We start from the raw sequence: 72,089 nt of genomic DNA on the forward strand, positions 1-72,089 counted from the left end.
ATGATAAGTCATACAACCAGACACATGTCCATCAGATATGGGTTATCCTCCATTAAGCACGAAAGTAAGTGCGATGTTGAGAGGATAAGTCTACAATGGTGTAGCATGCAAATTTATGTTGTAGACAACATGTGCTAAAAAGGGAGTGCAAATAACAATGTTGTCTACATGACAACTTAGTGAATGATGCAAACTCCAGTGTTGTAGACACCATATGTTGAATTAGAGTTGCGTACTTTTGTGTTGTCAACATGACAACTTATAAAGATACACAAACTCCTAAGTGTCTCACAAAAATAAATAATAAAATAATGCAATCTAATAAAATAATGCATTAACCTAAGTAAACTTAAGTAAACTGTAAATAGTAAATACTTATTTACACCAACAGTTTCTACTAGACCCTTCCATCATGACAGCAGAATTTACTCTATGAATTGTATATGCATATTTTCATTATCCCTATAGAAACTTAAAGAAACCCTCTACTTTATATAGGGGATATACACCTTAGGGCCTTGATGTCTTGGATGCACAATGAGGCCAACTATGATAGACAACTAAACAATTACAGAGAATAGGAGAGAACAAAACCCCTACCATTAAGAGTAGGAAGCAATACACCAAAAGAAATCATTGGGGATTGGTTTAGGCTGACCTATGGAGACATTCACAAGGAAATAAGAAAACAAGTCTTTGAGGCCAAAACAAAAGTGTATGTAGAGTATGATACATGCCTTACTTTTTCTTTCAAAGAGTCGTGGCTGGTGTCAGAAGTAGATGGAGTAGATTGCCTGATGGATTCAGAAGGTCAGAACCACACAACCCTATTAACCTCGAGGTAACCCTTCATTGTGCACCAAAATAGATGCAGTTGGGAAGGCAAATTAGACAATAACTCTAGTGTCCATTAACAATGCAACCACCCATGCTCCTTTGGCCCTTGTATGACATCAACTCTAAATGACTTGACAGGTTGCAAGTGTAGACACCTAAATTTGATTACACTATTTTAGTAATCCTATTTAGTTATCTAAAAAGGCATTATTAATTAAATTTTTATTTAATTAATCCTTTGTCATCCCCTAGTTGATTAATTAAATTAATCAACTATAGTCCTAATTGATAAATCAAATAATCTATTATTTATCAATTAAATCCTTTTCTCCTATCTAATTCCAAAAATCCCCATTTATTAAATAAATCTATTTGATAAATGAAATCCTCAAATTCAAAAACCCCTAACCTATCTCTAATCCTCCATTTAGCCTAATCCACCCCATCCACCCATACTAACCAAGCTTAGCCACTAACTCACCCACCCTCATTAATGCCATCCACTTGCACATCTCTAACATCCCTAATCTAATCCTAAACCCAAGCCTAATCCACCCCCTAATGTTGTCATATTCCTTAAACAAGTTTAAGACTTTCCTAATCCAAACCAAAGTCTCCCCTCAAAAAACCCAACCACTAAGTCATGAGTGCTCCTAGAAAACATAAAGACTCTTACAAGCCCACTCATGACTCTTACACCCATCTTCCACACTCTTCCCTCTTCCACACTCATTCCTCTTACATCCCTCTTACATACTCAACCCCACTCATCATGATTTTAACCAACCCTTTACCCTACCCTCTCACACTCATCCTCCTTGTGACAAGTGTCACCTTCCCATTGGTGCTAAACAAGCACAATCCATGTGCTCCCCTTTGAGTGCATCTTAGCCCTCCTTAAGCCTTCATCCATCCTTGCATCTAAGTCCTCCATCTCTCTACCCCTTAGCCTATAAATTGAATCCCATCCCAAGCCATTTCATCAACAATCTTTGAGCTAAAGTTACCATGCTATTTTGAGAACCAAAGCCATCAATATTACCCTTATAATGCCAAATTGAGAGCTCACAAAGCTACTAATTTGCCATTACCCATCTCCATTGAAGCAACTTTTGAGCATCTTGAGCATACATCCACAGCAAAAGGACACATCTACAGAATCAAGAAAGCATGGATTGTTTTCTCTTGTGAGGTTTGCACTTCTTGTTTGCTTTCTTTGTCTAAGCATATATGTGAATTTAGTTTTTGGTTTGTGAATGTTTACTTTATTTGTTAATGTTCTTTGCACACTGATTCTGGTTCTACATTTTGGCACGCCCGATGGGACCCCACTATGGGTCATTTAATCATCTATTTTCATCTATATGTCATTTTTCTAACCATCTAATGTTTGTTGTTGTTTGAGTGTGTTGTGAGGGTGTTTTGCTTGTTTTTGCAGGTTAAAGAATGCACTTAGGAAGAAGAAATACCATCTAAAAAAAAAATTTCGCATTTTTCAGCTTTTTTGGCGCAGTTTTGGCGTCTGCAACCTGTTCTGTCTGCGAAAATCGACGTCTGCGAAAATCCGCGTCTGCGCAAATTGACATTTGCGAAAATCTGCGTCTGCGCAAATCAACATCTGTGAAAATCCGCGTTTGCAAAAATTGACGTTTGCAAAAATCCGCGTCTGCGAAAATCGACATCTGCGAAAATCCGTGTCTGCGAAAATCGTCGTCTGCGAAAATCCGCATCTGCGCAAATCGGCGTCTCTGCTTGTCACCTGTGTTCTGTGCTGCAAATCTGTTTTGTCCACTTCGTATTTTGACAGACTGTCTTCTCTGCTTGCTTATGTTCCATTTTTGCTTTATTATTTCTGCACTTTGTAGCTTTAAAAAAAAAAAAAAAAGAGTATAAATCAAAATTTGACTTTTAGTGGTTCTGTACGATTTAGACCATTTTAAGCATTTTTACATGTAGAAAAAACAACAAAAAAAGTTAAAAAAAATTTTCCCATAGTTAAGCTCTCATTTTTGAAGATTTTGGCTGACTAACTAAATTGCTTTTTTTTTGTCTCATTGCAGGTTGGAGCACATATGGAACCACTAACCATGTTTCTTGCAAGTTTTCATGTTGCTAAAAAATGAACTTGAATGTTTAACCATTTGTCTTTGAATGCATGTTGCTAAAAAAAAAAATGAACTTGAATGGTTAAACACATTTTTCATTGAATGAATGTTGCTCAAAAACACACTCTTGAATGTCATGGATTAAAATCAACTTTCTTTGGAATGCATGCTTAAAACAAAAAAATCCAATCTTGAATGCCAAGGATCAATTAACCATTACAAATCTCTTTTTCACATGCAATCTAGGTAAAGTTTGATTTTTGAACATTTAAGAAACTTTGTTAAGTTAAAATACAAATTTACAAAAATCAATTTGAGTAGTTCCTTGGACTCACCTCTTTTCTAATCACCCATCAAATATTAATCATTGGTTGCAATCTCAGCGCCATTTATTGGGATGGGTCTACTTGAAAAAGGTGTTAAATGTTCCACAATCTAACTCACTCACTTGGTCTTTGAACGTTTGCTTTAACTTTATCAAAATTCTTAAATGGCCAAAACTCTAGATTAAATCGATCACACTTCAAGTTTGGGCACTAAAATTGAACAACAACTGACGTGGAGAGCCTCCGGGCGCGCGCTTGAAATCGAATCTCACACACTTTTGTTTTGGGCTTAAAACAAACTCACACTCAATCTTGAATGCCTTAAAGAAAATTAATCGATACTTGACGTGGAGGGCCTCCGGGCGCGCGAGTTTGCTTTTGTTGACCCTAACTCTTCTTATTGTTTGCATTCTTCGATCGATTTACTTTTGTTGGCGCTTCAAGTTGGAATTGAACATTGTCTCTTAAACATGAGTGCTTGCAAAGTCTAGATTAGCACACATAAGAGTCAGTTGGTAAAAGAACAAGCGTGTTTTTTAGCCCAAGGTCATCCGAGTCTTCTCTCCCCTTGTCGTCTTTCGAGGCCATCTTGGGTGCATAAGATTAGGATCCAAAACCTTGTTTCTTTTTAGGAGGCCTGCTTGGGGATTTCATCACCCCTTGGACGACCTCAACTCTAGTGCTCCGACGGAGTATAAGAATCGGGAGGTGAATCGAAAGACACCTCTCTTGGGATCAAGATTTTGTCATTCGGGCTAAGCCTCAAGGAACTTTATACCCTTGAGAAGTGAAAGAGGAGAAGTGGGTTACCGCTCCTCTCGGCTGTGTGACATCCTTTTGGTCTCATCTACGGATTTGGGCCTCACGTACCTTGCGTATATCGAGGACTCCCTAGCTAAACCAATTGTCAGCCTTGCAGAAAACCATCTAGGATGTTAATGTGTTTGGAGTGACTGATCGAAACATTTGTAGAACATACACACTCCTTGGCGCAAATATCACATTCTGAGAACCACAAACTTCTATCTGGGTGTTCCTATCTATTGCTTGTTTTTATTTTACTTGTTGAATGAATGTTTGCCAAACTTGGTCAATCCTAGCTTAGGGCACACTTAGCGTAGTCACTGCCTATTTTGGAAGTTGAACAAGTTGAAGCAAAACAACTGAGTTTTTTTTCCAAAGCCAAGCAAGTTCAGGAATTTATGTCGGAACAACCCAAACCCAAACAGAAGTTTCACAAGGTCAAACTCAAGCCATCTCTAGCATACCAAGAACTTTCAGCCAAGAGAAAAGAAATAACACCAAGCCCATGAATTTCCAAACTCCAAAAAGCAGAGGACAAAGCTACCGATGAAGCACTTCAAGAGGCCTGGTTAGAGCGCACCATCAAATTTAGCCAACATCCAGGAGTTAATCCTGCTTATGCCTTACCAACTAGGTATGATTTCTATGATTAGTGACCCTTGTTTCTCCACATCTTCTTGGATAAGCTTCACTCTAGAGTCATCTTTGTAGAAAAGCCAGCCATCTTAGCTTATCCCCTTAAGCATTATTAGCTCATCCATCTCATTTAGAATCATACCATCTAGCTAGTAATCAAAAATCTGCACATCTAAGCTTTCAAAATTGTTGTCACCTTGCTAAAAGTTTGCCATTCCTAAAATCTTCCAAATCCACCAATCTCACCAAGGTTATCCCTTTGATAGAGCTTTGTCTAAGGTAATCTAGCTTTGTCACTTGTTATCCCTCATCACCTTGAGCTAAAGGTTGGGATTCGCAAGTGGTCAATCTCGTGTTCTTCCTAAAGGATCATCAGTCTACCCTTAAGTTGACACACCACCAAGCTTGCACATAGGAAAGCAGACCTTTTGTGCTTTGACAACATATCTTTGAAGTTAGAATCCCCAACCCGATCCTCCTTAGGTTTTGTCATATAGCTTTGCCTCAACCTAGGAAATCATTTGCATAGAAAAGCCTTCCCCCTTTTGCATCCATCAGCATTATTGCATCTCATCCCTAGGAGCATTTTTCATGCCACCCGTCACTCGCTTAGCCAAGAAGAAAGAAACAATGGAGCCCTATCATTTGGATCAAACAACCTCACCCCCCTTGAGCACTCAACCATCCTTCAGCCCAGAGCAAGCTATGCCATCACCTACTGACATTGAAGCTTTCATGAACCAACCAGGAAATGCAGTATTGGTAAACACCATTATAGACAAAAACAAAGAGACAATCATGGCTAATTTTTGAAGGGACAATGTAGGAACCTTTGACTTTGGAAGACCCCCTCCATTATCAGATCCATCTCACCCATTGTTTGGGCAGCTACCACCACCTATAGGCTCTTATGATCCAAATTATCCTCAATATATTCCAAAAGAAGAGCCTCCAGCCAATCCATATGACCCAATAGACCCAAACATACCATCATCCACCCAAGTTGAAATCTCCATGCCGCAAGCCAACCCAGCCACCACCACTCCATCCTTGGTTCATACCTCTCCACTCCAAACCCCCTTTACCCAAAACATCTCACCGTTCACCCCCTTCACTATTGCTACTGCTCCCACACCTAGCCTTCCAAATCCACCCATCTCCCAAATTAGTGCTAGCATCTTTGGCCAACCTCAGCAATATACAACAGGGATGCCACCCATGGGGCCAAGTAATCAACCTTTCATCACCCCCAGCTTGTTCACCACAGCCCAAAGCACAATCCCATCATTTCCATTAGGTCTCGGGAGCTCAATACCACCAGCCACAAATCCACAAGCTACTACCTTCACTCCACAAAGCTATCAAAACCCACAAGCTACTGCCAATCTTCTACCAAGCTCCCAAGTGACCCCAGCTCCCACCACCACTCTACCAAGCTTCCAAATCCAGCCACAAAGCTATCAAACCCCATCAGTTCCATTCCCAAGCTTTCAATTCCCACCACCTCCACCACTAACTAATCTATTACCTCCAATTACCAACTACTTTTCAATGCCACTTCTAGGAGGTAATCCACCACCCCAGCCAACCACCAATTATTTGCAGATGCCATCCCAAATGGGGGCACAACCCACATATATTGGTCAAACCCCACAAGCCCTTCGATCCTTTCCCCAAGCCTCACAACCATCTTATACCTTACCTCCACAAAGCAATCCATTTACCCCATAGCCAGCTTATGTTCCTCAATCCCAACCTCAAATCCCATATCAACAGCAAGCCTCGCAGCACATGCAGCAATATGCGCCACCTCCCCCTCAACAACCCGTCATCCACCATGCAGCTGCCCAAACAATGTACAATCCCTATCAGCAAATCCCTCATAACCATCCATATTCAATGGCCCCATCCAGCACATACCTACCTCAAGGCACTCCTACATTGGGGGCACCCCAACCATCACCTATCAATTCAGAGTGGGAGCAAATGAAGACAGCTCTGAAAGCCATCCAAGAAGGGAATGATCCAAAGACATTCAAGTTTGAGAATGTGTGTCCTTACCCATTTGACAGAGCCATTACCACGACACCATTTCCCAAACACTTTGAGGTACCTAAATTTGACAAATTCAGAGGAAAAGGAGACCCTGTCACACATATCAAAGAATTTTACATGCATTGCCAGGACGTGGCATACAATGATGTCTTCCTCTTGCGCCTTTTTCCCAAAAGCTTGGCTGGACCAGCTCTTGAATGGTTTTATAGAATCCCCTATGGCACAATTAAAAACTTTGCTGAATTATCTGAGGCATTTGTAGCCCAATATGCCCATCTTGTTGAAACAGAGCTATCAATAGTTGATCTTGTCCACACCAAGCAAAAAGGTGGAGAAAGCCTTGCCGAATACCTGTAAAGATGGCAAACCCTTACCACCCGCATATCCTGCACCTTGCCAGAACGCCATGTGGTGAAAATGTTTATTGATAATGCACATCCCAGCTTGGCTCACCACATGACCATGAACTGTTTGCAGACCTATAAGGATATCAAAGAGAAAGGAATGATCCTTGAGCAAGGACTCATCAAAGATGGTGTGGTAAAGATTTACAAAGAGGCCAACCAAAATCAATCACATTCCAATGACAAGTCTAGGTATTGGAACAAAAACAAGCATGTTGCAACAGATGGGGTTACTGACACCAGACATGTGAATATCGTTGGTCCTTCTCAAAACCAGTCTAACCCACCATATCAAACAAACAACCAACAAGCTACCAATTACCAACAACGAAATAACCAAAGCTATAAAAACCACAATACAAGACCCAACTTTCAAGGGTCTAACAATCAAGCTAATGCCATCAATGTAGCTGCAGGGCAAAAGCCCAGATTCCAACCTGCACCTAGAAACTATACACCCCTTGGTGAGCCATTGGATGTTATTTTTGAGAAATTGGCTAAGGAAAACCTCATCAAATTTCCTCCTACCCAGCAAATTGATCCAAGCCAATCCAAAGCTGCATGGTACAAGGACAACGAGTATTGCAAGTTCCATAGGGTAAACGGTCACACCACCCTCAGATGCATGAAACTGAAAGACTATGTGCAAGACCTCATTGATCGGAAGGAAATCACTGTTGGTGCCCAAACCTCTCCCAATGCAGGCTTACAGATTTATCAAAATGCTTTTCCTCCACACAACAACCAAAATCCTGGAAAAACACCTATCCAAAACAACACCAACAACCGCCAGCCAAACCAACAGCATGGGAAGAACAATGACCACACTTCATCCTATATAGACTATGGTAGCCTTATAGGTTGTATATCTGAGAAAGAGCCTTCTATCAATGTTATCAATATCCGAGGACCAGACAATGAGTGTGCGGTCACCACTCGAAGAGTGCGATTTAATATCGCAGGCCCACCAGTTTCATCAACACCATCAGCTCCATCAAAAAGCCGGTACAATATCTTGGAACACCTTGGGAACATGCCAGCCCAAATATCCATTTTAGACCTTCTCCGCACTAGTCCTGTGTACAAAGACATCCTTGACAGTGCTCTCATAGAATCCCGTGTCCCTTCTGATATCAATGCTACTGATTTTTGTAATCTTGTTGGACACCTTTCATCCTCATGTGCCCTATCTTTCAAACCCACCGACATACCCGCGGTTGAGCCAGATCACACCCTTCCGCTTCGCATAGCCATCATGGTATCCAATTTTGCCGTGAAAAGAGTAATGATAGATAATGGATCAGCCTTGAACATTTGCACCCTAAAATTCATAAAACAAGCTGGGTATACTGAGGCAGATATGATCAGTGAGGTTATCACCATCAAAGCTTATGACAACTTGGAAAGGACCACAGAAGGGACTATTTTGCTACTAATCAAGGTTGGGCCAGTCATTCAAGAGACAGTTTGCCATGTTGTTGATCTAAACCTACCATTTAACATCCTCCTCGGTCACCCATGGATTCATGCTATGAAGGCCGTTCCATCCACCTACCATCAGTGCATCAAATTTTCGCATCAAGGCACTGAGGTAACCATCCATGCCGATCCAGAACCCTTTGCTTACTGCAATGTGGTTGAAGCTTCATATACAAACCATTGCCCTGGAATAGACATCGGCACAGCCATCGCCAGCTCATCCCGCACTTGTAATGACGCAGAAACCATCCTTGCCTCCACCCTATCTACTGTAAAGATCAACAACAAAGGATGTGGAGAATATAGTCTATCAGATGCATTTGCTGTCGGAGCAATCCCACTTGATCCACATACCCATGGACGGCCAACATATCACAAAGCTAAGGAGATTCCACCTCCTCGATACAAACAGTTTGGCCCAACCACCTTTGTGTCCTCAAAAACCCCTCTTCATGAGGAGCTCACTCTAGATATCAACAATTGGCTACATAAGGATGCACCTCCAAGAAATCAAGCATGCCTTGATCACTTCAGCCAGAAGTATCCCCAACAACATAAGCTCGTCACTGAAAAATGGAACTATCAAGGAGGTGGACTAGGACCAGAAGAAAGGGGCATGCAATGTCCCATCGAAGCACATGATTGGGAAATAAAGTCAGGTCTTGGCTTTGGCATACCCACAACTGGGGGCACCAACGAGAATGGTCACGCTTTTTTGAACATCCACCGCGACCTTGTCAAAATCGAAGACATTCCTGAGGAAGTTGAAAAGAGAGCCTACGACGATATCCCAGACCAAATCTTCCTAGGAGACTCTGTTCTCCGAGAACTATCCATCCATCTCATTGACCTACCACTTGCTCATCCACAACTCATAGATTGGGACCAACCAAGTGTCATACATATTGATGAGTTCGCATCAGAGGAAGCGCTTCTAAGATTCATGGGAGCTAAAACTCCTCATAAGAAGACAAAGCCAGATTCTGCCTACATCTACAAGCTAAATCCCAAGGGGTATTTTGGAGAAAATCCCCAACCTAGTTTCGATACACCCAAAACTGGAACTAAGGTAAATCTGGGACTAGCTAAGGCAGCGAAGAGAACCCCTCAGCAAGAAAATCCAGAGCCACAAGCAGAACATGAGGATTTAGTATTGCCTCCTCAAGATAATCGACCAAAGGTGTCTTCTATTCTAATAGAGGATACTAGAGAAGTCAACATTGGTTCTTCAGAGATCCTTAGAATTGTTCACATTGCTGCATCCCTATCACAAGACCAAGCTGACCTCCTCTTTGAGGTTTTACGAGAGAACATTGGCCGATTTGCATGGTCAAATCAGGACATGCCAGGACTCGATCCAAAGCTTGTAGTTCATCATCTTGCAGTCGATCCAAAGATCAAGCCCGTCAGACAAAAGCTTAGGAAAATGCACCCCAAGGTGGCATTACTAGTCAAAGCTGAACTAGAAAGAATGTTAGCTGCTAAGGTTATCCGACCTATCGACTACTCATAATGGATCTCCAACATGGTCCCTGTCACTAAGCCTTCCGGTGACATCAGAATCTATACTGATTTTAGAGATCTTAACAAAGCTTGTCCAAAGGATGATTTTCCCTTGCCCAACATAGATATGATTGTAGATCTTACAGCTGGACATGAAATCCTGTCCCTTATGGATGGATTTTCTGGGTATAATCAGATCAAGATTGTAGAAGAGGATCAACATAAGACAGCATTCACTACCCCCTGGGGAACCTTTTGCTACACCATGCTGCCTTTTGGCCTAAAGAATGCTGGGGCTACCTATCAAAGAGCTATGACAGCCATTTTCCATGATCTTATCCATAGCATTTTGGAAGATTATGTGGACGATATCCTGGTCAAATCTCACACCTTCATGGATCATCTTGCTGACCTAGAAAAAGTCTTTGATAGGTTGGCCCAATATTATCTCATGCTAAATCCTAAGAAGTGTGTCTTTGGGGTCACATCTGGCAAGCTTCTAGGCTTCATAGTTTCTAAATGAGGTATAGAGATCGACCCCAAAAAGGTCAAGGCTATCTTAGACATGCCTCCTCCCCAGACACTGCGACAGCTTCGCTCTCTTCAGGGAAAACTTCAATCTGTCCGACGCTTCATCTCCCAACTTGCAGATAAGTGTACACCATTTTCACACTTGCTAAAGAAGAATGAGAACTTCAAGTGGGATCTTTTATGTCAGCGCAACTTTGATAAGCTCAAGCAGTATCTCACCAATCCCCCTATCTTGGTTCCACCAGTTCCTGGTCGTCCATTGATCTTGTATATATCAGCAACACCTACTGCTCTAGGGGCACTTCTAGCACAACATGATGATTATAGCAGAGAGAGAGCCATCTACTATATCAGTAGAACCCTAGTTGGTTATGAACTCAATTACACTCCTATGGAAAAAGCTTGTTTAGCAGTTGTTTTCTCAACTCAAAAGCTTCGCCACTACATGCTAAGTCATACCATCCAACTAGTCTCCAAGATTGACCCTCTCAAGTATATGCTCTCCAGAACAACACTTACAGGCCGTTTGGCCAAATGGGTTATGCTACTAAGTGAGTTTGACATCCAATATGTGGACAGAAAGGCAATCAAAGGGCAAGCTATAGCAGATCACCTAGCTGATGCACCTCTAGTAGATGCATATCCTTTGCTCACAGAATTTCCAGATGAGCATATCTGCCTAATTGAAGAACAGCCCCCATGGAAGCTTTATTTTGATGGCTCATACACCTCTCATGGATTAGGGGCAGGAATATTATTAGTTACACCTCAAGGAGATTACATTCCAAAAGCCTTCAAGCTACAATTCCCTAGCACCAACAATATAGCAGAATATGAAGCTCTTGTAGCAGGATTAAATATAGCTGCAGAATGGAATATCACTGAGTTACAAGTCTTTGGTGATTCCCAACTCATTATCAAACAAGTCTTAAATGAATATCAAACCAAAGATGAAAAGCTATTACCCTACAAAGAGCTAGTTGATCAGCTGACCCAACATTTTACAAAGCTTCAGTTTACACAAGTGCCTCGAATGCAGAACAAGGCAGCAGATGCCATGGCCACTATCGGCTCGCTCTTGGAAATTCCCCAAGAAGCTACGTAGTATGAGTTTTTAGTTGAGCAGCTCCTCACACCTGCCTATGCGAATGAGGATTCAAACCGTGTTTGTATCTTGGTTGGTCCCCAATCCCCTTGGTACCATGAAATTCACGCTTACCTTAACGATGGTATCATATCCCCTCACCTCACACGTACCCAACACCAAAACCTCATCCAAAAATCATCCCGCTATGTTATCATAGCCAATACCCTATATCGTCGGGGTTATCACAATACTCTCTCTCGATGTTTAGATGAAAATGAGGCCGCGATGGCATTAAAAGAAGTACATTTTGGACTTTGCGGTGCCCACACGAGTGGTATTGTCCTAGCACGACAAATCCTTAGAGCAGGCTACTATTGGCCTACCATTGAAGAAGACTCTTGTGACTTTGTCAGAAAGTGTCTCCCATATCAGCAGCATGCAAATCTTGTGCACGCTCCAGCACAGGATCTACAGCCTATTGCACCACCTTGGCCTTTCGCTTGTTGGGGCCTTGATCTAGTTGGAACTATCACCCCTCTCTCATCTGATGGACATAAATGGATAATAACAGCTACAGACTATTTCACTAAGTGGGTGGAAGCAGTCCCCCTAGTCTCAGCTACAGGAGTTCAAGTCTCCAAGTTCATCTTGTACCACATTGTTTGCCGCTTCGGCATCCCATCCACCATCTTCACTGACCACGGAGGTAACTTTGAAAATCTCAACATGGAAGAATTATGCACTTCCCTCCGCATCCATCACCGCTTTTCTAGCCCATATTTCCCACAAGGTAACGGCCAGGCAGAGGCAACTAATAAAACCCTCCTCAAAATCCTAAAGAAAGTTGTCAATGATTCAGTCAGTGATTGGCACCTTCAAATAAATCTGGCTCTATGGGCCTATCGAACTTCCTTTCGTACATCCACGGGCACAACTCCATACTCCCTATCTATGGTGCTGAAGTGGTATTACCTATAGAAGTTGAACTTCCCTCACTACGCATATCTTTGCGAGGGCAAATCTTAGATGAAGAATACAGAGTAGCTCGACTCACCCAGCTAGATCTCTTAGACGAGAAGAGACAACAAGCCTATGACCATCTCACAGTCTATCAAACTCATCTCAAAAGGAATTTCAACAAGAAGGTGCTCCCACGACACTTTCAGCCAGGTGACATGGTCCTCAAAGAAAATATGAAAGTCCAAGCAGATCGAGAAAAGAAAGGCAAGTTTGAACCTACATGGCTTGGTCCCTAAGTGGTTACTGCCTCCTTTGGCTTCGGAGCCTATCAATTATCTACACCAGAAGGAGAACTCTTGAATGATCCCACTAACATCATTCATCTCAAGAAGTTCTATGCTTGAAGATCCTTGGTATACCCAGCTTTTGAAAAAATACAAAAAAAAAAAAAAAAATAGTAAAGAGAAATAAGCGTCCAATGGTGAAAACTTGGCAATTCAAGCGCCTTGGATAGGTACCTTGGTGAAAACCTGGTAATTCAGGCGTATTGTGTGCTAAAGACTAATCCATTATCTATCACTATCCTATCCCTCATCCATCCACCCACCATCCCATAAAACACCTGCTTGTTCCCTTCGTGTTCCAATCAAATATCCAAAACCTGATGGAGCTTGTCAATACCTCCTGTACAACTTGTAAATCTTGTACCGAAGCTTGTATTGTACCTTGTAAATCTTGTACCATACCTTGTATATATTCGAATCTTGTCCAAAGCTTGTACCATATTCCATCTTGTAAATGATCTTGTATCATAGCTTGTATCCTATCACATGCACACACAGAATCCCATTTTCCTTAAACTTTTCACAAACCATCTACCTATCCACCTATCAACTATTATAGACACCCCATCCTTCACAAACATTTCCATCTCACAAAAAACCAAAACATGAACAAACTTGTACATTTGTAACATATCTTGGACATTTGTAACATATCTTGGTCTGTCAGCTTGTACATCCTCTTTAGCTTAGTATCATTGTATCTATCCGGCTTTCGTGTTAGTTCATCCTTGGTCAACATATTGCACACATCGCACACCTTGGTTAGATATTCCAATGCATCCTTTAGCTAGATCTCCTGTCACCAAAGTGTTATCCTTCTTAGTTCAGCTTGCCAGACGTATCACTCATCCCGATCCATCAGCTTAGGTGCTCTCTGATAGGTCCTTGCAGGATATAGCTTTCCTCATGTCTAATCTTGGTCCATTAGTACCTCGTCCTACCCATCTTGTTGGCAAACAGTTCTCTTTTGGATTTTCACTTTCTTTTGATTTGGGATCTTCCCTTTTGGGTCTTGAAATATCTTTTCCAAGCAATCTCCTTGTTCCCTCCTCAAGGTTGCCATGATCTTCCATATCATGGTATGCTGCGAATGGGGCAATTAGAGCGTAAGGTCTTGATCAGGTCTTTTGCTTGTTTTCTTTTTCTGCTTGTGGGTTACCTAGTGTCGTTTCCACGCTGCTTCCTCTGGGATTCATGTGTGATAATGGGGCAATCCTTGTGTGTTTGTTTTGAGTCAGTTCGTCAGTCCTCTGGACGGTTGGTAAAAAGGCCTTGATGTTCTTGGTAACCCTGGCAATTAACCAACAGTCTTACAGCAAATCTAGTGCTCAACTACATGGTGGTACTTCTCTTTGAAGTATCCCCCCGCTCAAAAAGCTTCAATGGATTCCCTTCATCTCCATTATCCCCCATCCATATCCAACACCTATCCCAGCTTATGCATCAGTATCTCTTTGAATCACTCCTCACCTTTAGCTTTAGGGATCCACAATCCTAGTCTTAGGGAACCACCAATCCAAATCAATCCACCAAGCCTCATCTTTCGAGATCCACAATCCTAGTCCTAGGGATCTCCGAAACCCATCTTCCGCCAATCTGACTCTTTGAAATCTTGTTGCAAAAACTTTATCATTCTATCTCCCTACCACAGATTCCTTTTATAGCGCTCCGCTCCTCCTCCCCCCCCCCCCCCCCAATCCTGGAAAGTCTTAAGCTTGCTTTACTATTGTGCCTTTGATTTCCCTTTATCATTCTCCCGTAGTGAGAGTTTGAGCTAATTCAGCCCCTTCTCTTCGCCAACCTACGTCTCAGCTCGTCTCAATTTCTTGTACTTTTCAAGAAGTCGTCGAGCCTCATTTCTCTCCCCGTCGCCTTCTTGAGGGGGCATCATCTAAGTCTAGTCTCGCCTCTTCTTATCCGAGACTGGGGCAACCTTGTTGCTAAAACATCTTCCTCGTGTCATCTTCATTCAAACTTCTTTGAAATAGTGTTGTCTTAACACTATGTCAAAGAGGGGCAAAATGTAGACACCTAAATTTGATTACACTATTTTAGTAATCCTATTTAGTTATCTAAAAAGGCATTATTAATTAAATTTCTATTTAATTAATCCTTTGTCATCCCCTAGTTGATTAATTAAATTAATCAACTATAGTCCTAATTGATAAATCAAATAATCTATTATTTATCAATTAAATCCTTTTCTCCTATCTAATTCCAAAAAATCCCCATTTATTAAATAAATCTATTTGATAAATGAAATCCTCAAATTCAAAAACCCCTAACCTATCTCTAATCCTCCATTTAGCCTAATCCACCCCATCCACCCATACTAACCAAGCTTAGCCACTAACTCACCCACCCTCATTAATGCCATCCACTTGCACATCTCTAACATCCCTAATCTAATCCTAAACCCAAGCCTAATCCACCCCCTAATGTTGTCACATTCCTTAAACAAGTTTAAGACTTTCCTAATCCAAACCAAAGTCTCCCCTCAAAAAACCCAACCACTAAGTCATGAGTGCTCTTACAAAACATAAAGACTCTTACAAGCCCACTCATGACTCTTACACCCATCTTCCACACTCTTCCCTCTTCCACACTCATTCCTCTTACATCCCTCTTACATACTCAACCCCACTCATCATGATTTTAACCAACCCTTTACCCTACCCTCTCACACTCATCCTCCTTGTGACAAGTGTCACCTTCCCATTGGTGCTAAACAAGCACAATCCATGTGCTCCCCTTTGAGTGCATCTTAGCCCTCCTTAAGCCTTCATCCATCCTTGCATCTAAGCCCTCCATCTCTCTACCCCTTAGCCTATAAATTGAATCCCATCCCAAGCCATTTCATCAACAATCTTTGAGCTAAAGTTACCATGCTATTTTGAGAACCAAAGCCATCAATATTACCCTTATAATGCCAAATTGAGAGCTCACAAAGCTACCAATTTGCCATTACCCATCTCCATTGAAGCAACTTTTGAGCATCTTGAGCATACATCCACAGCAAAAGGACACATCTACAGAATCAAGAAAGCATGGATTGTTTTCTCTTGTGAGGTTTGCACTTCTTGTTTGCTTTCTTTGTCTAAGCATATATGTGAATTTAGTTTTTGGTTTGTGAATGTTTACTTTATTTGTTAATGTTCTTTGCACACTGATTCTGGTTCTACAGCAAGAGGATCACAAGAGGGAAGTCTAGTAAAGAACAAGAGGATTCTACTACACTTTTAGGAGTAACAGGCGAGGGAGGATTGAGGTTGGAGACTTTCAATCAATTGCCAAAAGATGCAATGCTTGAGGACAAGCATTAAAACTTACTAGGGGGTAGATGATGAGGCCAATTATTGCCTCTATTTTATATTAATTTTAATACTCCATTTTTAATACTACTAGGACATTTGTGAACTCATAACCAGTTGAACTTATGATAAAGTCTAGATAGAACTGTTAAACCATGGATAGATAATTATGTCATATTTTGCCAATATTATACATATAATACAATATTTCATTTAACCATCAGAATGCGTGTTGTAATATTTGGATTTAGTCTAATTATGCTTATTTGCATAAGTATTTATGCATCACAACTAACTTGCTAGGAAAGGAAGAAGTTGGAGAGTGGTCAACAACATTCAAGAAGGAGCGTCAAGGCCTAGTTGTGGTGGAGAAATCATTATGACACCAAAAGACATGACTACCACAAAGGAGGAACCATTATTCCAAGAATGTAGGGATGAAGTGTTGCTATATTCTCTCTGCATTTACTATTGTGCTGAATTGGTCACCCAAACTTTATTGCTTATTCTGCGGGCTGTTATATTTCCCTCTTCTTCTCTGGTAGATCTTTAGTCAATTTGTTTTCTTTTTTGTTTTATAATAAGTGTCAATCCTTTATTTATAGGGATTAGATCGATATTTAAAGAGGTTGGAAAAAGCTTATGGAAAAATATTGTTGTATCTTGTCACGAGTTATCTGCAATTTTATGTATTGTTCTTATGTAAGGAGTTTTTGACATATAATGAAGTAATTTTTGGTTTACATTCTATCTTAGTGGATTAGTAGAAGCCAACCAAGGGGGCCCACTTGAGAGATGGATTAGATTAGAGTAGTGTAGATTTACTTCCAACATTTCCAGTATTTCAGATAGAAGTTATAGTTCCTTCTTGCAGTATAATACCTTGTGAATGTTCCTGCAACATCTGCAAGAGCAATTATAGTGGATGGTCTAGGCTGAAATATGTGTTAGCATAGATTTCATTCCCAACATTCATTTTAGTAAGGAGTTAAGTGTGTTGATTTCCAGCAGCACTAGTGTAGTTTCTTTATATGCATTTTACTTTCCTGCAACATAAGCATAATAACTCTTCAAGGAACCTAGTGCACATATTGTGCCAACCATTTCAAGTATGCGTCCCTGGGTTGAAAAATTGAATGCACCTCATGGTGGGAGAAGTGATCCTTAGATTGAATAAGCTATTCCTAAGTAAGGAATTGGCATGATTATCACACACCTATTATGAGGCAGACCAATAAGGTGTTAGTACAAGAGTCTAATAGATATAAGACTACTTTCACTATTAAGTGGGGCACTTGTGCTTACTGTACGATACCTTTTGGACTAACTAATGTAGATGCCACATTTCAAAAGGCAATGGAGATGGCCTTCAAGGGTATGTTGGAAAAAAAATGTGCTAGTGTAACTGGATGATATAACTGTCTCTTCAAAGCATGCAGGAGATCATTTTGATCATCTAAGATAGGTATTTGAAAGATGCAAAGAGCAGGGTGTGTCCCTGAACCCCAAGAAGTGTGTATTTTCTACTGACCAAGGAAAGCTCTTAGGGCATATTGTGTCAAGAAATGAGTTAAAAATAAATCCAGAGAGGGTAGAAGCAATTCTTTGTCTCCCTCTTCCCACCCATAAAAAAGGATTGTAGAGTTTTCTTGGTAGGATCAACTTCATAAGGAGGTCCATCCTTGATCTTGCTTCTACGGTAAAGCCTCTCATAGCTATGTTAAAGAAGAACCTGGTGTTTACTTGGACCAAAGAGGGAAAGACTAGTTTTGAAGAAATCAAGTAGTCAATTGCATCAGCCCCTACTCTAGTCAACCCCAAATTTGACAAAGATTTCATCCTCTACTCCCTTGGAGGAAAGTCAAGCATTTCAGTTGTTCTTCCACAGTTAAATGATGAAAATTTAGAACAACCCATTGCTTTATTCAATGAAAGGCCTAATAATTATGATGAAAGATATAGTTAAAGAGGTCCTTGCTATTGTGAGGGCTCTCAAGAAATTTAGACATCTCTTGTCTCACAAAAAATTCCAGCTTTTAGTTCCACCTGCAAGTGTAAAGGCTTTCCTCTTGAACAAGGATATCAATGAGAAGAGAGTTGGATGGATTGCCAGAGTCATGGAATATGATATAGTTATTAAGATTGCCAAGTTGGTAAGAGGTAAGGGATTGTGTGAATAAATGGCTTCATCTTTTGAGACACACAAAGAAGCTGCCCTCTTAATCCAAAATGAGAAACTAGTGGAGAATGAAGATCATATTGATTGGTTGTAGGACATGACTGCCTTCTTGACAGAAGGAAGATACCCCCAAGGCCTATATAGAGACAAGAGGATACAGTTTAGGTTGTAGGCTATTTCCTATGTCTTGGTGGATGGAGTCTTATTTAGAAAGGATTTTGATGGAGTCTTGCTCAGATGTATACAGACAAATTAGGTCAGTAGGTTGTTGAAGGAATTTCATGATGGTCCTGTCGGTGGCCATTTCTCAGCTAGAGTCACTACAATGAAGATAATGAGGGCTGACTATTATTGGCCCACCCTATTTAAAGACTGCCATAAGTGGGTAAGGAAGTGTTAGAAATGTGCTTTCTTCTTAGGAAAGAAAAGATTGGTTGCCCTTCCCCTCCATCCCATTCAAGTTGATCAACCTTTTGCCCAATGGGTTTTGGATTTCATTGGTCCAATAAATTCACCCTCCAGTGCTAGTCATAAATGGATCTTGGTAGCCATAAACTATTTCACAAGATGGACTGAGGCAGTGGCTTTAAAGGATGCAACATAGGCCTCAATAGTTGAATTCCTTGATGGCATTATGACAAGATTTGGTGTTCCCTCAACTATTATATCTGATAATGCCAATTTTTTTGTTAGAGCTCACATATGTTCTTGGGCTTTAGAACATGGGATATATTTGAGCACTTCCTCAAATTATTATCCCCACTGCAATGGCTTGGTCAAATACTCTAACAAGAATCTCATCGGGATCATGAGGAGGACAATTAAAGACAATCAGAGGAGTTGGCATGCCAAATTGAAGACAACCCTTTGGGCTAATAGAATTACACCCAAGAGAGCAGTTGTGAATTCACCTTTTATGCTAGTTTATGGAAGGGAAGCCAGGGACTATTTCACCGAGATTCCCCTCTCTTGAGTTGGCTCATCAATTGGAACTAGAAGAAAATGATCCCATGATAATTAGGTTGGCATAATTGATTGAATTGGAAGAAAAAAGGCAATATTCTATGCATACACTTGAGGCTCGTCAACAATAGGTCAAAAGGAGTTTTTACAGAAAGGCTACAACTAGGATTTTTAGGGAAGGATATCTTGTTCTTAAGTGGGATGCTAATAGAGCCAAGCCAAGAAGGCATTCTAAGTTTGATGCTATCTGGAGTGGGCTTGATGTTATCACCAATTGCAAGTAGTCCAACGCTTTCTAATTATCTAGGCCCAATGGTGATGTTCTACCCATTCTAGCTAATGGGGTCTATCTCAAACCTTGCTTCTAGAGAGGGTTAAGATTTGTTGTATATAGCAGAGTAGGTTTCTTGTTTTCAATAAGTGCACGAGCACATGTTGTTTCTTATGGAGACAACAGGTTTTGAGTTTGTAGTTTCAGAGGAGGCAGAGTTCTTTTGTTTTGCAATTGCAGAGAAGTCAGAGGTAGAGTTATGGTTTCATAATGCACAAGATCTCAAATTTTTACGACTCCATAACCCAATGGATGCTTAAAGGCCATTGATAATATACATAGTAGGCTAGTATCCCCTCTGAGTCACCAAAATTGTTAGCCATATTTGCCTTCCTGCCAAAATTGAGTTTTGCCTGTCAAGCATGGCCAACGGTCATATCTAGTCAAATATTCAAATGATCAAATAAAAGATATATTCAAAACTCTAGCTTATCCTTTTTATATCCTAAGTCTAGGCTTTTTCATGCTTAAACCCCTTGGAAATTCTTAGTCGCGACCATGCGATTATCTTTTGTCACCTAGTTGTTGTAGTTCGTGACTTAGCCAGTTGGGGAGGTTTGATTGTGCAACATAGTTATTTCAAGCGGTCAATATAGCTTCGCAGTTTAAAAGGCTAACATCTAGTTATGAGTGGTAAAGCAATGATCTCTCTTTATTGCTCAGTCGTAGGGTTACAATCTTGACTCAAGGTTTAAGCTACAATGTCGTGACCCTTGTTCATTCGCATAATCGCAGGGAGTTTGGTATTAACCATGGTTAGGATGGAAAAGTCGTGAATCACGTTGTGCACATGGTTGCTGGGGTCAGTGATGGGTTAAAGATTTAAGCTACGAAGCAGCGATAACATAAATGAGCAAACCTGGTGGTCATTGCAGCTTTGCTAGAGTTATGGCTTGAACTGCAATTAATATTGTGATTATGTATCTCTTCCTTTTTGCATGGTCGCAATAAGTTAAGATAATCTTGGGTTAAGGTCATGAAATTGTGGCATAGCACTAGAAGGATGACCTTGGTGATGTGGCAGTTCCTAATTGATTGAGGAGTTGAACTATACAGGAAGGGTCCCAGTTGTATTTTTTACCATTGGATACGAAGAAATCAACACATGTCGCTTATCATTATGGAAAATTATATGCTCAATTTATATAGTGAGATAGCAATGATGCAACATGTGTCTTAGCAGGCCTGGATGGATAGCAAACAACGATGGTTAAGTTCATTTTCACATGGTTGCAGGCATTTCATGTTAAGTCAAGGTCCATTCCACGACAACATGAATGTTATGTTGGTAGTTTGGATCACAATTTTGCACAGTCCTAGGCATCTAATGCTAAGCTGGATATCAAGTGGTGATGTTGCGAGATAATAGTTTCACATTTTTTCCTAGTCACAACAGCTGGTGGAGAATGTTGAAGATAAGCTATGAAGTAGAGATATAGTCAGTTGCGATTTTGCAAGGAATACCTGCTAATGAAGAAAGGTGGTGGCAAAGCTGTGATCATGGGAAGTCAAATATGAAACATAAGTTGAATATTGGCAGGGTGGTAGATTGATAAAGTATGATTGGTCCACATGGCAAGGCCTGAAGGTTGACTCTAGTTGGCTGATGACACGATTTATTTGGCTTGTTGATAACAAAAGAAGCAACTCTTTGATGGCAAATCTAATCTTTTCGATCTCCTTCAAACCACTTTCATCGTTCCCCATGCTTGATAAATGAGAAGATACACTCCATCGCCACATGCTGGTCCATCTAATTAGTCAAAATGTTAGTGGCTATCATTTTTGTCTTCTCAGACTTTGTTTGGTGAAGAAGTGATTTTTCTTGTGTCTGGATGTGTGCCATGGTCAAATCTTTTCCAGATTTGCAGTGACTATTCTCTGAAATCTTGAATGTAGTTTTTGAGTTTTGCCTTAGGGTAGAAGCTATTTGAGTTATTCTTGCACTATAAAAGCGGATTTTGTAACTCTTCTTAGGGTCGATCTTTTTCTCTGATTCTATAGCATTGCATGTCTATGCTTTGCTATTGTAATTTCCTTTGCCTTTGAGTTAATATATTTCTCTATTGTATCTCTTTCTTCCATTAATATACTGTGCAATACCCTCTTGCCTTGTGTTAATGTATTATCTTCATTTCTCAAATTGTATGATTGTATCTACTTGACTTTTGAATAATATTAAGTGAAGTCACTTCCTTATAACATTCTTTTGGGTTTTTGATCTACATATGGTTCTTGGATTAAGTAAGGATTGAATTTGTATACTTTGAGATTGTACTGATGAACTGTGCATTCTTGGGTAGAGATAAGGTTGAACATACTATTTGGTGTATCACTTCCTCTTAGATTAGATTAGGTAGTTCACTTGCATGCATTCTTTGTCTCTTTTCCTCTCAAGAAATAGTTAGGTGCATCTTAATAGTAAGGAAGCCAACCTTCTCCAGAGATTCAATCTCAAGTCACAAAGTCCCACACTTTTGAGATTGTTTCCATGTTACATGAGGCTGCCTTTAGGTAAGACTTTGGGCAAGGGTGCAAACTTTTTTATTAACAGACACTGATAGGTGAAGACTTTCTGAAAAATGCTCCAACAACACTTTTCTATGCTAACATTGTTTCATGATTCTTGTCGAAACGTATGGACTTGGTACAAGAAGCAATAGTCATTGAGAAACTAGCAAATGCTTATGTACAAGAGTACTTTGTACCATCGATAGGGTACCATGAAGCAATTTGTGCATATAATCAAACTAAATATCAATCATAGAATATAATATGATTGAAGTACTTCACAAGAGTAACCTTTAATATAGTTGCACCTTGGCGAGATCTTGATTTTTCTTAGTCGTAAGAAGCTTGGATGTTAATTGATCCTTCACTCTTTCATTTCCCTCCTTTTACCAAATATAAACAATTTAGTGGTTACTGTGACTAAACCCCAAAACCTAATCTATCTAGGAATCCACAGTTGAGAAAGATTTAGATATTGGCAAAGGTCCAATAGCTGCTTGAATATGTACCTGAGGGCAAATACAAATGAAGAAGATGCTCTTGATTCCTACAATTGGTTCCCTCCTCTCCAAGGGAACAAGTTGTCCCCTTTTTAATAGCAAACAAATCACCTATATTTAGAAATATGAAAAACCTGAAAGTCAATCATGGAGCAACAAAAAGAAGTGGGAAGTGATTCCAATTATTGAAGAACATACAACAAATAACAAAATAGAACAAGCTCGTTATAAAATGAAGGCAAACATAAACGGTTCCATCAATTATTCTAAAATGTTGATTTAGTATGATAAGATTTTTTGACTTCAAATCTTAGTGAGATTGATAAATAATACATTGTGTCTTTGTAGGCTCTATAAATGGAAACAAAGATATCTCTGTTTCATATTCACTTCAGCAATGCAATGCCTGCAAATTCCATAAGACGAGTAAGATACAACAATAAAAATTCTGGGATGAGAATTATACTTAAAGCATTAGGATTTCTAAAATCATAATGCTCGATATAGGCCAACCAATAGAAACTCTAGCAAAAAGGAAACTAAGCATGAAGGGAAGAGGGCAGGAAAATGTAATATCAAAAGAGACATGCTCAATGTCATTTGTCCTATATAGACGTTCCCTAATTACATCTAGCTAATTTAAACGACGCCACCTAAAACCCTCTCTTTGCATACAATAGACACATACATAAACTATTTGGAAAATTGCTGCACTTCCAAGCTGCTTTTTAACAAAATTTTATGAGCAGAAAATTAAAAAGGTTGCCCGAAACAACAACTCCATCAATGATAAAATAAGAATTTTCAAGCTAAAAATTCATTTTAATGGAAAATAATTGAACAACCATATTATATAAGGAATGTCATGTGCTTTTCACGAGTCCCAAGACTAGAAACAATTGTGAAGAGCCATGTGAAAACTATAGTCTCCACCTACAAATAGACAGAAATTAAAAATTATGAACCAATATAATTATGTTTAGGTAATTTCACGTAATTTCTAATTTTATTATGTAAGTGAAATAATGTATTTAGAATAGAGTTGGTCTAATAATGAAGAACTTGCTTTCTTAAAATGTCATAAATTCAAATCCATTAGAAGTAGAGTAGTGCTTTCTTTATATTTAATATAGAAAATTATACAATTATACAATATATAATAATAAAAACATATGACATCACCTCGAATCAGACGTAAAAGGAAAATCATGGTTTTTCACCTGAAATACACTCTATCGATGGTTCGAAGTTGTCCCAAAAAAATTGAGAAAAAATCTCAAATAGTAGGAGGCTTGTTAGGAATGCCAAAGCCTACTGCAAAATTCCCTGGCCTCTGATTCAGGTCAGGATTTTGAAACATGAGATGGTCCAGAGTTGTCATCTCATCCAGTCGCGTTATTTTCAATGGACGTGTATATCGAACCAGGCCAAGATACATATCTACTTTGGATTCCTTCAACTCGTCCAGACCATTACCAGACTATTCCCCCAGAAAACTTACAGTGAAAGATTTTATACTAGTAGACCGAATATGCACAACCATCTCCCAACGACCATTCGAGCCTTTTAACGTCATTCTTAATCGCATTCAATCCAACTTCAACTACCACCATCTTGTCTGGGTCTTAATCAGAATAAAAAACAACCCAAAATTAGCCCTGAAATTCTTCAGATGGGCGGGGGCTCAAAACATCCGCTCCGTGGAAGCTTACTGCATTATAATTCATCTCTTGGCAGCATCGGGTAAAATCAAGGCGGCAGAGGATTTTATGAGGGACGTTGTCTTAAACCCTCAAAAGGCCTTTGCTTCGAGCCCAAATCAACTATATAATATGATGATTTACACATACAAGGTATGTGGTTCCAATCCTCTTGTCTTTGACTTGTTGATTAAGGTTTTTGCGGAGACTGGGATGGTTCATGAGGCTATGGATGTTTTTAATGGAGTTTTCAGATATGGGTTTAGGGTTTCTGTTCATTCTTGCAATGCTCTTTTGGGGGTTTTGCTTAAAGCCAATGAAGTCGAATTGGGTTGGAAATTTTATCAGCAGATGAATAGGAATGGGATCAGTGCGAATTTGTACACTCTAAATATGATTGTTTATGCTCTTTGTAAGGCGGACAATATAGAAGAAGCAGAGAGGTTTGTTGATGATATGGACGAGAAAGGTTTGGTGGCTGACGTCGTGAGTTACACCACAATAGTTGACGGGTACTGTAGGAAGGGAGAGGTGGAAATGGCTATCAGGGTTGTAGGTGAAATGCTGCAGAAACAGCTAGAGCCTAATGTGTATACGTACAGTACTCTTATTAATGCTTTTTGCAGGCAGGGCAAGGTTGCCAAAGCAATGAAACTATACAAGAATATGATAGATAAAGGTATCAATCCAGATAATGTTGTTTATGCAACTATGGTTCATGGTTTTTGCAAACTTGGCAATTTGCAAGAGGCTTGCAGACTTGTAGATGAAATGGTTAAAATGGGCCTTACCCCCAATATTGTCGTATATAATACCCTACTTGACGGTTTATGTAAAAAGACCAAAATGGGGGATGCCGGGCGGCTTTTCCAGGATATGTGCAATAAGAATGTGGTTCCCGACAAAGTTACTTATTCCACCTTGATTAATGGATACTGCAAGGAAGGAAATATGCACGAGGCTTTTAGACTCCACAATGAGATGGTTGGCAAAAGAATAGCGCCTAATGTTGTTACATATACAGCCCTCACCAATGGACTGTGTCGAAAAGGTGAGGTGGAGATAGCAAACAAACTCCTATACGAGATGGCTGGAAAAGGACTCGTGCTAAACATTTTCACTTATAATTCACTAATTCATGGCCTTTGTAAGGTTGGGAACATTGAACAAGCAGTTAAACTCGTAAATGATATGGTTGAGGCAGGGATGGATCCAGATACTGTAACATATACAACATTGATAGATGGATATTGCAAGCAGGGGAATTTAGCTTTTGCTTTTGAGTATCTTAGTAAAATGTTGGAAAATGGTGTTGAACCCAATGTTGTGACGTATAATGTACTAACAGACACACTCTATAAAGCTGGGAAGATCACAGAGTCAAATATGATCTTTGCCAAAATGGTACAGAAAGGTATTTCACCTAACGTGGTCAGCTATAATTTTCTTCTGCGGCAGTCATGTGATCAAGGCATGATGCAAGATGCAAGTAAATTTTTAAAGAAAATGACAGAACAAGGTCACATTCCTAACAAGAATACCTACAATATGCTGATTGAAGGACATTGCAACATAGGAAATTTAGAGGAGGCATGTAAAGTGTACAGGACAATGGTTGGGAATGGATTCAGGCCTGAAGTCGGAATGTGCAATATGCTAATTGAAGTTCTTCGCAAAAAGGGAAAACTGCAACAGGCAAGGGACCTAGTGAATGAGATGAGAAAGAGGGGTTTAGTTCACGACAGAGGTGTCTATAATGCATTTAGTGATCAGAACTACTTGGAGGGCAATGTGGAAGAGGTACTTGATCTTTGCAATGAAGTAGCATAGAAGTGTCTCTTGGTAAGTTATTTGGAGTGGATGTTTTAAAGATGCAATCTTATACAAAACACGAAATCAAATGAAAGCTATTATTGTGGATAATGGCAAAATTATATGCATTTAATTCCTCCCTTGGGAGTGCCAAAATGCATTACAATAAGTTCTCTTCAGTTCTGGATTTTGGATTATCCCCTGTAGGAAGCAATCAATGTTTTGCCTCAGAGGATTGAAACCTTTCAGGTTTAAGCTCGTATGCCCCAGCAAAGCTCAACTCCAATCACTGGATTTTTCGACAGCTTATCACAGGTTAGAACATTTGTATTTTGATACTTGTTTGTAATGGAAGCTACATGAAATGCCAATAGACAAGGGCATACAATATGATTAGTGCCAGTCATTCTTAAGTCTTTGGATTACAGAAGTCTATATAGACGACTAATGCTTTCCAAACCACATTTTCTTTCCACAGTAGTACCATGATAAGATAAGGTAAGATAATAATATTAATGTCCACGAATAACCAACAAGGTTTATGGGTCTGAGCATACAAACAGAAGAGCCGGCCAAAGCAGAAGCACCAAACGGTGATTGAGAAGAAACAAAGCAAGAAACAAAACAAGAAAGAAGACAAGGTAAGGACTAAGGGTCCTTCCTTGCCACAAAAAAATCAGTAACAGAGGGGTAAACCTGTGAACTATCCATAGTCTTAGAATGCCGTGTAGAACCGCTGTACACTGTCGCTGCTTGGAGAGACTCGTGCAGTGTCTAACCGATCTGAAATGAGAAGTACTGGAAGGCCTTTTCAAACCCCGTGGAGGAGACAAGGGAGAGAGAAAGGCAGTAATGAGCTAGTCTGAAATATGCCCCTGAGGTATAAAAGACTGCAGGGTAATCTCTCGAAGATGGGTGGCCTGCTGAAGATGAAGAAGTCTAGAACACCATTTAAAGTAATAAAAACTTTGATTTTGTTGCAATTCATTCTATTCTCTTTGTTAGCACATTTGGAATTAGCTTGTGTAATCATCTCAACAACATGAAAACTCATACTCAAGAAAGTAATCGGTTGAGAAACAACTTCTCTTGTAGTTGTTTTGTAATTGGAGCGAATAGAGATTCCCATTTTTATCAAATTGAAAGATAGTAAATGATTATTCCCAGGGTATGGTTTTATATTTTGTTTGATATCCATTTTCAGAGATGCTTGAAGAATATGGCGAAACAATTTAGAGATGTTCTTTTTGGATATAAATTTATGTTGATTCCAAAAGTTATGTCTGATCATCAAATTGTTGGTTTTTTGGAATTTGAGGTTCATGAAGACGAGCTTAATTCTCTTTTGAATTCTCGTGCCCTGTCTTTGCAGGCTATAATCTCTTTCAGTGGTAATGACAGAATTCCCAAAAGGATATATGCAAGAGAAAAGAGTTTTCAGTTCCATGAGAAATAATCAGAGTCTCTTGGGGATGTTAAAATTGGAATCTGGTATCGACTTTCTGTTAGATTTCAGTGGATGAGTTGAAGAAACCTATTTGAGGAGGATTTCCTGGTTCAAGGTATAGTTCTATGATCTATACTTCCTTTCCATTTTCAAAGCAAATTATGTTGTTATTGTCACAACTCATGTTCGGTGAACAGACCAAATAATTGGGTGTGGGGGCGACTCAGTTATTCCAAAGCACTTTCTTAAACTTTACTGTTTCGGTAAACTCACAAACTATTCAAATGATTAAGACCTATATCAATTTTTGTTCTAGTGGTAAGCACTTTAAAATCTTCTGAAACTTATAACAGATGTGAACATGAGAGACAAACATCAATACAATGAACACCAGAATTTATATGGAAACCTAAACAGGGAAAAACCACAAAGAAGCTAATTCTCATGAAATGAATATCGGTTAAGGTGATATTGCACATTTGCTCACTGTAATTTGACTCGCTGCTGGTTTGACTAACTAACCTTATACAACAATGTATAACAATAGAGATGTTTTATAGACAAAACATGGACTAATAAGATTGCATATGAATATGCACAGAACACTTCTACTAGTTAGCTTAGTTACCACATTCAACAGTAGATCCGATTGCTGATCTTCTCACTGTATACCACTCTCTAATCCATTGCAACTCTGTATGCAAAGCTCTTCTTGATATCTAAATAATATTTCACAATTATCTTCAGCTCACATACGTCATTGTCAAGTACTCACTCACAGTCTCATACTATGTCACCTTCAACAACTGTCTCATATCATCTTGCACTCTTCAGCCATGCCTTGTATACAAAAGGTTTTCTTTATTTATATGAGCATTCGATCATACATATATTGGCCACATCAAAAGCGTATGTCGGCTGTCATTCATTCAAAAAGATATTACAATTGTATTTAATATACTATCACCGATCCTAATCTATGTCATAGTTAAAAGATCATTACAACATGTTACCACTTGACCTCAATATAGGTTACACTTAAGATACATACACATTATATCACATTGACTGAAAGATAGGCAAATTTGGAACCATTGGAATGCCACAACCAAGACCTTGTGTTGATTAACAAAATATCTAAATCTGCTGATAGATGAAACTAGATAGAACCTGTTCAGATCATGATATAACCTTTACATCACAACCATCTGGCGAATTGCAAGATTTTCCAGATAATAGAAACACCTGGAAGTACATTGTAAGCATAGTAGTCAATGAATACCGACAAAAAACTTTATGCAACTCTAATGATTTGAAAATGATACAAATGTATGAAAATATGTAATTCATAAGCAGAATCAAATACACCTGTAACCAAGCACGAAAACTACATGTACTGAACCTGCTCTGTATATAACTGAAACTCTTGACAGTTTACTGAAAGCCAATAGATATCCAACCGATACTCCCAGTAACTGGCCGATACTGATAAGTAGTTGGTATGAAGGTTTTGACATCAACGACAACAATTTCAACAACATCTCAATATGCCTAACAATCTCCCCCTCCAGGATTGATGACAAAAGACCAAAAACACCAATAAAGCTTCAATGTTAAAATTGTAGCATCAGTCAGATTCAAGGAAACATCTGTAAGCAAATATATATGTGTGTGTGCATGTACACTAGCTCACCATGTGAACTGTTGTACATTCACACACATACACTTATGCACTCTGCCATAAAACCTCTTATTTCCCTTAATCTGATAAACACAAGTATGTGTATTCCTCTTAGGATCAGAATTCATATTCCAGATAAGTATCATTCTATTTGCAATGCATAAGGATTGAGCACATGATACCTCAGAACAATCGGGCTACATTTGTTATATTTTAATCATGCCTGATAATTTCTGGGTGCTCTAAGCACACCCAGTCCTAATTGGGTAAAATTGGATTAGTCAATGTAACAAATCATGTCTCTTCATCGAGACCATTCATTGAACAGTCACATCTGTTCTTGTAAATGCCCATTGGATATTATATATATACTGATCGAATGCAAGAAAAGAATTACTGAAATCGATAAATACATTCTTCTCTACAGTTCGGCAGTTGCAGAAATATCCTATTCTACATTGGCGATCTGATCTACTTCAGTATTGAATATTGCTCAAGAACCTGCAATCATATTCAAAACAAATAAGTCAATACTTTGCGAGTTAAACCTGTCATAAACCTACAGTACTAAATTCTCATCAGAAGTTTAATTGCAATAACATGGTATCAGGGCCTGGTCACTAAGATCAAAATTAAACTTGAGAAATCAGACAAATTATCTTCTAAGTAATGTCACTCTTCCAGCCCTCAAAATGACAAACCCTATGAGATTTGAAGATCGCCTTGAAGGGGCCAACAACTTCATAGCGTGGAAATTAAGAATCATGATGATATTAGATGAGCACAAATTAGATTCATACATGAAAGATAAAAGGACAGAACCAGAGGATGAGACATAAAAATCCCAATGGATTGGAAATAACAAGAAAGCTATGAAACTAATAGTGGATTCTGTGAGAGAGCAGATAGTACCAATACTAGCAAAACAGACGACAACATACCTCATGTTGTAATCTCTAGAGAGCACCTTTGAGATAAATAATACAGGCAGAACTCTTGCACTCAAAACACAGCTGAATCACATAAGTATGAAAAAAGGAGAATCTGTGACTGCCTACTTCATGAGGATAATAGAATTGAGTGATCAACTGTCTAACATTGGGCATGAGATAGAAAGCAAAGAATTATCCCAAATAGCTCTAAGTGGATTACCAAACTCATCGGAATCATTTAAATGGGGCATAAGTGCAAGATCAAAACTCGCTAAATTAGATCGCCTAAGGTCTGACTGTCTACAAGAAGAAGTGAGGCAGTTACCAAAAGGAATCAAACAAAAATCCATAAACGAAGACCTTGATGTTTAGAATGCCAAACATCATAAGAAAGGAACGAAGACGAACTTCAAAAGGAAGAAAAATTTCCATGGAAAGGGCAAGGAAAGGAGAGATGCTTCACAAGTTCAATGTTTTAGATGTGATGAATATGGACATTATGCTGCCAAATGCTCTGACACACTTAAGAAACAAGCATCCTATGCTAACGTCAAGAAAACAAATACAGAAGAAGATTCTGAGAAATTTCTATTTTATTCAACACTATCAAATCATGTATTAAATAAAGTCAATACTTGGGTGATTAATAGTGGGTCCTCTAGACATATCATTGGATTCCGTCTAAGTTGCCGGTACGGGTACATATATGCGGGTACGGTACGTGGGTACAACAATTTTTTGGGAGGGGGTTTGGGTACGTCTGGACAAAAAAAATGTAAAAATCATAAATATATATGTATAAATGCATAGTCTGAAAAATAGAATATTAGCCATTATGTTATCTACACCAGCCAACAAGTTAAAAAAACACATTAATATTAAATAATACAATATTAAACAATAAATAAAAAATTATTAATAATATAATATAATATTATCTATCCATAAAATAACTTACAATTTAATTTAAAAATATTTTAAAAACTTAAAAAACTTTTAATATTATATAAATCTTCTATTATAAATATATGTAGTATTTTAAAGTTTAATACTATTATGATTCTAAATAAATTTAATATTATTTTAAAGTTTAATACTATTATGATTCTAAATAAATTTAATATTATTTTAAAGTTTAATACTATTATCATAAATATACATAATATTTTAAAGTTTAATATTATCTTAAATTTTAACTATTATCCTAAATCATTCTAAATATTCTCGTAGCATCTTCTTTTCCTAATTATCCTAAGTATTTTTAAGTTGTATATTTAAAATAAAATTAAAAAAATCTAAAATTATCCTAAAACTCCTCGTTATCTAAATCAATTTACTAAGAACTTTTATAAAAGTTCATAGCTGCCACATGCAGGTTGCTCCGTCGTTGCAGCTACCATTTCTAGAATGTAGACAATGTGGACGTCCGCACTTTGATTCAGGTAGAATTGACTAATTTAGACCTAGGGTGATTTGAAGACGGTCTGCAATGGATTCGAACAACTACCATCTGCAATCATTACGGTTTGGGGCAGATAGAAAGGAAAGAGGAGGGGCTTTAGCTGTGAGCTTTTAGAGTTTTCAAATGTGAAAAAGAGGTTTTATATAACATACCACCCTCAAATTTGTCAGAAAACAAATTTAAAATGCCACATCAACACTCAGATTCGAAGTCAAATCGCCACGTCAGGATAAAAATGTCCAAATACAGGTTGCGAAAGTCACATACGATTCAAGCTTTGAAAAATCAAACCCTGTTCGATTCCAATTTTGAAGTATTGATAACTTAGGATTCTGCGAACATCTAGATACTATGGTTGTAGAAATTGTGGAAGAGGTAACCATCAAAGATGACTTTGCACATACTATAAAAGTAGAGACTTGTAAAACATCAAATTAGATTCTGGTACTACTATCCAACTACAAGATGAATTATTTGTACTAGGAATTAAAAGAAACCTTGTATCTATATCTGCTCTAGAAGATAATGGATATAGATTCACTTTCATGAATGGAAAAGTCTTGGCATGGCCAAAGAATGCTACTTTTAAGAAGGCTAAAACAATAGGTGTATGACATGGATACCTATACAAACTTTGCACTGAATCAAAACACTCCCTCATTCATGAATCCATGACTCAAATGAAATCTGACATAGAAGATTCAGGCATATACATTTTTGAGCCCTAACATCTATGGAAAAATTAGTAACAGGACTTCCCAAACTAAATGCAATCCATAATGGAACATGTTAGGGGTGTGCATTAGGGAAGAACACTAAAGGATCCTTCCAAAATAGTCTAAGACTAAAAATGTATTGGAATTAGTCCACTCAGATTTATCTGGATCTATGTCAACTCCATCAATGGGATAGTCTCTATACTATGCAATTTTTTTGGATAATTTCTTTAGAAAGACCTGGATCTACTTCTTGAAATGCAAAGAGTTAGAAGAAATCCATAAGAAATTCAAAGACTTCAAGGCCCTAATTGAAAACTCATCTGGAAAGAAAGTTAAAACCCTGAGAACTGACAATGGGAAAGAATTCACTTCTGAAATCTTTAGAGTATTTTGTATTAATGCCGGGATTATGAGGGAGTTCATTGTACCCTATAATCCTCAACAAAATGGGGTAGCTGAGAGGAAAAACAAAACCTTTGTGGAAGCAGCAGAGTCGATGTATGACCAAAATTTTGATACTTCGTTTTAGGCAGAAGCATCAAGAGCAGTTGTCTACATACAAAATAGATGTCCTCACTCACATCTAGATAACAAAACACTAGAAGAGGCATTTACTAGGATAAAACCTGATATAAGCCATCTTAGGATATTTGGATGTACTGTATACATACATGTACCTAAAGAGAAAAGGACAAATTAGAACATTTCGAGAAAAAAGGGATTTTTGTAGGTTACACTGAAACTTTTAAAGGCTACAAAATATACCTACCTTATCAAGGCCAAGTAGAGCTAAGCAGAGATGTCACTTTCGAGGAAGATATTGCCTTCAAAAGATCTAAGAGCTCAGAATAATTAGAAATTCACAACTTGTTTGAGAACATGGAGGAAGAACCTAATTTTGAGATTTAGAGGGAGCAACCAGAAGAAAACCCAAATGAAAACCATACTAGTCCTGAGATTCAGAGGGAGCGAAATCCTAATGGTAACAAAAGGAAACAACCACTTTGGGCTAGAAAAGTTGTTGAGGAAGCAAAAAAGTATGCTGCACCAAATGACACTTTAGAGAGAGTAAAAGGACTAATATATTATCAAACTTTGTAGCACTAATGAACGAGATTTCAAATGTAGAACCTACTAGTGAAACTGAAGCTCGTAAACATAAAGTATGGAAAGATGCCATGATAGAAGATTAACTGTCCATTCTAAAAAATGATGTGTTGGATATAGTACCCAGACCTAAAGGGAAATCTATTGTCTCCTCTAAATGGCTCTTCAAAATTAAACATGTTGCAGACGGCAATATAGAGAAACATGTTGCAAGAGGTTTCTCATAGAAGGAGGGAATTGATTATGAGGAGACATTTGTACCAGTTGTGAGATATACGTCTATTAGAGCAGTTATAGCCATCATTGTGGCAAAGGGCTGGAAAATACAACAAATGGATGTAAAGATGACATTCTTGAACGGGATTATAGATGAGGAAGTCTATCTAGAACAACTTGATGGTTTTGTGATTCATGATGCTGCATTCCATGAATGCAAGCTAAAGAAAGCCCTATACGGACTCAAATAGGCTCCCCGAGCCTGGTATGAGAGAATTGACAGCTATCTTATAAGACTAGGCTTCTCAAAGAATGACACAAATCCAAATCTTTATTTTAAAGGTGATATGCTTATAAAAATCCTATATGTTGATGACCTATTGATTACAGGAGAATAACACCTCATTGTTAAATGCAAGAAAGGTTTGGCTTCAGAATTCGATATGAAAGACTTAGGTATTTTAGACTACTTTCTAGGACTAGAAGATTGGCAGAAACTAGATGGTATTGTACTGAACCAAGGAAAGTACACTGTTGATATTCTAAAGAGATTTGGAATGCTAAATTGTAGGCCTATGCCCACACCTATGGAAACTAACCTACATAAGTTGAAAGAGGTAGTAGCAGAATCGCGATTTGCAAATCCTACTCTTTATAGACAGATTAGCGCATCACTAATGTATATGGCTAATACACGTCCTCACATTTGCTATGTAGTGAATGCCTCGAGTCAGTTTATGTGTGAACCATGAGAGATACATCTTGTTGCTGCTAAATATATTTTGAGGTACCTACAAGGTACCATTGGTTATGGACTCAAATATAAAAATGTCAATTCAAACTTACATGGATATACTAACCTAGAATGGGCCGGAAGTGTGATTGATCGAAAGAGCACATTTTGGTGTTGTTTCAGTTTGGGATCAGCCATGCTCTCTTGGATTAACAGGAAATAGTCTTCAGTAGCACAAAGTTCTACAAAAGCAGAATACATTGCAGCCGCTATGGGGGTTAGAGAAGCAATATGACGTGGAAAGTTAATTGTGGGACTATTTGTTGAACCCCTGAAGCCTACCACTATCTACTACGGCAATCAAAGTAGTATCAAGCTTTTTGTGAATCCTGTATTCCATGATCGGTCCAAGCATATAGAGATTAACAAACATTCTCACCAAATCTCTCTCCAGAGTTAAAGTAGAACACATCAGAAAGAGACTTGGTATGGTTGAAATGTAATTGAGACTTAGTCTCAAAATTGTTTTATTTTTTTACTAATATATTAAAGATGTTTAATGTATAAACTCTTTTGTCATATGTGTACTCTATGACTTTATGGGCCTCTTGTGTACGTTACCGTTACCGAAAGTTGACGATCTTTCAGATAATGTACACTTGTATTCTACATTGTAAAGTGACAACTTTGCAATGTCTACTATCATGATGAATATGATGCTGACTTGATATTCATGGAAATGTCTTGATAGTTAATATCTCTTTGACTTATTGATTGGTATCATGCTGACTTGATATCTGTCATGAATTAATATGGTCTTTACGAGATCATGGTGGGCATTATATGATGTAATGTTTGTGGACATGCCATGACATGTTATGGTTGAAATCATGTGATGTGATGTCAGTGCATAGGATATTCAATATCACATTGACTTGATATTTGCATATTCCTTGATATCACATGCTAGGTGATATCTAAACCTACTCATACTTGTTATCTTCCCTAGCTAAGAGGGAGTGTTAAAATTGTAGCGTTGGTCAGATTCAAGGAAATATTTGTAAGCAAATATATGTAGATGTGTGTGCACGGGTACCATGTGAACTATTGTACATTCACACACATACACTTATGCAGTCTGCCATAAAACCTCTTATTTCCCTTAATCTGATAAACAGAAGTATGCGTATTCCTCTTAGGATTGGAATTCATATTCCAGATCAGTATCATTCTATTTGCAATGGATAAGGATTGAGCACATGATCCCTCAGATCAGTTGGGCTTCCGTTGTTATGTTTTAATCATGCCCGATAATTTTTGGGTGCTCTAATCGCACCCAATCCTAATTGGGTAAATTAGATTAGTCAATATAACAAATCGTGTTTCTTCATTGAGACCATTCATTGAACTGTCACATTTGTTCTTGTAAATGGCCATTGGATATTATATATATACTGATCAAATGTAAGAAAAGAATTATTGAAATCGATAAATACTTTCTTCTTTATACTTCAGTATTGAATATTGCTCAAGAACCTGCAATCATATTCAAAACAAATAAGTCAATATTCTGTGAGTTATACCTGTCATAAACCTAGTTACCTAATAGACTAAATTCTGATCAGAAGTTTAATTGCAATAACATTCAAAAACACTAAAACTCCAATCATCCAAAAAACTCCCCCCTGAGTAGATACTTCTTTTCATGTTTTATCCCCTCTCTACCCTTTTTGCCACATTGGCAAAGGGCCAAAACCAAAACATAGAAAATCAAATAAATACAACAGTCTTTACGGTAAAAACTTTTTATACCTTTCTTTTAAGATTGGAAGCACCTTCTTCCACTCAGCAACAACCCCCATCTGGGGACACTGACTAGCATGCTCCATCAACATGTCAAAAGTTGAACTCCAGTATAGAGACTGAAACCGCCATTTGTAGTCCTCTATTTCAGAAAGAATATCAGATATATGCTTTAAATGAATCTCAACCATGTCCTTTACTAGCCAAATTGTTTTATAAGATCTTCTCTTTGCTTTTGCAACAATAGTAATTCATCCTGTAGCTGACCAACTCTTACTGAAGGAAGGAGAGTAAGAGTCAAACCATGCATAGACATAGGCATGGTTGAGGTTCAATTAAAGCATATATCAAAGATGGCTAGAACTCAAAAAGGTGATGATTCTACTTTGGCAGTGGTTGACATATTTTCAAAGATGGCTCATTTCATACCTTGTAAGAAGATATCTAATGCAGTACATGTGGCTAAATTATTCTTTAAGGAAGTGGTAAGATTGCAGGTTTTCCTATGACTATTATTTTAGACAAAGATACTCTGTCTGAAACAAAGTATCAATATCTGTACTTTGTCTGAGTCAAAGCATTTGAACTTTTGAAACAAAACAAACACCTCTATTTTCCGATGAAGGAGATACACCCACGTTTTACGACTGAAATTGTCAAGAAAAAGTAAAAAATACCTAGACCTAGTAACAGGACTAGCCATAGGTCCAAAGATATCAGCATGATCTAGTTGTAATACCTTAGAAGCTCTCTAGGAGTTGCCATTTGAAAGTGGAGTGCGATGCTACTTCCCAGCCTAACAATATGCTCTGCAAACTCCAAGGTTCTAGGTTTGAATCTTTGGCTGTCCCGTTGGAGTTCTTTCTGGGTAAGGAACATATCAAGTGGGTTTAAACCTAATACCAAGAAGCATAAGACAGGGACAAGCCTAAGGATGAGCTAAATCCTATATTCAGTAGGGCTAAATCTTAGTTCTGGGCCAACATTAACAAAGTCATCAGGACTCACTTCACTTTAGGCTCTGGAGGACCAAGGCGGGCAAACCTTAGGGATTGATCTTATTAACTTGATACTCTTCTCTGCAAGACTATCCCCTATAGTAGAAATGGTCAATATTCTTCTATGATTTTTTGATAAACTTCTTGGACATAGTAGCTAACTATAACAAAAAACTAGATGCAAAGAAGTAATGACCAACACTTTTAGTTCTTAGTACATAAAATGGTAAATTGATATTTGATTAAAGATTTGGATCTCAGCATAACCTAGGTATGCAACAACAGAGAACATGCAATCGCTCAAGCTGATCAGTCTCTTATCCATTGGGCATCAACTAAATCTTAACATACTCATGGACACCTAAAGTATACTCATATATCTAGACATTTGATCTATCTATTTAACTTGCAAATAGACATCTATCCTCATAAAAACTCTCACACTTATTGTCAAATCCTCCTGGTGAAACTTGCAACCCTGTCAATGTAAATAAGCATTTACTTGGCCCTTTGTTCCAATAGCAAACCTATCCAAACATACAACCTTAAGGGATTGCAAATGAGTTTAAGCTCTTTGTTCTTAAACACAAAACATTGCAAACAACAGAGGAAGGAGACGAGAATCATAATGAAACTAAGAAAAATGAAGCTCTTGTATTAATCTCATTGAAACCAAGACATCATCTGTATGTCAAAATTTAAAAAATAACACCTAGGAATGACTGTGTAGTATAGAAATGCCTCAAAAGAAATACGCTGCTGCTGTTAATAACAGAGGAACACAGAGAAGAAAATGGTATCACAACTGTAGAACTGGAGCCAACCTTGTGGTCTCGCTAGTCATAACAATTGGAACCTCTACAAAGAGCAGAGAAGAAAGATTTATAGAGGAAAAGAAGTTTCTGGATCTGCAATCTGATTCAGACTTGTGTACCATTGAAATTGTCTTCATCTTGATGTTGTTGAAACTGATCTTCTTCATCTGCCGGCAATCACAACCATCAATGCTGTTATAGAAATATTTGATATATATCTCCTTAAAGTAATAAGCAAAATATCCTCTGAAGAAAATATCAAATATACATCATAATATGTGCTAGAGATTCAAATCTAATCTTAATTTGTCATGCTTTGCTTTTGTCGTGAAATTCAACTGTACTGTTAGCGAAACCCTTCACTTGCAACTGCTTGCTTTAAAACATTCAAATCATCTTTAAAGTGGTCAATGAAATCAAATCTGATTAAAATCCGATATTACCCATTTTGAAAACATCAAATCAGCATTTGCACCGAGGATGCCCCGAAAATACAAAACCTCTTGTAGCTGCTTCTGGTGAATGCTTGTACAAAACCAACTGCAGAAATGGAAAATTCATCTTTTGCCAATTCCAACGGTATATATTATAGTGCATATCTTAGATAAAAATCATGCCTCTGAGGTCCATTTGAAATAGTAGGCCTCAGGCCATGAACAGAGTTAAAAATGAGAAATTTAAAATATTACATAGTTGAACTATATAATATTATTAAATTTATTTAATCCTTTCAACTTTTGATCTTCTATGCATTGAAATAGTTGAAAAATCTCTGAACATTTAATTTTATATCTATTTTCCCTTATCTCCCCAATCTATTGGCACCACTTGTCGATTTTCGATTTGTCCTCATTATCAGGCCGGTCCCACACAAGTTTATACATCCCTTTGAAACATTTGAATTTGAAAACTTATGATAATACAATGAAATCGTAATATCTTAAGCTTTATATTTCTTATTCTCGAATTGTAGCATCTCCATATTTTAGTTCCATTAAAATCTCATTAACATCTCCTTTCAATACTTTATGATCTCACGATGGGCGTGAGATCGTAACTCTCCAAATTTTGTGTCCCGAACTTACGATGATCGTGGCATCGCAATTGTCCGTGCTTACGATCTTACAACGTATTGTAATATCGTAGCTTTCAAACTTCATTCTTTCGACCTTACCTGCAGCATAGCATCTTACATCTTATTTTTGACGTCCTCGATCATACGAGATCCTCGTAAGATCGTAGCCCTCGTAACATCGTTGACCTCTCCTGTTCTCTTCGCGATCTCATGATGGTTGCAATGTCATAAGTTATCATGCTTTGCCTATCCACCACGTCACCATCCATTTCCTCTTTGCGTTGACTGTCAAAACTTATGCTCTGTCCTCTGCCAGCTGTCCCTGCATTGGACCCACCTATGTAAGCTTCCACGTCTTTAAAATACATGTCTTTTAGACATCTCTTTTAGTTTGTACTGCGGCATTTAAAGACATAGAAAAAATTGCACACAGGGGATGTGGGACTATGGAAATAACGTCATCTTCAGCACTCATTCTACCGTGGAGCTCCCCTTGCCGCGCCCTGTTCCACTCCTTTGTTTGAAACTTTCTGCCACTGTGTGCTCTGTTTTGATGGCGTGAAGCTCACGTTTTTACTGGTGTTAGAATTGGGATGTTCTGCTTTTTGCATGAATGGAGCTGCTACCTAGTGCACTTGTTGTTCCCCTCTTGTTGTGGGCTTCCTTATAACCAAAGCCTTCTGACTTGCATGAAGTGGATCATCCTCAACATGGGGCGGCTGCTGTTCATAATGCCATGGATGTTCTTCCATATGCTGCTACAGATGTCCTATATGCCTTCCACCTCTCATATTGCTACCGCTGTAAACTGTACAAGTCACCTTCAATGCCATGGATGCTGCTGTCATAGCACTTGCTTCCTTGGCTCAAACTAATTTGCTGGGGAACTTGTACATAGCCCACCCTAGCCACTTTAAATCTTCTTCATTCCCTCTTTTGACGTGGATCACTTGTTCTTCCATGCCGTGCCCTGATCTCCTCACTCTTCCACTCCTTGGAGCTTTTTCTTTTCACGTGGATGCTCTTTTTTAAAACGATGTCTCCCTCCTCATACCACATGGGTTTTGGATGATGCTGCAAACCATTTTTAACACAAAATTTTTATAACCCAAGCTGGTGGAAGGAGATTCATAACAAAACAAAAGAAAACTAATTGCATTGTAATTTCCTTAGTAAGGATGACAAACAAACAATTCACTCCTGGTCACTTATTAGCATGGGAAAATGTATATTAAAATGACTGAATGCAAAGTTTCTCCACCCAAACTCTGCCCCATGTTGCTGTTGATTTGAAAATCACTATATGATATCGTAGAATGTTTGTAAAGTGCTGAATTTCGTTTGTGGGTTGTTCCCTTGTTCCACTCACATCCAACTAAGATGCCCTTCGTAGTTTTGCTCTTTATCCATTCATAAAATGTGATCATTGAGTCGCCCTTCCCCATCGCTGCGCCTGAAACCATGAAAATGATTCTCCACAACTGCGATGTTGTATCTTAATTAATGAATCTTATACTTAACATGAATGACGTCTAGTATTTTGCTGTGATTCCATAATATAAAACAACTCCCCATCATCTCATATGAAAATATACCCATACCAAGTAATTATAATGATTAAAAATCATTATACACTTCTTCAAAGATTCAGTCCATAATGCCTAGTTAGTCTAGTGAAGTTAGTCGGGCCCCAAAGTGGGTCCAACTAAAAAAAAATTTCAAACTGAAACACCTAACCCCTCAAAATAATCCAATGAACATCAGGTACTAATTGGATTCAAAATTGACAAATTGAACCATTATTTAGAACTCATTTACCACTTATCTGCAAACTGTGATTCGCTGAAAGGAAGGCCTGAAAACCGGCTTTAAAAGCTGACCCAAACAGATAATTGGGCCCTGAATGCTGACATGTTGATACTTTGTTCCGCATTCCTGCACCCTGCCAGATCTCGTCGCATGACGGTCACTCAATCAAAAGATATTGATGTTCAAAATCGCCAAGTTAAAATTGTTTGCAAACCAACATGTTAGAAAACCATAAAACGCATTTGTTTTTAGCTTCGAAAACTAGGCAAACGGATGCTTGAAGGCTTGAAAATTGGGGAATTAGTTCATTGCCATGAGGAGAATATAATTTTGTGATTTGGGCTCGTGACGAATAACAAAGCGAGTTTGGCAAGCATGCAAAGTGGGGTACTCAGACTTGCAGGACTGGAAACATTAGTAGAAAAGTGTTTTTTGCAAATGCAAAGAGCTTGGAAAAGTGTGCAAGTGGATTGGTCAAGGTTTACAAACTAGCATACTTGAAGTATTTTTGGAGTAGAACACAATGGTACAAACCATTTGATCCAAGCAATCACAGATTTAGAGTTATAACCATCCCGAACAGGCGTACCGACCCATCTGCATTTTATGACACCAGTAAAAGGTTATAAATTGCATTTAGAATCGCATTTGCAAACTAATCAAATGGATTCATCATAGGCTCAAAACTGAAATATAGCATGTGACCTCTAGAATGCAATGCAAAAGGATTTTTCTCATTATGGTCAACTGGGTCAAAGTTATAATCGGTCAAACAGGGCCTCCTGGATTTATGAGAAATATGCATCAGCATGACAGAGATAAATAACCAACTTCGAGGGACTTAAAACCTAGTCCCTCAAAAGTGACTCAAAAGTGACTCAAAAGTTTGAAAAGGTACTCAAAATAGGAAAGCAATTTTGAGTGCCATCAAGTCTAATGACAAGATCTTCCCGAACAAGGTGAGAAAGATAGTTCACATTTAAGTACCCATACCGCTAATGCTAGAGTGTACTAACACAAAAGCATTGGGCTGCAATATCAAGCTCCTGAGAATTGCTCGAGTCAATGAGTAGGAATAGACCATGATCCTCAAGACCCACGACAACAATAGACTGTCTCCCGATCAATGATACTATAGTGATGGGAATTGAAGGTTATGTGTAGCTGAAGAGAATGTCTTAGAATTTGATTGACTGAGAGAAGGTTGAGTTCTATTCCTAGAACATAGTACATATCGAGGAAAATCAGTTTCCTCCCTCCAAATTGAATCTAAATATTGCCCTTTTTGACAATTTGTGTACTCTTTGCCAAAAAAAAAAAAAATTGAATCTAAGAATGGCTGAAAATCTGTGAATCAATCCTGACGATGAGTGAAGTGGCAGGAGGCACTTGAATCAATATACTAGGCAGAAGATTCAACATGATTTGCAGCTCTTTTAGCCATGAAGGCATAAAAGATAGACTTACTCTACTCAATGTGCTACGCTATATGTGCTTTATGCTGCAAACTAGATTATTTTTCTTGTGTAGCTAAGCGTTTATGGCACTCCAACTTCATATGACCAAACTTATGGCAGGAATCGCACTGAATATTTTTCTTCTTCGGGTCTTTTGATGATTGAGCGGAGGAATTCTATGGAGAAGGATGGGAAAATTGAGAGTTGCCTTTGGCTGAAAAACCTTGTTTGGTTGAAAATGAACTAGTACCATCACCAAATTCTTGTTTCCATCAATCTTGCTATAAAAGCATAATGAAGAGATCAGAAAATGACACATCAGCATGAGTGGAACTTGTTGAGGGTTTTGTTGTGAGGTTTTCACACCATCACCCCAAATTCTTTGGGGACCCCTTTTTTATTGATTGCCTTGGCAAATTTTTGGGTTGTCCAAAATTTTTGAGTTTTGAAAATTTCATGCCTTGGCACCTTTAGGACAAATGTGGGGAGGCTTAGTTTATTTTCAGCCGGCTTTGCTTGATTTTCCAGAGCCACCAATTTCATCCTTAGGCCGGACAAAATTTTAAAGAGCAATATTTGGTAGGACAAAATTGTAAATTTGTACTTAGACGTTTTCTTTTGAAAATCCGGATATAAATGTGTAAATTTGAATAATCTTTCAAAAGGAAAATTTTGTTAGAGTTAAGTTTTGGAAAATCTCAAATTTTTCTTTGGTGAAAATTTTAATTTTGTTGAAATAAGGCTAAATTGCAAAAATCGATTTTTGGCTCTAGAAGAAATTTTATTTTATTTTTGTCAAAAAATTTTTTTGGCATAGCAAAATCGATTTGGGTAAAAATTGCAAAAATTGGCTTTAATAGATTAAAATTGCCTTGAAAACTTTTTGCCTTTAATGAAATTGGTAATTTAATATTGAAAAATGGCTTTTGGTTAGCCAAAATCCAATTTTAATGATGTATTAATTACTAAATCTTCATTAAATGGAAATATTTAACATCTCCAAGGCACCATTTAATTTCCTTTTGCAATTTAGAACTAATTGGGAATTTTAAAAGGCAATTTTCATTTTAGCAAAATTAATATTTAGCTAAGTATTTAATTGTGGGCCATAATTTTTGCATTAATTATTTGTTTTTCTATCTCCTAGGGTCCAAGTCGGCTAGCTTGGGGGGAGTAAAAAAGTTGGGTATAAGAGGAGACCTCTCTCCCATTTCTTCCTTACTTCTCACTTCTCCTTTTCAAGGCATTGGTGATTTTGCAAGAGCAAATCTGCACTCTTCTTGCTTGGCGAATTTTGTGAAGGGCGAAATTTGTGGAAGCCGAAATTTGTGGGAGCCGAATTTTGTGGGAGCCGAATTTTGAGGGAGTCGAAATTTGTGGGAGATAAAATTTTGATTTTTACAAGAGGCTACAATTTTTGCCTTAGGTTGGGTAATTATATCTGGAGGTGAATTGCATGATAAATTTCTGATTTGCAAGGGATTTAAAGTTCTTAAGGTCTTGCTAATTTCGAAAAGTCGCTGTAAGATTATTGGTTAAGGTGAATTTTCATCATTTAGAGTTGCAAGGGGTCCTTAAGTTGACATCCTTCTTTCATTCTAGTCTAAGGATTGCTTCCCTTGGTTCTACTTTCCTTCTGTCCACCACTCTACCATCCCGTAATAGGGCGACGAGCATGGAGGATGTTAGTGCAAGTAAGAATCCCAAGCGGACAAGACTAAGAAAGACAAAGAGGATATGATGCCCGAAATGCCCTTCTTCTCGAAAATGAAGAGAATAACCGACACCAATATTGGTATAGTGGACATGATACGGATGAAGGACAGACTAAAGGAAGGACAATTCCCCCTTAGCAAAGAGGATGTCAACGAGACAGATTTTGGATCAAGGTTGGATGAGTTGGGAAAGGTTGCTATCAAGAAGAAGCATTTGGGCACCCTTTCCTCTCTCAGTGCTTTTATTGGATTTGCGAAGGAATATAAGAAGGATCACGAAAAGATACTACAAGCAGCAAGCAGCGTGGCGAAGTCAGCGAAACTCAAGGCGAAGCACACACCTTGTCCTCCTATGGAAGAAGTTAATGAAAGGCTAGCTAAGTTCATTGCCTTAGCTAAGAAAATGAAAGAAAAGGGAAGCTTTATATTAGAAGATCATTTGATGTAAGCCCAAGTGGCATTTTCCCTTTCTTCTAGAATATGACAAGTGTCTATTTCTGATTGGCCACCATTTTGGTGCCTTCTCATTGGTTGCCACTTTTTGCACTTTTTTCATTGGTCCATTGATGAGGTGGCAGCTTCTCATTGGCCGATGGGGTGGCAACCCTAATTAGGGTTTTGAGGATTCAATTTGGATCGTTGATCTTGTTTTGATCTCCACGTCCATTTTATTTTTGGCCCCTATAAAAGGCCATTTGCTCTCATTTGTAAAGTGTTGGAGAAATTGTTGCGAAGATAATACCAAAATTGCTCTCTTTTTAATTGTTGCGATTTGCATGTTGATTAAGAACATTGGGTGTTATTGCATGTTTTCTACTTCCACTTAGTTAGATTTCCTTTCAAGTTGTTGAAGCAAATTTCATTTCAAGTTGTTTAAGCAAGAGCAAAGTAGATGGATAGTTGTATGGTAGCATTGGTAAATGTTTGATAGGGGTCAATACTAGGCCACTAGCATCCTAGCGGCTAGTTGGGAAGCTTTGTGTGGCAAACTAGTTTATTATTCCTTTGAATCATTGCACGTGTGGAAGTGAGGCCGCTGGTCAGCTCTCATTAGGTTCGATCCCCGTCCATTTGCTAATCTTCCATTCATAGGAGTAGGAGTAGAATAGTGAGTAGCTGGGTAGTCGAAGTTTAGGGAAAGAAGTTAGAGGAGTAGGTCGAGTATTAGAACACATCCATTCACCTTCCACCACCATCGCTTTTCCATCAACATCACCATTGGCAGACACATCCTCCATCATCGCCACCATCAACATTATCTGCCTCCGCACATTTCACAAACCGAGCCACCATCACCTTCATCTCACCAAAATCCAAGTCATCCTCAACAATTTGTGTAAGGCCGCCTACGTGATTACCAACGAATCACATCGATAAAACTGAGCGAGTATCCAACGGTGTAAGGAAGATTGGAGCTATTGCTTATGTCTTCATGAGTAATAACTTTTCAAGAGAGGAGTTGCATGTTTGATATCCCATATTGAATATTCAAATCCTAATTATGTAAGTGATACAAAACTCGCATCAACAAGTTTCAACAAAGTGCTCATGAGAAGATGAAAGGCTTTTCTAGGTGATCACAACCATGTCTTCTCCATATTGCGTTTGATTGCTTCCAACTGATCTCAAATGTCCTTGATTTTATTGAGACAATCTTGTAGGGACACTTGCTCATCCATCATGATTGTGAAGAGCATGTTTTGTAAGAAGAACACATGACTTTATCAGAGGTTTCATGTAAACCTTTTAGATGTATCCAAATTTCTAGTGTCTGATTTGCCAGGAGCCCATTGTAGCTGATCATCAATGACTGAAAGTTTGATGAGCATAATAGCTTTCTAATATTGCTCATCAAATTTTTCTTGCTCCTTGCCTTCTTTGGTATGAGTAATCTTGCCCACGACAGTTGTAACTTTGTCAAGAGATCTATATGCAAAAATTGTCATTATATGTTGCTTCCAGGCATTATATTGAATTTCTGACTCCTCTCAAGCAGAATATTTCTCAGAGATGCCATTGTAGAAAATTGAGGTCAAAGGTGGTTGACCAGATGGCGACACAAATATTGAGGTATACAATGTTTAACACGATTGAGGTAGAAAACAGGTTATAATTTCTAGGCTGGACAATATATTTCTAGACGTAGATCCCAATGAGAGAATTGTGAGAGACCCAAAAATCTCGAGAAATTTGTAAAAGCTCTAGAAAACTCCACCAAGAATATGCAATTAGAATTATACTCTGACTAAAATATCAAAAGGTTTTGAGAAAACCCTAGCCAACTGACTAGAAGGCTTGCAAATACTGAGAAAATGTTGCCCTAACTGGGCAAAAACTTCTTTGAAAAAAATGCTGAAGATTGCAGATGCCAAAAAACAGATTTGTGAACAAAGCTGTCACAAATTTTCTTCAAAAAACACAAAAAAGATTCATGTCTGCAGATAGAATGGTGAAAAACTCATGTCAAAACCGGAGGAAGTCACAACCTGATCATAAGAATGGTTGTTTGCAGAGGAAAAGATCATGAAAACAAAATGCAAAATGAAGTTGTATGGTAAACTGATGTTGTTGCAAGCTGAGAGTTCATAATCATGGCTGCTTGAAACACCAAAAATGACCAAAAATAGGTCCTGCTGGCCAATTAGCCTCAAATGTGGCTTTCAAAGAGTCAAAGAAATATAGAGAACGACAATTTAAACATTAAACAGAAGCACAAAAACACATTATCATTGAGAGTCATGGGTTTGCAAGAGAAATCGATGGGTTGCCAACTGAATCAAACTCGTCCCTGCATAAATCAAATGAACCCTAGATGCGAGCCACAAATACATCTCCTTTTTCTCAATTCCTTTAGAGGAATGACAGACTAAATTGCTAAACATCTCCTGATAAGGAGACATGGACGTTTACTGCCATGCCATTTGTGAGGAAAAAATGTCCAGTTCATGCTTTAATGCAAGGGGTTTTCTATCCTATTAGAGTGGAAAATAGTATTAGAAATAAGTAGGGTAAGCTATTGTCATGGAATTTTCTTTATGAGTCATGGAGGACACTAAGCTTGACTTATCTTTTTGAGCTCGTCATAATGTTATATCAGTGCCATCGTTAATGATTTATGGGTTTTATCAAACATTGATGTGGCACAAAAAGGCAACAAATGCCACTTCACTTTTCTCCCACACATTTTGATATGTTTCAATAAGGCAAAAACCAAACCATATCTCCACTGTGTCCACCTCCTGCATTGACAACTGGGATGAGGCTCAGAAAAGTAGATTGTGAAAACTTACACAGGCAGTGCTGTTTCTTTGGGCAGATATTGCATACTGTGAACTTTTAATTTGTCAGTTTTGAAATTTCTATTCCTTTTTGTAGCATGGTTTTCTTAGCACATTTTCTATTCAATGTAAAAAAGATATCTATACTATTAAGAGTGGCTTTTCTTTTCTTAGAAGAATGTGACAAAAATAACTTCCTTACTAAGAATAGAAGAAAGTGATTGGTGATATATGTTTCTTTTGTACTCCTGTTGTGCGTATTTTATGCTGTTATTTTCAACTTTCTTTTTCTTACCAGTGTTGATGAATAGCAACAACTGAGGAATGGAATTATAAAGACCATTTCGATGCTTTAATCTGCCATCCTGACAATCATCTTGGCTGTCGACTCATTCAAATCTCATGAAGGGGCCAGTATTTCATCCAGGTGTTTGGTAAGACAAGCAAATGGTCTTTTGTTTTTCTATGTGCATTTCATTATGGTGTTGATTTTTGAACTGTGTTTTTTAATCAGGTTGATAATCGACAGTGACATGGCACTGAAGATCATCTTAAATTCTCAATGCCTCTAGTCTGGTTTGCTGAACCTCATATAAGCGACTTGGTCATTCCCAAACTCATGGATGGCCATTCTTTTGACCCAGGCATTTAGTAAGACAAGTGAGTGACTTTTGATTGAGCTTGAAGAATGAGTTCATCAGGACATTTTTCTGTTTGATATTGGCAGCAAATAAATGATTAAGCTGATCTCATTCATGGGAATCATCTCAAACTTAAAATACCTAATTTTCTTTGTTTATTGATCCCAGAGATGCTGGAAGCAGAATTTGAGAAGAATAGACATAATGAATAAATTATACAAGTGTGTGGAAAAGTGTCTGCTCGATTTCCATTTTATGCCCAAATTTTTTGTGTTTCTAAGATGGAACAATTTTTTTTTTCTTTATTTCTACTAGAACTGTGTCTAACATTTTGCTACTTTATTGCATAGAATGATAAGTAATTTCCCTTTTGCCTCCAGATTATCTGTATCTTCAATCATGTATGGACATGTTAAAGAATGGGCGGGGAGACAGACACACTAACACATGTCCTCCCAGTTGCTTGTCTTGATATAGTTCTGCAGTGATTCACTGTCTTTAATGGGTAAACTGGGAATGCTTATAATTGTTATTCCAAATTGTCTTCTTATTCATGCACAATATTTAATGTTTGATATACTGCATAGACAGAAACTATCATGAAACAAATATGTTTAATAGTAAAACATTTATTCGAATAGTCTGGTTAGTGCATAATATTTCTTTGGATAAATGCTCCATAGCAAATAGGTTATATTGTAGTCTGGGTTGGGTATAGTTTTTACTGGTCAAGTTGTTCAGTAGCTGGTGTCACATGACATGACCTATTCTTTGGCATCTTAGAAGTTATAACAATGTAGCTGCTGCACAACCCTGCATAAATTTTCTTGGAATGTACAATGTGCCCTTGTGTCCCCACTTACGAGATCTCCTTGCAATTCCCTTGGAACACTTTGAAAGCTCTTTCCAAACAACTCGTCTTTGAAGCATTGGTGGGAACCAATGTTATATAAGGAGCCTATGTATCCCTTGAGAGACCTTAAGTTAGCCAAACTTTTCTTCCATTTTGTCTTTATGGAAACTGCTTGTTGCGATGTTCCCATGGCCCATGAGGGAGAAGTGTGTTGTGGAGCTGATGGGAAATTTATTACTCCATAGTATATGCTCAATATAGTGGTCAGGGGGGTTTTGGTTGTCATATAGGTTTAAATAATTGTTTTAACCTAGATTAATTTACAGTTGTCATGTTGGGTATCTGGTTAGTGTGTTGAGTATGTTGTTTAAGGTTTAAATCATAGAAACATATTTCTTTTATTTATTTTGATTTTAGTGACAAATATTTTATTGCTACCTTCTGCTGGTTTTATTATTATTTTTTGTTCAATTTACCACTGTAATTGCAATTTAAAAAAATCAGTTGATACTTTGGTGAGGAATTGCAAAATTTTCATGCTTAAATTGAAAATTTTTGGTCCAAAAAATATGGGCTAAGGATTTAAAAATAAAAATAAAAAAGTGTAGCGATCTTTGCTGACTTTTCATTAATTCTAACATTATAATGATACTTTTCCAGTTTCTCTGTTGAAAATATCTTTATCTTTCGGGATGCTGTGAAATTCTTGAGAAAGATATTTGCTTCTATAGAACATTAAAAAACCATTCAAGTGTGTTGCTCCTTGTTGAGGAAAATGAGAGATTTTAGCTTAAAAGAAAGGGGCATATCTCAGAAAATACAATGGGAAAGAAACAATCATTTGGTATCCAAGGTCTGGAAATGCAGCTGAAGTGAGATCATGAACAGGAGTGCAGTGAGTTTCGTTAGCGTGGGGGGTCAGTGGAGCTGCTGCAGAATGTTACAGAGTGGAACTCCTTTTGATGTGCACATAACATTAAAGGTTCCAGCCCTAGCAGCAAAGCTGTTTCTTTGAACTATATGCAAGCCCATTTCTACATATTGCGAGCTTATTTCTTTGTGTTCTTTGTGAAGAAACAGCTTGGAAAGTTGGATGTCTAGTAGTGCTTGCATTGTGCCTACAATATGTATTCATGTCACCAAATTTGATATAAGGTGTGGACCCACAAGCAATTTTAAAGTCTCATTTAAAAAAGACACTGATTCCAAATATTGTTGTCCGTTAAATGCATGGAAGTGTTGGTTCGTTTCTACTAAATATTCCACTATGCTTGCATCCAAAAATTGCACATTTGCCATCTAAGTTGCAATATCTATACCAAAGGCGACTGGTGTATAGCTTTTGGCAAGTAATTATCTCTATTCATATGTGTAACAACCAATTTTTCTGGTATTTGGTTTGGATAGCCTTCCTGGCTGCTTTGCTCCAGTCTGTTTATCCTTTCAGATTCCAGAGTTATTGGTTAATTTTACTGGTCATATCTGCTGGTTTCAGGGCCCTGCAAAACCTGGTTTAGTTGTTTGGCTGGTTTCAGGTCCTTTTAAAATCTGGTTGTGCTTAATGGTTTATCTTTCTCTTTGATGTAATGGGTTTCGGGGCCCCTTCAAAACCTATTTTTACCTTAATCTAAAAAACAACCAATTTTTTCGGGTCTTAAATTAACAACTAACATATCAAAGAAATACAATTGTTACTTCATTTTCATAGGAAGACAACTATATCAGTTATGTTCATGTGAATGAGATTGACAGTTAAAATTAGTTAAACAAAATTTCTTAACTAAGAACTCAGAACACCATCAATGAATTTACTATAGAAATTAAAATTCACATACCACGGAATTGAAACCAAGAAATCATTGTAAGGATGCTTTTGCAATCACCTAGATTAGTCCACAAGTGCTACTATAATAATATCATATAACGACTGCAATCCAATATTGCTATATCAAAATTCAAATGATGATTACTATTAAATACCGCTATATAAAATTAGGGCATCACATACCACTGTATCAATTAGGGCATGATTACCATTGAATCATTTAGGGTATCAAATACCATTATATCACTTAGGGCTTCAGATACCACTGAATCAATTAGGGCTTCAGATACCATTGTATCATTTAGGGTTTCAAATATCACTGAATCAATGAGGGCTTCAGATACCACTGTATCAATTAGGGCTCCAGATACCATTAAATCAATTAGGGCTTCAGATACCATTGTATCATTTCTTCTTTTTGATTTCTTAACTGTGGCAATAATTTAAGATTAGAAGATATGCTCATATTCAATTTTCATATAAATGAAAGTATGAAATAATAATCCATCAGATAAATCTATCTCTTGCAACTAAGTGTAAAATAACTGCAATGATAATATAACTCAATTAATCTTAACTTCTTGCATATACTTCATAAAAGTAAAAATACCTATTTCTGACGAATAATTGAATGCATAACTTATCTGTCTGTTGTACGTCCGACAACTTGGAGAGAGGTGAAACATTGTTAGGGGCTTAGCTACCAAACCTCAGACCAGAACTTACCCCCACACAATCTCTAACGAGAAAGACCTTTTGTACTCAAAATTGGACTTGGAATATCTGTCATCAATTGAGCATCCTGGTATCCAACCATACCACTCGACTTGAGAATATGAGTTACAATAACATGATCATGTATGAGCTATTAAGTATGTTTAATTTAATTTATTTAATCATGTCTGATTTTCTCTTTTGCTTTCATGCATATCATACCACCTCTTCACTTTTCATGGCTACACAGTCGGTGAATCCTAGGTGTTTTGGAAGTTTATGAATATTCAACCCTTTATCATTGTTTATATCTTTTATCATAAGTTGTGGCAAAATAAAACATGTTCTTGAGATTAGCAACATTTATCTAGGTTCTTATTACACTTGGAAACTCTTCCTAAAGAGATACTATTCAACTTACTTTATGATAAAATCGAATACTATGAAAATAAGAAGGAAATTCATTATAGTTCACATGGGTTATTTAGCAAGTTAAATAATGTCACAGTCATAAAGAAAAGAGATCCCTGTGCCTAGTTGGCTACTATAGAAATTGTATTTAAAAAACATTAGAAAGGTAACTCATGACCTGATAAGAATTTGATATTGTTTTGAAGAACTTGTAGAATGGATTAGTTTCATCTAGTTGCTGGAGACGTCACTTCCAATGCATAAAATCTCTATTCTTCAACTAGAATAAATCTGATCGGCTCCTTGCTTATCCTCAGTGCCCTAGCCGGAAATGCTTGCTCGACTGAGTTGGAAATACACATAATTGAACAGGTTGAAAATTGCAAATTATTAATGGTAAATTGCAGACGTATCAAGGGCATTTGTAGACGTTTTAATAGCAATTTGCAGTTGATTCAATGGCAAGGTGTAAACGCATCAATGCAGGGTCGAATTGTTTTATGAAGCAAAGGAAATCTAAAACATAGCAAGGTGGTAGAAGTTCGAGCACCAAGGAGAATGGTGATCCCGTCTCTCCCGCACGACTTCCTTTATAAAGAACTAGCCATGACTTCTCGGCTTTCGTCGGTTTCAAAGAAGAAATCCATTCGAATTCCAATTATTAATTCGATTATGGAGAGAGAGGAAAGAATAAATAAATAAAAAAGAAAGCTGAAAAGAATAATTGGAAAGATTAAGATTTTCAAATATTATTATAATATATATTTGTATACGTGCATGTAAGTATATAAAAGGATGACATCATTAAATTATATTATTATAATTTATTGGTGCCATTTTATTTGTATATTTATATGTATACATGTAAGTATTTATTATAATAATATGATGAAGATTAATTAAAAAATATTTTGAGGTACGTTTTATATTTTAACTCAATTATATATGTTTCTTAAATTATTTATTTAAATAACTCATGTGGGTCCCACTGATGTATCCTGATTCATGTCGCTAAGTCCTCAACCCATCTGCTCAATGATGGTGATGCTCTTGTGCCTAATTCTTTTGTGACAATGCTTACACCCCTTCGACGTGTTTCTTGCAAATAAATTCTTCGCAGTTAAATTATATTATCATAATAAATTATTTAATCATAAATAATCATAAAGGTTAACCATCTTTTCAATTCTATGAATTCGTGGTAAATGATCAACTAACTTGTTATCTTCACTTGAAATTATAACGACTAACCATTTTACCATTTTGCAAGATTATAACAAATTAAATTGCCAATTGACTTCATGTGAACCTCAACGGCTATATTTTAAATTAGGTCAAAAACAAGATTAATATACCATTTCCCTTGTGGTTCATTGTCCTCAATGAACTTGAAATTGAAACAAACATTATAAAGGAGTATTTAAAAGTGGAACGTAACTTACAATTCCCTTTTGTGTTTTATCATCCTCAATGATCTCTGCAAATTAAACACTAAAAGAATATTCCAAATACAAGATGTATATTATAGCATTGTGATATCATTTCCTTTCAAAATTGGATCAAAATATAAATCATACTCAAAACACAAGGTCCATTTCTACTTCAATTTTTCTAGAAAGATACTTGCATGATATCATAAAATTAAACAGATACTCACCTAAGTTCACTATACTATAGTTGTGGTCATCTTAGCATCAATTGAGTTGATTCCATTTCATATTCTTGTCATACTCATGTAGATACTCACCTTATCATTAGTTTGAGAATTTTCAGGGTTCAATAACTGAGAGTAAGATAAGTATTCAAAATTGGAATCCCTCAACTAGCAAGTTCTAGGTCATAACTTGATCATGATTTAAATCACTTATACATACCATTTGGCATGTGACACTTATTAATTGGGTAGATCATCCTTGTAAACTTACAAAGCACCTGAAAAAGGTTAGTGAATCCATGCTTTTCCATTTATGTAACTTCGTTCTTCAGGCCCATCTCATAACATTTCATTAGAATAATCATCTCATGATAGAACATACACTTCATCTCCAAAATAGTATACAACATCTCAGTATGTAAAGTCAACATTGCATGTGTATTATACAAGTATAATAGTGTGTCAAAGGGTAAAAGCATAATATACTATGCAAGATCATCATACATCTAATCAAGATCATAAGCATCTGAAACAATTCATAAGATTCTTATCGAGTAGCTCATCATCTATCTGTAATATCTTTGGAAGTTTATCTTTTCCATTTGTGTGACCTAGGCTTTCATGCCCATCTCGTTAGTGTAATGTTTCAAGGAAGACTCAAGTCAAACAAAAGTTAACATTTGTAAACAAGAATTGATAGTTTCAATTATGCAAGTGTGTTTACTCCATATTGGAGCACAAAATGATCTTGTCATTTAATCAACATTAAGAAGGATCATGGTTCACAATTTTGTTTTCCTTCAGTTCAAGTTCAAAAATAGATAACAATTTATTTCTACCATTTCATAAGAACAGGAATTTAATTGCATAAAATAAATGTTGGGAACATTCAACTGAAAGGAATTATTTAGCCATCATCATGGATTTTGATAACATTTTATCAAGATTATAGAAGTTGTTTTGGATTGAGCAAGCCTCGGCCTCAGACCATACTTGTCCCACACATATTCTAATATATTAGAATGGCCCTCCCTATCTCAGGATTGGGCTTGAGATGTTCTTCAGTCCAGCCCTCCGAGCTACTGGGCATTTTGAGTGCCCACTCAGTAATATTTATATAACTGATGTTACGGACATCAAGTGATCATTAGATGGCACATATGCCTATAAATTACTTTGGCCAAGGATTTCCCAATGGGTATATTGACCCGATCACCACCACTCAACTTGCCAATCATTTCATCTTCTTAATTCTGTTTCATCTTTATGATATTACAGTTTATACATTTGTCCATTTTATATCATCTCATCCCTTCCTGACTATTCTGAATGATTTCCTAGTGCGATTTTCCAATTTGATTTTAATATCCAGTTATGCAAAATAAATCTCTTTCAACATTACATTTTCAGTTTCTCAAAAATAGTGCTAGGCCCAAGGTTTTAGTGTTGATCCTAGTGCTCTGATACTATATGTAACAACTAATTTTACTGGGTCTTTGTTGTGGTTCCACAACACACGCCCCAAAGGAATGGGGACCTCCTACATTTTTTGGAGCCCTGGACTCACAATTCGAGATTTAGGAAAATTCAAAGAGTCGAAAAGTAAAAATCAAAAAATAGAAAAATCGAAAAAAAATAAAAAAATTATATATATATATATATAAATATATAAATAAAAAAAATTAAAATTTAAAATTAAAAAAAAACAAACAAACCACGCACTCACACACCTCATGAGGGTCACAGAGTGCATTCCCACCCACGATGGGGCGCAATGTGCGGCCGCGCACTTGTGCGGTGCGCACTGCGCACCACAACGGGTGGGCTTGGCTATAAAACCTCCCCCCCACATACTTCCACACTTTTTGCATTGATAGACTGCACTCTCCACGTTTTTCACTCTCTGGCTCTGCACCTGCATCAAGGTGCGTGAAACATTTGCATACTGCATGCTTACCTAGCGGTGCCGCACACTTTTTCAAAAACCCCTGCGCACTTTATTGCGCGCGCGCCGTGTGCACTTATTCAATAGTGCCGCGCAACTTTGTGCCCTCAATACACCAAGCATCACACGCTTCATTGCCTTGCGTCGCGGGTCACTTGCGCTTATCCAACATCGCTGTGCATGCTTATTCTACAGCGCCGCACAACGCCACGCCCTCAACCCACCATGTGTCGCACGCCACATACCTTGCGTTGTGCGTCACACATCTTGCACCACGTGCTCCGCACGCGCATCTCCATTGCCACGTACCAAAATCCTAAAATAATATATAATTTAAAAAATAAAAATAAAAAACAATTAAAAAAATAAAAAGAAAATAAAAATAAAATAAAAATAAAGGCACCAAAATTGAGCATCTTGTTTTTGTTTTTATTTTAGTAAATAGTTGAATGCTTTTGGATTTTAATTTTTAGGTTTTCATATTTTTATCTAATAAACGTTTTTTGTTGTGTCGTGTAGATATAATTGCATCCACATTCGGAGAGAAAATGACACCCAAGCTCGTTGTGTTCAAGTTCCAAGGCGTGCCATCAAAGTCAAGGTTCCAAGATGATTATGCAAAAATTAAGGACATTGATCTAGGACACACTGATTTGGGAGAGTTCCTCAGAATCTGCAACAAACCCACTAAGAGATCAGCTCTGGTATCTGCCTTAATCCGATCGAGATTAGTAAGCGCAGCTTCGCATCCAATATTTGTGCAATTAGCAGAATTGATCATGACTTTGGCGCAACATTTTGTTCCTGAGGAAAGGGTGGTAAAGAGTGTGACAGGGGAAGTTGTATTGGATCTCCGACTTGACAACATTGAAAGGGTCTTCCATCTCCCTAGGGTAGATCAATTTATAAGACTCTCCTATGAAAGAGCAGAGAGATGGTACAGGGAGCACCCAAAAGAAGCATCATAAATCATCCAATCCTCCTATCTCATCGAGAAGACTCCTCTGGGCAGGGTCACAGGAAAGGTGGACATGACTAGGGGATATATGAAGGAGGATATTGGCTATTCCAACATTCTTTTAAGCAGAGTCATGGGTCTACCAGAAATTAACCACCTCAACGTTTTCATGGTCAACTTTATTGAGACAATTAGGATAGTGAGGATGCCACTGGACTGGGCCACCACATTAAGTGAAAACTTGTGTGAGCAATTGGGGGCAGTCAAAGACAAGAAGTTTTATATGACTTCTTATATGGTATATCTACTAGCCGCAAGGGTTACAAACTACCCCAATTTGTACAAAAGAGGCAATATGCAAGATCCTAATGCCTGACCCTACATTGTCTACCCTCAGTTGGTGAGGAAGAAGCTCTCGGCACAGAGCAAGGAATACAAAATTGTCAATGACGCATTCATTTTTCGCAGTCATCTGATTCATAGAAGGTGATTATGCAAAGAGGTTATCCGATGAGGCAAAAGCACAGATAATAGCTCTTGAGGCCTATTTCATCTAGTTTAAGACATTCACATATCTGCGGGTAGCTGGTGCATCTGTCAACCCTAAGAAGCTCCCCAGATATCCGAGTGACAAGCTAGTGCTATTGGAGATTGCACGTCAGATTGAATCTGCGTATGAGAGGGTGAAAAGACAACGAAGACCTTGTTGGACATGGCCCTTGGTCATAGGACCATGCCAGGTGAAATGAAAGCAAGATATTCTTTCCATTGAATGGGAGTGGGAGAATTATCCCCTTGAGGAGTACAATTCTCCTAGGCCCTATTTTGATAACATTGGTAAGGTGGAGAGTCTAGCCAGCAAGGAGTTCCACCATGAAGATGCCGTTGAAGACCATTGGATGAATGCAACAAATGACTACAATGTCTACATAAGGGACTATTGTAGGATGACTTTGTATCTAGTAGAGAAGGCTATCGAATTGGACATTCCAGAGGAAATAAGGCAAGAGGATTCACGGGAGCTGCTGGACCCCCTGTTCAACTCGGACAAAATTGGAGAGAGACAAATCATGAATGCCGAGGTTGACAGGCAGGAGGGCGATGATATTAATCATCAGGCAAGGCATGTAGTAAGAATGAAAAAGGATTGGATCAAGGAGCCTTTTCAGCTTGATCCAATACCAGACACCATGATCTTTCACGCTCAAGCCTGCCTAGAGAAAGGTAGAGGGAAGAAAGTTACAATTCCTACCTTTGCGGCCCAATCTCCCATCAGGCAGAGACAGTATACCAACTTGACCGCCCAGTTGGATACTATCATCCTCTAGAGAGGAAGGGAAAGAATAAAAGGAAGAGGACCTCCCCTCAAAGGATTGAAATAGAATAGGGTGAAACGCAAGCACCTTCCCAGCAGCAGGAGGAGAGTGTACAAGGGTCTGAGGATATTGGAGCATCTCAAGTCTAGGATGACCCTCAATTGCCTCCCTTTGTGCCCAGCCAGTCAGAAGAGGGATGGAGTTAGCAGGTTTCTATTCCTCCTTCGCAAAAAGAGCCAGCATCCCCTTCTACCTCTACGAAACAAAAGAGGATTAAGATCCGAATGAAGAAGAGGCAAAGTGTGACTAAGAGAATGGTGTCTTTTCCGTCTGTTTCAGAGACCATGCTAGAGGGAGAAGAAAAGGAAGAAGAAGAGGAGACAAATGAAGAGGAAAAACTACCCCTGCAAAGAAGAACCCAACTAGCTAGATCCATAGAGCAAGAAAGGATAAGAAGTACCATAGGCGCATCACCATTCACCCCAGCAGGACCCTTGGAAGTCTCTTCTTTGGAAGATGAAGTACAACAGTGGGTGGATGAGCAGAGTGAAGAAGGTGATGACATTTTCAAAATGTCAGATTTTGATTTTATGCCCGTCGAAACAGAGTTAATTGGGGATAAGATCAGGGATACCCCTACAGGTGAACCTTTACAAGAAGACTGGACGCAGATGCCGCTAGACTCACAGGGTCCTGATCTTACTCCCCCATCTCCACCACAAGTCACGGTGGTAGATAAAGGCTCGGTTACCCCTCCGCCCCAAAGTTTAGAAGAGGAACATATTTAGAAAGAATTGTCACAAGAGGAGCAACCAGAACAAATGGTGATCGATGAAGTATTGAGAGAGGGACAAATGGTGGAATATTCTCAACCACCTTCCCAGGACACTGAGGTGCAAGCTGCAGGGTCTACTGAGATAGAGACCACAGAAGGAGTGCCCTCACAAAAGGAAACAACTTTGAAGAGGAGCGATAAGGGGAGGGAGGTAGCAAAACATACTCCTTTGTCCTCAAGAGGCAAGTCTTCGGCTGAGTGCATCCCAAGATGGCTCCGGAAGGAAGTAATGAGGAGTACCAAACCTCAATTCCACGCTGATGAGGAGGACATTTTTGAGATTGCAAAGATTTTGAATAAACCTGAGTCCCCATTGCATGAGGCAAGACCATTGACGTTTGTCACCAATACACGAGACCAAGAGTTGTTTGCACAAGTGGCTATCCCTTCTGAAGACACATATGTAGAAAGCCTTGGTCCCCAAGATTATCAACTCAAAGAGGTTATGCTGGGAAGACCTACATAGGATACAACCTTATTGATGGGGACCATGGGAATCAAAGAAGTCTTCAGGAGCAGGGAGCAGGAAGAGGTCAAACTTTGAACACTTCAAAGGCAGAACGAGATCCTAAGGGGATATTTAGCAAAAGTGGTTGGTCCTCTTGATCTTGAGCACCCCGAGGACACATTGAATACCATACTCAGAGAAGGGGCAGCTGTACATGTAGATCCATTTTTGAAAGCCTGTCAACAGTGGTAGGAAAGTTTTGAAGAAAAGGGAATTTTGATAATTTAGAGGAACCTAAAGTTACTACACGCTACACAAGAGAACGTGAATAAAATAGTAGCGATTTTGAAGCAGGACTTTAGCATTATGGTTGAGGTAAGGGCCTGGAGAAAGGACTTATAATTTTTGCAGACGATAAAGGGGCAAAGGTACAGAGTTTTGGTAGATGTATACATTGCTAAAGAATTAGATTTGATCAATGATTGGATAGAAAAGATCCCTGATAGTAATGGAAACATTACATGCGAAGATCCATAGACTCAAGGACCAAGCCCAAGAGAAAATTTTGGAAGCGGAAAAGCATTACAGCGATGCTGGCTTAAGGATTTTTTAAGATGAAGAATGAGAGAAGTTGTTGCCTATAGAGGCAGTAGTGGAGAATTTTAAGAGGATTTTTTGTGGATGCTGCCAATGATGAAGATATCTAGCAAGCCTTTAGGACTGAAGAAGCTTTGTTAGAATTGGATACGAAACTTGGAGATTTTGCTGACACTAGGATTGAGGTAGACAATTACAAGCGAAACGTCAAGGACAAATATGAGGCTTTAGATTTATCGGATGCGGCTAAAATTACTAAGATTATAGAGAAATTCAAGGGCAAACATCCAAACATAGCTTTGGGATGAAGGGGAACAAAACCCAGATGCCAAAATTTTATTTTTAACATTAAGTAAAATTTTGAAATTTTGGACCATTTTAAGGAGCGCAAGTCCGCAGCTTTGCAGGTGCGCATTTTTGAAAGTTTCGATGATAGTTAACTGCCAGTTCCAAGAATAGAGCTTTTCATGCATCGGAAGCACATTCTGACGATAGTTTAACTTTGACAAATGCCCAGTAAAGGATCAGCTTCTAATTTTGTCACTTCCAAACACTTCCACTTTGACTTGGAGCTTTCTCATTCTTTCTTCTTTCATAATTCTTTGTTTTTTTTAACATGTAAAGGCTCATGCATCCAATTTATGAATAAAATATGGATGAAGTCCTACTAAGCACCAATTAAATTGTAGTGTGTGTATAATTAGTTTATTTTGTTAATTAAAAACATTTTTATTGCATGAAGAATATCTTTCACTCTCAACACAAATTAAGGAGACGATTTCTTATAAATACCCCATTGTAATAGTAATAAGGGCCATTGTTATTTTGCAATAAAATTATGCTTTTGGTGCTCACATTTGGAGTGTAGTAATTCTTGTTTGAATGTGTCATACTTTTTGTGAATTTATGTTCATGGGATTGTGATTGAGCCAAAGGTTTATTGCTTTGTTTCTAGTTGTGCATTTCATTAGTTTTGGTGTTTGTTATGGTTTTGTCGAATCCCGTTGCGTAACTAGCTTAAGAATAAATCATTGATTTGTGCCTACATAACTTTTTGTCTTGTATGAGCGCATTTTTCGTGGCCTTGCGATTTGATGAAGGGTGAAACATTATATGCTCACTAAGTTTCTCACCGACGATTGCATCAATGGAATCAGGGAAGCGCTGCTCTTTTCATTAGTTATTTATCGATCTCTTTGAAAACTAAATTCGTAGACGTGTCCTTCTCCATAACTTATGTCCATCAGGAAATTTCAATTTCACGTTATTTGCTTTAAAGTTTTGTTATTTGCTTTGCTAACCCCCTTGTTAGAGTAGGAATTCATACTAGTTGCATTGTTAGATTGCATTTATAAAAACATAAAAAATACAAAAACATAGTTCTTTTGTGTGCTATTTTGAAGTAGTGTGCAGATTCTTCATCTCATCCGAAATCGAAACGAACTAGCAAAGGCCTCCTTGTGAACAATCACATTTATCTTCAACTAGACAGATTCTAGTAGATCGCAAGATCAACCCAGAACCTTGGAGTTGATTCACAAAATCAGCTTTTCAAGGGAGGAGTTCGCAAGAATTCTTACCGTTTAGCATCGTGCATAATGATAGCTCAACAGTCTTAAATTAACAACTAACATATCAAAGAAATACAATTATTACTTCATTTTCATATGAAGACAATTATATCAATTATGTTCATGTGAATGAGATTGATGGTTAAAATTAGTTAAACAAAATTTATTAACTAAGAACTCAAAACACCATCAATGAATATACTATAGAAATTAAAATTCACATACCACGAAATTGAAACCAAAAAATCATTGTAGGGATGCTTATGCAATCACCTAGATTAGTCCACAAATACTACTATAATAATATTATATAACTACTTCCATCCAATATCACTATATCAAAATTCAAATGACTATTACCATTAAATACCACTATATAAAATTAGGGCATCACATATCACTGTATCAATTAGGGCATCGATTACCATTAGATCATTTAGGGCATCAAATACCACCGTATCACTTAGGGCTTCAAATACCAATGAATCAATTAGGGCTTTAGATACCACAGTATCATTTAGGGCTCCATATACTGTTGAATCAATTCGGGCTTTAGATACCATTTTATTAGTTAGGGCTTCAAATACCACTATATCATTTCTTCCTTCCGATTTCTTAATTGTGGCAAAAACTTAAGATTAGAAGATATGCTCATATTCAATTTTCATATAAATGAAAGACTGAAATAATAATCCATCAGATAAATCTATCTCTCGCAACTAAGTGTAAAATAACTGCAATGATAATATAACTCAATTAGTCTTATCTTCTTCTTGCATATACTTCATAAAAGTAAAAATATCTATTTCTGACAAACAATTAAATGCATAACTTATCTTTGTTTGTTGTACATCTGACAACTTAGGGAAAGTTAAACATTGTTAGAGGCTTAACCAACCAACCTTGGACCAAAACTTTTCCCCACATAATCTCTAATGAGAAAGACCCTCTTTACCCGAAATTGGACTTGGAACATCTGTCATCTACTGAGCATCTGGTATCTAACCATACCACTCGACTTGACAACAAAAGTTACAATAATAGGATCATGCATGACCTATTAAGTATGTTTAATTTAATTTATTTAATCATGTTCGATTTTCTCTTCTGCTCACTTGTAGATTCATACCACCTCTTTACCTTTCATGGCTACACAGCCGATGAACCCCAGGTGTTTTAGAAGTTTATGAGCATTTAGCCCTTTATCATTGCTTATATCTTTTATCATAAGTTGTGGCAAAATAAAACATGTTCTTGAGATTAGAAACATTCATCTAGGTTCTTATTACACGTGGAAACTCTTCCTAAAGAGATACTATTCAACTTCTTTTATGATAAACTTGAATACTATGAAAATAAGAAGGAAATCCATTATAGTTCACAGGGATTATTCATCAAGTTAAATAATGTGAACACAGTCGTAAAGAAAAGAGATTCCTGTGCTTAGCCGGTTGCTATAGAAATTGTATTTAAATACATTAGAAAGGTAACTCATGCCCTGATAAGAAATTAGTATTGTTTTGAAGAACTTGCAGAATGGATCAGTTTCCTCTAGTTGCTTGAGATGTCACTTCCAATGCATAAAATCTCTGTTCCTTAGCCAGAATCAATCTAATCGGCTCCCTGCTTATCCTCGGTTCCCTAGCTAGAAATGCTTGCTCGGCTGAGTTGGAAACACACAAAAATGAGCAGGGTCAAAAATTGCTAATTATTAATGGTAAATTACAAACGTATCAAGGGCATTTGTAGACATTTTAATAACAATTTGCAGTTGATTCAATGGCAAGGTGTAAACGCATCAATGCAGGGTCAAATTGTTTTATGAAGCAAAGGAAATCTGATACGTAGCAAGGTGGTAGAAGTTCGGGCACCAAGGAGAATGGTGATCTCGTCTCTCCCTCACGACTTCCTTTATAAAGAACTAGCCTTGACTTCTCAGCTTCCATCAATTTCAAAGAAGAAATCCATTCAAATTCCAATTATTAATTCGATTATGGAGAGAGAGAGAAAAGAATAAATAATCAAAAAAAGAAAGTTGGAAAGAATAATTGGAAATATTAAGATTTTAAAATATTATTATAATATATATTTGTATACATGCATGTAAGTATATAAAAGGATGACATCATTAAATTATATTATTATAATTTATTGGTTCCATTTTATTTGTATGTTTATATGTACACACGTAAGTATTTATTATAATAATATGATGAAGATTAATTAAAAAATCTCTTGAGGTACGTTTTATATTTTAACTCAGTTATTTATGTTTATCAACTTATTTATTTAAATAGCTCAACCCATCTGCCCAGTGATGGTGATGCTCTTATGCCTAATTCTTTTTTAACAATGCTTCCACCCCTTCGACATGTTTCCTGCAAGGAAATTCTCTGCAGTTGAATTATATTGTCATAATAAATTATTTAATCATAACAGTTAACCATTTTCTCAATTTTTTGAATTCATGATAAATGATCAACTAACTTGTTATCTTCACTTGAAATTATAACGACTAACCATCTTACCATTTTGCAAGATTATAACAAATTAAACTGCCAACTGACTTCATGTGAACCTCAAGGGCTATATTTTAAATTAGGTCAAAAATTGGGATGTGACAATATGGATGTGAAAAGCAAGGACCCAATTGGTCTTGGGTTAGGCTTGGAATCCAATTATGGATATGCTTTGGACATCTTGGTGCATCTCCAAGATTTATCTTGCTTAAGCTTGCCTAGTAACGAGAGACCCTAGGTTGGACCAGGAATTTGATGGCCATATTGACAACTTTCCAATTTTTGAACCATATATGACAAGCTGAGATTGACAAGCTATTATTTATAAAATTGAGAATTAAATTTATTAATAAATTGTGGTGGCATTATAAATATATGTTAGTTTATAATATAAATATTCTATTGTGTTTATTGTACACTTAACTAGTTTAAAATATTTTTACAATATGCAATATATAAAAAACTTGTCTAATTAATATTTTATTAATTTATATTTAGTAAATAAAACATCTAATTTAAAAGTTTGTTCCTAAAGTTTAAGATTTTTCAAATTATATTTATACTATTTTAATAAAATATTTAAATTTAAAACAATTATTAAATTTGTTTAATCATATAACAATCATTTAAAGTGGTTTACTATATTACTTTGTTTTGATTCAAATATAGAGTGGTTTAAGCTATATTACTTTATTTTGATTTAAATAATATAAAGTGATGTTCTGAAAAAAAAATACAAATAAACTAAAAATAAAATATAAGTTTCATGAAGTGAACAACTCGTATTTTGAAATCAAGACTTGGAATTGAGAGGTTGAAGTGTGTAATACAATTCTTCATTATAATATTTTATTATTTTCTTTAATCTATTTTTTATTAAAATATTTTATTTTGATTCTTATCCTTCTTTGAGGAATAGGTTTTAATTGGATTTTAAATTTTTAGTCTATTTAATTTTGGTCTTGAAATTACAAATAATAATGGTCTTCGGATGTGTAGTGTTGTGTTTTAAAAACTTTGGTGGTGAAGTGCTTACCAACGTTTAAATTTTTTTTGGACTATTGACCTTGTAGGTTTGAACAAATGAAGGGTGGGGATAAGTTTTTTGTTTGTGTCCTTATTAGTTCGTAGCTCTCCATCAAAAACATTTCACATGGAGTTGGATGACGTGTCATGCCAATGTCATTGGTCATGCTAAAGAACTTACAAGACTTTCATTTTATAAAAATATAAATAATAATTCAAAGTTATTATAGTTAATTTAGTTTATACTTATTTATCTTATTAACATTATGAATGATTATATTGTGAATTGAAATCGTATATCATATTATTAGGTTATTGTATGAATTTGGTTGTAGTGATTAGGAACAACATTACAAGGTCCAAGATCAAAAGAAGGTAATAGATGGAACAATGTGAGTTTATGTGACAAGTTGATGGGTGTCTTTGATCCAAAAGTATTTGATTCTCCCATCTTCGCTTCCATATGCAAGGCATGGACACAAGATAGGGATTGCTGTGTTGTAAAGGTGTTGTTGGGGGCACACCCCCATATTGTAGTGGATAAATCTCTTTGGTGGGGCAATCCAGCTATAAGCTCTTAGCTTTGACTCAAAGTTGTTCAATTAAATTATGGGTTTCTTTGGGCATCTCTAATGGGGATATTTTAATTTATAACTGCATGGCTTCATGAGAGGAAATCTATAGTAAGTTTGAAACTCCCTCATCACATTAAATTTTTTTTTATTTTGATCCAAAAGGCCACGGGGAGATATTTCTCGGGCAAGATCATTAAGTCAGGGCTCCGAAGGGCTTGGGCTCTATTTTTGTGGAGCAACTAGCCCCATGATAATTTTTGAAGGGGGGGCTAAAGGTTTATTTTGAATCTTTTTCTATAAAGTAGGATTTTCGACTTTTTAGCCCTTTCAATATAAGCAGGTGAAAATGGGGTGGGGTTAGAAATAGCCCCACAAACTTAGGGAAGAATCATGCCATTTGTCAACAACCTACTCTTCATTTTCCCACGAAAATGAAATAATCCCTCAAATAAGTTTATGAAGAATTATAATTTTTAAAAAAAATTCACGAGACAACCAACTTCCTTCAATTTAGGAGTGATTTTTTTTAAAGTGGGTTCGCATGTAAAATTCATGGAACTGCTTCCCTTCAAATATTCCTAAATAATCTCAGCGGTCCTCACTCTATTCTTAAGGAAGTGGGTGCCCATGGAACCCCAATATAAGATTGATTCCTTTCTTGACCAACTTAAGTGGCGGGATGGATCTGTTTTTTCCTTGGCATCTCTACTAAGTAGAGCTATAACATGCTAAGAGTAGACTCCATTATCTTGCTATGGATTAATCAACCTCGAGCATTGATTGGCCCAATTCCAAATGCCATTGTGTGGCACCAGCCTCTTGAACTTAATAAAATTTATTTTCGTTGATTTTAATTGCTTAAAAAATTGTTGTAGTTGATATTATTTCCTCTATGGGTGTTATCTCGGTGTCATACTCAATATGTAATGTGCTTAAATATGACGACCATAGTTTTTGATTGTCAATATACTAGATTGGTTCAATCCATTTTCTTGAATTCACCAATCTGTTGGAATTCTCGATGTCGTTTTTCGCAGATAGAATTTTTGGTTGGTTATGTTGAAGTTTTAGAGGACTATTTAAATAAATTCTGGCATGGTTTCCCGCCTGAAGTTTTGTGGTATTTGTTGAAGCAAAGGAACAAGGAAATCTCTCACGAAAGTAGGAGACTTACTGAGTTCAGTTTTTAAACTCACTCATATCACTATCATATTGTAGGAGTCGGTTGTCCTTGAGATCTTGAAGCTGAAATTCATGATCCTTGCCTAGGAAGGTGCTCTCCTTATTTATAAGAAAGATATTTGGTCTGCACATCATTTCAATACCTAGAAAGATAGGCCAGACCAAAAAGAATTAGAGGCATTGTATCAATCCATGAACGACAAGGCATTTCAAAATGAGACGTTGAAGAAGCAAATTAGCAATCCAAACTATTGGATGCCCCGGGGTGGGAAGTTGCTAAGGCTTCCAAGTATAGACCCCCCTTGGGAAAGTTTGATAATGATGAGATTGATTGCAGTAACAATATAGTAGGGTCATGGGACTCGTGCTGACCCAAGTCCTCTTCTGATTTCAGTTTCAGATCTGTAACTAGTGATAACTATCACAAAATTTCCATATTTACATCTGCAGGATAAACTGATAGTTTAAAAGCGTATAGAGAAATAGTGAAGATACTTTTATTCTTATCTCGCATGAGTGTCTACTATACATTCCATCCTAGCATTCCAAGTAGGCTTGAGAGTTTCCCATAGCGGAGAGCTAGGATATGACCATTAGAAATCCAAATTCTAAGTTCTTGAGGATTTTAAACCCATTTGGCTTCAAAAGCACGATTCTCCCTCTGCATAGCTCTTCCAACCCTCAAACCATCTTTGTTGATCTAGTAACTCATAGGGATAAACCAATATGTAAGATACATGACCTAACAGGACCATACAGGATGGTACGCTGCGATCAAAGTATTGAAAAGAGAGTAAAAACAATGAATATAGTAAAAACTCTTGCTCAAAATGATATGTTATTGCATCCACCGATTTGTAAAATACTCTAATTGGTCTCCTAAGGCTTTTTAGCATGCCTTGGATTAGTTACAACCACTTGCAACTAATTTGGTAACCAACTAGTTGTTGGAGTGTAGGAATTTGAAAAAGTTGTAAAAATTGTTCGGACAACTTTTACAACTTTTGAGCAACATTTACATCTCGGGAGCAATTTTGTTCATCCAAGCTCTTGCTCACTTCTAAGTGACTCAACTCAACTCTAGCCCCCTAATTGCACCAACTCAACCTAATTTAACCAATCCTAGTACCTTTGGAAGACTCCGAGCCATAATTGGTAATTACCACTCCCAAGGGTCCTCACAACTAAAATGACTCTCTTTAAGGCTTGAACAAACAAAAGTCAAAGCCTTGGGGCCGAATTACAAATCATGACACTAAGACACTAATCCTAAAGCAAATGATTAGTGTATCTGTACCAGGGACAACTTATCACTCAGATAAGGTGGATCATCCTCGATTGTGTAATGAAGTATGTTGCAACACGTGGAGGATGATAAAGTGATAAGTGGACTAAAGGTGGAGACAACAAATAAAGTGAAATGTGATAACAATTATCACCACCTAAAGTGAAGTTTCTCCTACATCATATGTAAGTAAATGTACACACTCCTAAATGTCTTATACACTAACTATTATGTAATGCATTATCTTAAACAAGCTTAAGCTTAATTTGGTGAATAAAATTACAACACTCCCCTCCATCCACCATCCCCGCTCAAGTGCAAAGTAATGCAAAATTAAGCTAACCATGCAAGATGTTCCCTAATTGCTAGGTCATGTTAGGTACACATGTATAATATGCAATGGAATCTCTCATAAACAGAGAAGGGGAGAAACTCAAGTGAGAAAAAGCTTTCACCCCATTCTCGCTCCCCTTCCTCCTCAAAGAGAGATGAATACATAAAAATCTCTTGAATATGAATGAGGATAAAAACCCATGTGAGGAAAAGGGCATTTCCATAAGTGAGAAGAAGAGAGACAAAGTAGTTCGCTTACAATGTAGAATGTGTACCAATAATGGATGTTCCATGTTGGATATAGAAGATGTTTCACAGTTGCTGAACAATGTTCCTCCCCTTAGGAAGAAACAAAACAAAAAGTGTATGTATGAAGTCTCTCCAATCTTGAAAGGAATATGTAGGAAGAAAGCTCAAGATATATGGAGTCTAATAAAACAAAGAGCCCCGTACTCCCCCCTACCCTAATTTGTATTTAAAATAAAAAAATTATTATTCAAATAAATGAAAAAGTAAGATAATGAAATAAAATAAAATAAATGTACCTCAAACTACAAATGTATCTTTACGATGAGGTTTTTTTTAAAGTTTTGAATTCACCTTTTGTCAAATTTGGTCAATTTAATTTTTTTTTTTTCCACTGAAATAGCTACCTACAACTAATTGCAAGGTGAATTTTGACATAAAACACTACTAAAATTTGTTGGTGTTCATATCTGCAAGGATGTGAACCACAAACACTCCAAGATCTTTCCAGTGATGGTTGCACAGTGGAACTTTAGTGACTTAAATTTTTTAATTTATAACAACTCAAGTCTAGAGGCCATTGAATACCACAAAGACGAGATATAGGAGGGACAAGAAAAAACTATAATCTAATTAAATATACAATAATTGAATTAAAATAGTGTATTCTTATATAGGAAAGACATAAGAGAACATGATAACCAAAAGATGACTTATTAAAGGGGAGTTTGGTGAAAAATTGTTGTTGACATAATGATCAATGTGGTTGTTGTTGCTATCACAAAGAAAGAACATCAACAGTAGTAGTTAAAGTGATTAGTATGGTTTTTGTTGTTGCTATTGTAGAGTTCATGGTGTTCCAATTTTTTTTGACTTTGTTAGTACTTCTTATGTTTGTATTGATGACAACATACTGCTTTGTTGATTGAATTGCACTCAATATTTTTGATATGTTACAATTATAGTTTTGTAGATCTGTTGGTCTTGAGGGTAGTGCTCTGAATGGTTGGTTCTCTAGAAAATGTGTTTTTGGTGAGGTCTCCAGTGACATTCGTGTTTGACTATGGTCCAAAATTCTCTATTGCTTTGAATATGTGTTATTTATTTGGTTCATATCTTTTAGTACTTTAATTTGTAATATTCAGTATTTGGGTCATGCTAATGTAGTTCAAAGGCATGGTTGCTAATGGTGTTATTGTTAGCATATGATGAAGGTCATTACATAGTTATGTCATTGATGTCAGAGGACTAGGGGAACTTACATGTATAACCTATATAGTAAAGCACTATTAATATATATGAGATACTATTAGAATGAAGTCATAGCTATTGCTATAACATGGAGTTATAAGAAATATGACAGTATTTCATAATATAAGGAAGATATATATTGGATAAAGGAAGTTTTGCATAACAACCGACAACAGAAAAATACAGTTCATGGAGAAAGCTAGAAGGATGAACCCTACGAAAAAAGGATGAGATTACATGAAGAGATCAATGAAGTTAAGGAGGAAATTTACATAAGGGTTAATTTTGATTAAGGAAAAAAAGTGTGACAGACATTATGAGAGATCAAGTGAACAATCAAGTTGAGAAGAAGAGCAACTGAAAAGATCTGTTAAGCTTGGAAGGAAGCATAACTAGATCAATTATCTTGTAAGAAACCCTAACCAGTTTTCTACAAGGTGTTTTAAATCCTTTAACAGGGTGGTCTCTGACATGACTTTTAAGTTCGTGTATGAACTTTTGTAAATCCTTTAATAGGGTGAATGCCACATAGGCAGAATCAAATCACCTTACAAAGTAGTTTAATGGTAAATAATACAACTCACATTGTATTAGTCACTCCTTATCGGGCGAATCACTCAAAAGGTGACAATATTGTAAGCCCTAATAGGAAATATTTTTCTACTATAGTGAAGAAGTTGTGGGTATCATCGTTACCATAGTTTTTCTCTTTGACCAAGGGTTTCCATGTAAAAAAAAATGGTTTTATGGTTATGTGTTTGTTTGTGTATTACTGATTATTTACTTTATGCAATTAATTTTTTTGCATATCAGTAGAATGAGATTGCTATTTGAAAACATTATGGTAAAATATCTAAGATAAAAGTAAGATTTGTCAAAATTGATAAGAACTAATTCACCCCCCACTCCCCCCCCTCTTAGTACTTAAGCTTTCCAATTAACAATTGATATCAGATCTTTTTTCTCTAGAAGAGAAGCCTAACAACTTGAGAGTAGATTTGGGAAATGGAAAGATATAGAAAGGAAACACAATTGGAAGAAGCCTTGGATGAAGAAATTTCACAAAATGAAGATCTAAAGAAAAAGTTGAAAGTCTCATTTGCAAATTAGAAGAAATTATCAAATTGTGTATAAATGAGTCTTGAAGATCTTGAGGAATTATCAGAGAAAGCACTAAATCTGAAGAATTTGATGCAACAATTGTAGATCTAATGGAAAGAAATACAATTTTTGAAGAAAATACGAATGAAGCTTAAAAGGAACTTGAAAGGCAAGCCTTAAGAATGACTGAAATACTCAAAAGAATAAAAATTGTTGAGGACGTAAAGGAAAGCCTTGAAGCCGATAAGATAAATTTGGGAAAAATGATTAGAGATAAAGATGCGACCACTTTTCAGTTACATAGAAAAATAACAAATTTAATAGATACACGAATGAGACAAATGAGAACATATAGATACTTGATAAAAATGAAAACTTGAGAAAAGAGGTTGAAGATTTGAAAAATAATCTAAAGGTAAAAAAAAAGTGAATGAGAGACTTACAAAATTTGATACAAGCATGAAAAATATTGATGGTTAGTTAAATAATCAAAGAAGATCGGACAACAAAACTGACCTTGGTTACATTGGTAACAACAAATTCAAAATTGGTGAATTATCCAAATCGGTAACATAGAACTCATTGCCTCAAAATAATGAATCAGTTAATATGAAGGGTAAGACACCTACAAAACCTACTTGTTACAAATGTGGAAAGCTTTCTCATACATCAAAAACTTGTACTAGAAGAAAATTGGTGAAGACATAAAAAATCATACCTTTTTATTTTTACTACAACTACAATAAATATCAACACAAAGCAAGAGAGTGCAGGTCAAGGGAAAATAATATTTCACAAGAAGGAAAATTTATAGAATATTATTACACATGCAACCAATATGGTCACAAAGTCGAACGTTGCAGATCTAGAACATCACCTACAAGGAAACCAATAACTACTGCATGCAACGACTGTGGATACTATGGGCATATAGAAATTAATTGTAGATTTATAAACTCAAGAGGTAACATAGGAACATGGAGATCAACGGGAATGACATGTTACATCTATTATAAGTATGGTCATACTGCACATAATTATAGGATTGACAAGTCAATAGCAACAAATATAAAGGAAAAGAAACAACAATTCAGGAATCAATTAGAAACAATAAGAAGCACATTTCGGTAGAAAGGAAGATGAGAAGACATTCATCAACAACTCTTCAAACTCAAGTC

General features: G+C 37.1%; 1 protein-coding gene across 5 annotated transcripts; it reads left to right on the forward strand.

Annotated features, from left to right (window-relative positions):
• The first annotated feature begins 24,110 nt into the window (after nt 1–24,110).
• Nucleotides 24,111–48,499, forward strand: LOC149540635 (uncharacterized). 5 transcript variants are annotated; one of them, XM_089801729.1, is made up of 5 exons: nt 24,111–27,334; nt 27,751–27,940; nt 47,924–48,059; nt 48,140–48,285; nt 48,435–48,499. In XM_089801729.1, the coding sequence occupies exon 1, from the start codon at nt 24,225–24,227 to the stop codon at nt 26,394–26,396; it is 2,172 nt and encodes a 723-aa protein (XP_089657855.1). In that variant the 5' UTR covers nt 24,111–24,224; the 3' UTR covers nt 26,397–27,334; nt 27,751–27,940; nt 47,924–48,059; nt 48,140–48,285; nt 48,435–48,499. The 5 variants fall into 5 exon arrangements, with proteins under 5 accessions (XP_089657855.1, XP_089657854.1, XP_089657856.1 ...); XM_089801728.1 differs by having other exon boundaries at nt 24,111–26,693; nt 26,857–27,334; nt 48,140–48,499; XM_089801730.1 differs by having other exon boundaries at nt 24,111–26,693; nt 26,916–27,334; nt 48,140–48,499.
• Nucleotides 48,500–72,089: the final 23,590 nt, after the last annotated feature.

The sequence above is a fragment of the Cupressus sempervirens genome, chromosome 9, assembly GCF_028749045.1.
Source record: "Cupressus sempervirens isolate cs-2001-9-10 chromosome 9, ASM2874904v1, whole genome shotgun sequence".
Classification (NCBI taxonomy): domain Eukaryota; kingdom Viridiplantae; phylum Streptophyta; class Pinopsida; order Cupressales; family Cupressaceae; genus Cupressus; species Cupressus sempervirens.

Coding starts and splice junctions, on each gene's coding strand:
- LOC149540635 (XM_089801727.1), top strand. CDS start 24,225: ATGAGATGGTCCAGAGTTGTCATCTCATCCAGTCGCGTTATTTTCAAT.